The sequence below is a fragment of the Triticum aestivum genome, chromosome 7A, assembly GCF_018294505.1.
Source record: "Triticum aestivum cultivar Chinese Spring chromosome 7A, IWGSC CS RefSeq v2.1, whole genome shotgun sequence".
In the NCBI taxonomy this organism is placed as follows: domain Eukaryota; kingdom Viridiplantae; phylum Streptophyta; class Magnoliopsida; order Poales; family Poaceae; genus Triticum; species Triticum aestivum.
In genome coordinates this window covers 334919075-334991163 of record NC_057812.1, presented here as the reverse complement: position 1 = coordinate 334991163, position 72089 = coordinate 334919075, and the positions used below count along the sequence as shown (strand labels likewise).

Genomic DNA, 72089 nt, shown 5'->3' with positions numbered 1-72089 from the left:
GGGTAGACCGTACCACCTACATGTTGGGGAATGTAGTAATTTCAAAATTTTCCTACGCACACGCAAGATCATGGTGATGCATAGCAACAAGAGGGGAGAGTGTGATCTACGTACCCTTGTAGACCGACAGCGGAAGCGTTAGCACAACGCGGTTGATGTAGTCGTACGTCTTCACGGCCCAACCGATCAAGCACCGAAACTACGGCACCTCCGAGTTTTAGCACACGTTCAGCTCGATGACGATCCCCGGACTCTGATCCAGCAGAGTGTCGGGGTAGAGTTCCGTCAGCACGACGGCGTGGTGCTGATCTTGATGTACTACCGTAGCAGGGCTTCGCCTAAGCACCGCTACAATATTATCGAGGATTATGGTGGAAGGGGGCACCGCACACGGCTAAGAATATGATCACGTGGATCAACTTGTGTGTCTAGGGGTGCCCCCTGCCCCCGTATATAAAGGAGCAAGGGGAGGAGGCCGGCCGCCCCTATTGGCGCGCCAGGAGGAGTCCTCCTCCTAGTAGGAGTAGGACTCCTACTAGGAGGGGGAAGAAAGTGGGGAGGGAGAAGGAAAGGGGGCGCCGCCCCCCCTCTCCTAGTCCAATTCGGACCAGGGGGGAGGAGGTGCGCGGCCCACCCTGGCTGCCCCTCTCTCTCTCTCCACTAAGGCCCATATGGCCCATTACTTCTCCCGGTAGGGTTCCGGTAACCCTCCGGCTCTCCGGTTTTCTCCGAAATCACCCGGAACACTTCCGGTGTCCGAATATAGCCGTCTAATATATCAATCTTTATGTCTCGACCATTTCGAGACTCCTCGTTATGTCCGTGATCACATCCGGGACTCTGAACTAACTTCGGTACATCAAAACTCATAAAATCATAATATAACTGTCATCGAAACCTTAAGCATGCGGACCCTACGGGTTCGAGAACAATGTAGACATGACCGAGACACGTCTCCGGTCAATAACCAATAGCGGAACCTGGATGCTCATATTGGCTCCTACATATTCTACGAAGATCTTTATCGGTCAGACCGCATAACAACATACGTTGTTCCCTTTGTCATCGGTATGTTACTTGCCCGAGATTCGATCGTCGGTATCTCAATACCTAGTTCAATCTCGTTACCGGCAAGTCTCTTTACTCGTTTCGTAATACATCATCTCGCAACTAACTCATTAGTTGAAATGCTTGCAAGGCTATGTGATGTGCATTACCGAGAGGGCCCAGAGATACCTCTCCGACAATCGGAGTGACAAATCCTAATCTCGAAATACGCCAACCCAACATGTACCTTTGGAGACACCTGTAGAGCTCCTTTATAATCACCCAGTTACGTTGTGACGTTTGGTAGCACACAAAGTGTTCCTCCGGCAAACGGGAGTTGCATAATCTCATAGTCATAGGAACATGTATGAGTCATGAAGAAAGCAATAGCAACATACTAAACGATCGGGTGCTAAGCTAATGGAATGGGTCATGTCAATCACATCATTCTCCTAATAATGTGATCCCGTTAATCAAATGACAACACATGTCTATGGTTAGGAAACATAACCATCTTTGATTTAACGAGCTAGTCAAGTAGAGGCATACTAGTGACACTCTGTTTGTCTATGTATTCACACATGTATTATGTTTCCGGTTAATACAATTCTAGCATGAATAATAAACATTTATCATGATATAAGGAAATAAATAATAACTTTATTATTGCCTCTAGGGCATATTTCCTTCAGTCTCCCACTTGCACTAGAGTCAATAATCTAGTTCACATCGCCATGTGATCCAACACTAATAGTTCACATCACCATGTGATTAACACCCATGGTTCACATTGTCATGTGACCTATACCCGAAGGGTTTACTAGAGTCAATAATCTAGTTCACATCATTTATGTGATTAACACCCAAAGAGTACTAAGGTGTGATCATGTTTTGCTTGTGAGATAATTTTAGTCAACAGGTATGTCACATACAGATCCGTAAGTATTTTGCGAATTCTATGTCAACAATGCTCTGCATGGGCTACTCTAGCTAATTGCTCCCACTTTCAATATGCATCCAGATTGAGACCTAGAATCATCTAGATCAGTGTCAAAGTTTGCATCGACGTAACCATTTACGACGAACCTTTTGTCACCTCCATAATCGAGAAACATATCCTTATTCCACTAAGGATAATTTTGACCGCCGTCCAGTGATCTACTTCCTAGATCACTATTGTATTCCCTCGCTTAACACAGTGTAGGGTATACAATAGATCTGGTACACAGCATGGCATACTTTATAGAATCTATGGCTGAGGCATAGAGAATGACTTTCATTCTCTTTCTATCTTCTGCCGTGGTCGGGCTTTGAGTCTTACTCAATTTCACACCTTGCAACACAGGCAAGAACTCTTTCTTTGACTGTTCCATTTTGAACTACTTCAAAATCTTGTCAAGGTATGTACTCATTGAAAAAACTTATCAAGCGTCTTGATCTATCTCTATAGATCTTGATGCTCAATATGTAAGCAGCTTCACCGAGGTCTTTCTTTGAAAAACTCCTTTCAAACACTTCGTTATGCTTTACAGAATAATTCTACATTATTTCTAATCAACAATATGTCACTCACATATACTTATCAGAAATGTTGTAGTGCTCCCACTCACTTTCTTGTAAATACAGGCTTCACCGTAAGTCTGTATAAAACTATATGCTTTGATCAACTTATCAAAGCGTATATTCCAACTCCGAGATGCTTGCACCAGTCCATAGATGGATCATTGGAGCTTGCATATTTTGTTAACACCTTTAGGATTGACAAAACCTTCTGGTTGCATCATATACAACTCTTCTTTAAGAAATCCATTAAGGATTGCAGTTTTGTTATCCATTTGCCAGATTTCATAAAATGCGGCAATTGCTAACATGATTCGGACAGACTTTAAGAATCGATATGAGTGAGAAAATCTCATCATAGTCAACACCTTGAACTTTGTCAAAAACTTTTTTCGACAAGTCTAGCTTTGTAGATAGTAACACTACTATCAGCGTCCGTCTTCCACTTGAAGATCCATTTAATCTCAATTGCTTGCCGATCATTGGGCAAGTCAACCAAAGTCCATACTTTGTTCTCATACATGGATCCCATCTCAGATTTCATGGCTTCAAGCCATTTTGCGGAATCTGGGCTCACCATCGCTTCTCCATAGTTCGTAGGTTCATCATGATCTAGTAGCATGACTTCCAGAACAGGATTACCGTACCACTCTGGTGCGGATCTTACTCTGGTTGATCTATGAGGTTCAGTAGTATCTTGTTCTGAAGCTTCATGATCATCATCATTAACTTCCTCACTAATTGGTGTAGGTGTCAAAGAAACTGGTTTCCGTGATGTACTACTTTCCAATAATGGAGCAGGTACAGTTACCTCATCAAGTTCTACTTTCCTCCCACTCACTTCTTTCGAGAGAAATTCCTTCTCTAGAAAGGATCCATTCAAAGCAACGAATATCTTGCCTTCGGATCTGTGATAGAAGGTGTACCCAACATTTTCTTTTGGGTATCCTATGAAGACGCACTTATCCGATTTGGGTTTGAGCTTATCAGGTTGAAACTTTTTCACATAAGCATTGCAACCTCAAACTTTAAGAAACGACAACTTTGGTTTCTTGCCAAACCATAGTTTAGATTGTGTCGTTTCAATGGATTTAGATGGTGCCCTATTTAACGTGAATGCAGCTGTCTCTAATGCATAACCCCAAAACAATAGTGGTAGATCGGTAAGAGACATTATAGATCGCACCATATCTAATAAAGTACGGTTATGACGTTCGGACAACACCATTACATTGTGGAGTTCCAGGTGGCATGAGTAGTGAAACTATTTCACATTTTTTTTAACTGAAGGCCAAACTCGTAACTCAAATACTCTTCTCTATGATCAGATTGTAGAAACTTTATTTTCTTGTTACGATGATTTTTCACTTCACTCTGAAATTCTTTGAACTTTTCAAATGTTTCAGACTTATGTTTCATCAAGTAGATATACTCATATCTGCTCAAATCATCTGTGAAGATCAGAAAATAATGATACCTGTCGCGAGCCTCAACACTCAACAGACCACATACATCAGTATGTATTATTTCCAACAAATCGGTTGCTCGCTCCATTGTTCCGAAGAACAGAGTCTTAGTCATCTTGCCCATGAGGCATGGTTCGCAAGCATCAACTGATTCATAATCAAGTGATTCCAAAAGCCCATCAGCATGGAGTTTCTTCATGCGCTTTACACCAATATGACCTAAATGGCAGTGCCACAAATAATTTGCACTATCATTATTAACTTTGCATCTTTTGGTTTCAATATTATGATTATGTGTATCACTACGATCGAGATCCAACGAACTATTTTCATTGGGTGTGTAACCATATAAGGTTTTATTCATGTAAACAGAACAACAATTTATTCTCTTACTTAAATGAATAACCGTATTACAATAAACATGATCAAATCATATTCATGCTCAACACAAACACCAAATAACACTTATGTAGGTTCAACACTAATCACGAAATTATAGGGAGTGTGCGATGATGATCATGTCAATCTTGGAACCATTTCCAACACACATCGTTACTTCACCCTTAACTAGTCTTTGTTTATTCTGCAACTCCCGTTTCGAGTTACTAATCTTAGCAACTTAACTAGTATCAAATACTGAGGGGTTGCTATAAACACTAGTAAAGTACACATCAATAGCATGTATATCAAATATACTTATGTTCACTTTGCCATCCTTCTTATCCGCCAATCACTTGGGGTAGTTCCGCTTCTAGTGATCAGTCCCTTTGTAGTAGAAGCACTTAGTCTCGGGCTTAGGACCAGACTTGGGCTTCTTCACTTGAGCAGCAACTTGCTTGCTGTTCTTCTTGAAGTTCCCCTTCTTCCCTCTGCCCTTTTCTTGAAACTAGTGGTCTTGTCTACCATCAACACTTGATGTTTTTCTCGATTTCTACCTTCATCAATTTCAGCATTATGAAGAGCTTGGGAATCGTTTCCGTTATCCCTTGCATATCATAGTTCATCACGAAGTTCTACTAACTTGGTGATGGTGACTAGAGAATTTTGTTAATCACTATTTTATCTAGAAGATTAACTCCCACTTGATTCAAGCAATTGTAGTACCCAGACAATCTGAGCACATGCTCACTAGTTGAGCGATTCTCCTCCATCTTTTAGCTATAGAACTTGTTGGGAACTTCATATCTCTCAACTCGGGTATTTTCTTGAAATATTAACTTCAACTCCTGGAACATCTCATATGGTCCATGACGTTCAAAACGTCTTTGAAGTCCCGATTCTAAGTCGTTAAGCATGGTGCACTAAACTATCAAGTAGTCATCATATTGAGCTAGCCAAACGTTCATAACGTCTGCATCTGCTCCTGCAATAGGTTTGTCACCTAGCGGTGCATCAATGACATAATTCTTCTGTGCAGCAATGAGGATAAACCTCAGATCACGGATCCAATCCGCATCATTGCTACTAACATCTTTCAACACAATTTTCTCTAGGAACATATCAAAATAAACACAAGGATGCAACAACGCGAGTTATTGATCTACAACATGATTTGCAAAATACTACCAGGACTAAGTTCATGATAAATTTAAGTTCAATTTAATCATATTACTTAAGAACTCCCACTTAGATAGACATCCCTCTAATCCTCTAAGTGATCACGTGATCCAAATCAACTAAACCATGTCCGATCATCACGTGAGATGGAGTAGTTTCATTGGTGAACATCACTATGTTGATCATATCTACTATATGATTCACGCTCGACCTTTCGGTCTCCGTGTTCCGAGGCCATATCTGTATATGCTTGGCTCGTCAAGTATAACCTTAGTATTCCGCGCGTGCAATTGTTTTGCACCCGTTGTATTTGAACGTAGAGCCTATCACACCCGATCATCACGTGGTGTCTCAGCACGAAGAACTTTCGCAACGGTGCATACTCAGGGAGAACACTTCTTGATAATTAGTGAGAGATCATCTTAAAATGCTACCGTCAATCAAAGCAAGATAACATGCATAAAAGATAAACATCACATGCAATCAATATAAGTGATATGATATGGCCATCATCATCTTGTGCTTGTGATCTCCATCTTCGAAGCACCGTCGTGATCACCATCGTCACCGGCGCGACACCTTGATCACCATCGTAGCATCATTGTCGTCTCGCCAATCTTATGCTTCCACGACTATCGCTACCGCTTAGTGATAAAGTAAAGCATTACAGCGCAATTGCATTGCATACAATAAAGCGACAACCATATGGCTCCTGCCAGTTGTCGATAACTTGGTTACAAAACATGATCATCTCATACAATAAAATTTAGCATCATGTCTTGACCATATCACATCACAACATGCCCCGCAAAAACAAGTTAGACGTCCTCTACTTTGTTGTTGCAAGTTTTACGTGGCTGCTACGGGTTTAAGCAAGAACCAATCTTACCTACGCATCAAAACCACAACGATAGTTTGTCAAGTTGGTGTTGTTTTAACCTTCGCAAGGACCAGGCATAGCCACACTCGGTTCAACTAAAGTTGGAGAAACTGTCACCCGCTAGCCACCTTTGTGCAAAGCACGTCGGGAGAACCGGTCTCGCGTAAGCGTACGCGTAATGTCGGCCCGGGCCGCTTCGTCCAACAATACCGCCGAACCAAAGTATGACATGCTGGTAAGTAGTATGACTTATATCGACCACAACTCACTTGTGTTCTACTCGTGCATATAACATTAACACATAAAACCTAGGCTCGGATGCCACTGTTGGGGAACGTAGTAATTTCAAAATTTTCCTACGCACACGCAAGATCATGGTGATGCATAGCAACGAGAGGCGAGAGTGTGATCTACGTACCCTTGTAGACCGACAGCGGAAGCGTTAGCACAAGGTGGTTGATGTAGTCGTACGTCTTCACGGCCCGACCGATCAAGCACCGAAACTACAGCACCTCCAAGTTTTAGCACACGTTCAGCTCGATGATGATCCCCGAACTCCGATCCAGCAAAGTGTCGGGGTAGAGTTCCGTCAGCACGACGGCGTGGTGACGATCTTGATGTACTACCATCGCAGGGCTTCGCCTAAGCACCGCTACAATATTATCGAGGATTATGGTGGAAGGGGGCACCGCACACGGATAAGAATATGATCACGTGGATCAACTTGTGTGTCTAGGGGTGCCCCCTGCCCCCATATATAAAGGAGCAAGGGGAGGAGGCCGGCCGACCCCTATTGGCGCGCCAGGAGGAGTCCTCCTCCTAGTAGTAGTAGGACTCCTACTAGGAGGGGGAAGGAAGTGGGGAGGGAGAAGGAAAGGGGGGCACCGCCCCCCCTCTCCTAGTCCAATTCGGACCAGGGGGGAGGAGGCGCGCGGCCCACCCTGGCTGCCCCTCTCTCTCTCCACTAAGGCCCATATGGCCCATTACTTCTCCCGGTAGGGTTCCGGTAACCCTCCGGCTCTCCGGTTTTCTTTGAAATCACCCGGAACACTTCCGGTGTCCGAATATAGCCGTCTAATATATCAATCTTTATGTCTCGACCATTTCGAGACTCCTCGTCATGTCTGTGATCACATCCGGGACTCCGAACTAACTTCGATACATCAAAACTCATAAACTCATAATATAACTGTCATCGAAACCTTAAGCATGCGGACCCTACGGGTTCGAGAACAATGTAGACATGACCGAGACACGTCTCCGGTCAATAACCAATAGCGGAACCTGGATGCTCATATTGGCTCCCACATATTCTACGAAGATCTTTATCGGTCAGACCGCCTAACAACATATGTTGTTCCCTTTGTCATCGGTATGTTACTTGCCCGAGATTTGATCATCGGTATCTCAATACCTAGTTCAATCTCGTTACTGGCAAGTCTCTTTACTCGTTTCGTAATACATCATCTCGCAACTAACTCATTAGCTGAAATGCTTGCAAGGCTTATGTGATGTGCATTACCGAGAGGGCCCAGAGATACCTCTCCAACAATCGGAGTGACAAATCCTAATCTCGAAATACACCAACCCAACATGTACCTTTGGAGACACCTGTAGAGCTCCTTTATAATCACCCAGTTATGTTGTGACGTTTGGTAGCACACAAAGTGTTCCTCCGGCAAACGGGAGTTGCATAATCTCATAGTCATAGGAACATGTATAAGTCATGAAGAAAGCAATAGCAACATACTAAACGATCGGGTGCTAAGCTAATGGAATGGGTCATGTCAATCACATCATTCTCCTAATAATGTGATCCCGTTAATCAAATGACAACACATGTCTATGGTTAGGAAACATAACCATCTTTGATTTAACGAGCTAGTCAAGTAGAGGCATACTAGTGACACTCTGTTTGTCTATGTATTCACACATGTATTATGTTTCCGGTTAATACAATTCTAGCATGAATAATAAACATTTATCATGATATAAGGAAATAAATAATAACTTTATTATTGCCTCTAGGGCATATTTCCTTCACTACATCCCCTACATCTGCTAGTCTACCACTGTAAGAGTTCGCATGACTTAGTCAACTATGCTAGAGCCCATAATAGCTTGTGGCTGCACACAGAAGTTTCTAGCATGAATAATCTCATGATCCCTTTGAGCCTGGTGGCAGTCCATAGAAAAAACAGGCAATCCTGGTCTACCAGGTGCCTAGACAGGTAATCCTGGAATACCCAGGTGCCTCAATCCACCCATATGTGTGTTTAAGTTGCCACCTTAAGGAAACCCTTAATTAACAATCTCACATCTGTCGTGAATACTCTCAAAACCCAATCCACGTCTACAAGCATAGCATGGCACTATAAGCATAACGTAATAGTAACTCCCAAGGTTTGAATGCAGGGCAATAGGTTCCTACCTCATCAACTACTTCCCAATACCCACATGTTATCAATCCTGCTCATGCAACGTTTGAGGGTGAAACTAATGCATAAAAACTGGGTATGAAAGGGGATATGATCAAAGTGTGAACTTGCCTGCAATGTTGATGAAGATGATTCGCACTCATAACTCTTGATAGTTCTACTCGTCATACTCTGGTCAATCTATCGTAAGCAAGCAATAGTAACCACACATAAGCAACCATTCAAAAGATCAGTAAGATCGAAGAAGACGACTCAGAAAACTTCAAAACCAAGCAAATAACTCTTGCAACATACAACAATTTCTAACAGTACCAAAATTATGTGAATTTGGCCTTATTAGAATGTTTAGGTCAAGAGCTTCGATTTGCAAAAAGAATCAACTCAAACGGAGCTCCGAAACTAAATTTATGATCAAACGAAGTTTGAATTCAAATCTGATCTAATTCAAATTTTAAAATTTTCAAAAACATGTTTGAGTTGGATTACTGGATAGAGGGGATCATAACGAAGACGTGGGTGTTGGTTTCATTGAATTTGGACTAACCAGTAAAAAGTTATAGTCCTTTGAAGTATAGGGACTATTCTGTAAATAAACTATTCACAAACGGGTCCCTGGCCGAAAATTAAAAGAAAAAGAAAAACTCTATCGAGCGAACGCTCGCTATAGAACCTAAACCGACGAAAACCGTTCGCTAAAGAAGCTAACTAATGAACGTTCACTACATAAATAAACCTAAACAAAACCGGTTTTATAACAAAACCGATCTAGGGGTTTTTTTAACAAAAACCAAACCGGTGAACGGGGCGGTCTATTACCGGTTCGTGGCGTCGGCGGCGGCGGTTTCCGGCGAGACGAGGCGAGGCGGCGCGGCGGTTCCGGCGAGCGCGGCGAGGCAGGGCGGCACGGGGCGGCGGCGACGATGCGCGGCAAGGGGTGCGGCGGCGCGGGGCGGGCACTGGGTGGCATCGGCGGCGCTAGGCGGCGCAGGGCAGCAGCACTCGGGCGGCGGTGACGAGCAGCTTGGCGGCGCGATTCGGCGAGAGAGAGAGGAGGCGGGGTCCGGGGAGCGGCGCTATATAAAGGGGAGGGCCGGGGAGGCTTGCGGGAAGGGCAAGGCGAGGCGGCGGAGGAGTTCGCGGCGGCTACGGCGATGGCCGGCGGAGCATGCGCGTGCGGGACTCCGGCGAGAGGTCGGGGACGAACCCGATAGGTGGGTCCCACCTCTCGGTGGCTGAGCGAGGCGGCGGCCGATCGCAGGCGCGAGCGGGCGAGCGGAGTGGAGCGGCTACGGGCGCGGCTGGGCTCTGGGCCGTGGCCTGGCCTGGGAGCTGGGTCGGCCCAGTCGGTGGAACAGTTTTCTTTAACATTTTCGAGACAAATAAAATAATAACAGCAAAAATAAAAATTATATATAGGCATATAATATATCAAAATTTTCAGAAAAAGATTTTCTACGACATGAACATTTTTATAACTTCAAATAAAGTCCACACAAATTCAGATAAATCAAAGAGTGCTACTGGTCTATTAAAATCCAGCAAAAATCATTTTAAAATTACCAAAATGATTTCAATTTAATTTTTCTCCAATTTTCTAATGTAGGGAATCATGGTACCCTAATTTCCATATATTTTATTTTTGGAGAAAAATTATTTGAATAAAACTCAATTAACTCCAAATTGATAATAAATTCAAAAGAACTTTGAATTAAATTCTTTGAAACTCCCAACTCATATTTCATATAATTTGAAGAAGTCATTTTATCTTCTCTCATGAAAATCATTAAGCTGCATGAAGTTTATGAATTGAAATATTTCCAAATGAAATTCAATATTTTTCAAATACCCTTTCATTTAATTTAAATGGAAGAAGTCATATCATCTTCGCTCAAGGGTTTTGTATTTGAAAATAATTTGAATTCATGGAGATCAGAAAGCAAATATGAAAGTTTGGGAAAGTCCTTTTATTCCCTCTCATTTAACTTTTAAAAAGTTTTGAATTCACTCACTTTCAGACAATCAATCAAACAATCAATCAAATCTATCTATTTATTATAATATTCCAAAATTTAGAATTTTGGGATGTTACAAACCTACCACCCTTAAAAGGAATCTCGTCCTCGAGATTCGAAGAGGCTAGAAAGAAAAGGTTAGGTTCGGGGTCTCTTCAAAATTTCATCAATCGTCACCGGGGTCCGGGGTGCTACCACCCTTAGAAGCATGGTTACGGTTCCATCAAAACTCCTATACTTCATCCATATTGTTAACAGTGTCGGTCTTCTTAGATCTTCAGGATAATTCCTTATCCGGGCTCTTCCGGTAGTGGCATAACCATTACCACAATTTTTCTGTCCTTTCATCTTGCTAAGGTTCTTCCATGACTGGGTCTTCTTAGCTCATGGGTCTGGCGCCATTACTAAACAACTATCCATATCTCATGGTGGTCAACCATTTATGGTTTCTCCTGCAGTAAATGGGTCTGGGTTGATCATCACCGTATAACCTACGGTTGGCAACAACTGCCGTGTACGAGGGAAAAATACCTATACCATTCTAAGGTTTAACAAGGTTTAATATCATCGTCTCTCTACTATAGGTAAGTCACTCAGATTTACCATCCCATATAGCAAGGCGAATAATAAGAGTAAGTCGGTATGGTGATCAATCCATCCCGCACCCAAATCATTACCTTGTATATGGTTTAGCGCATCTCGCATTCTAACACTCAGTCATCCTCGCAAGCATTGCAGAATTTCTCTTGTCGATGAACTGGGTTCGGATAAATCCATGGATTCTGCAAGCCAAACAATCATCTATCGTTCCTTCACCACTCTCAGGTTTGCGTAAACTCCTATAAGATCGTCTATCGATAAACGTCGTAACTTCTTCCAGTTTTTTTCCTTCGGCAAGAATGTGCTTACTTCTTGGCAGGTCCTGGGGCATGTGGGTTATGGCCCATCTCATCACTTGTAGTCCTTGAACTTATCATAGGGCAACTGATCATTGTTCCAACTTCCAACTTCCTAGTATTCTTAAATCCATCCAATTGTAATGTCTTCCTTCCTTCTATTGGCACCAAACTAGGACATGATTACTCAGACTCATCAGGGAATTTCCCTTGATCCATATTTCCAACATCATACCTCCTTTATATCCAATAGTAATTCATCTCTTCATCCCCGTGGGATATCCCTCATACCGAGATATAAACTTATACTTATGGAGTCCATATTCTACTTCGTGGAACATCATTATCCTTTCCAGGGTCAAGCGTCCTTACACGGGAATATTGGCCATCTCTGCATGGCACTTTTTCAACTGGGAAACATGAAACACATCATGAACTCCTAACAGTCCTTCGGGTAACTCCAACTTGTAGGCCACTTCTCCCATACGATCCAAAACTCGGTATGGTCCTACAAATCTCGGGGCTAACTGTCCCTTAACTCCAATCCATTTAACTCCTCGCATAGGGGACACGCGAAGACATGCTCTATCTCCAATTTCATAGACTACCTCCTTGAGTTTTTGAGTCTACATAACTCTTCTGCCTGGACTGAGCTACCTTCAGTCTATCTCGAATCAACTTAACATTCTCTTCTGACTCCTTGATCACATTTGGTCCAAACAACTAACGGTCTCCAACTTCATCCCACATACTCTTGGGGCATCACACATATCGAGACAAAACTCGTATTCATTTTGTCCAAAATCCACTCAGTGGAGTATCCTTATCTTTTCCAGGGGTCAACGGTTCTTACAGGGTACTACCACCCTTAAAATGCACAAATCTTCCATAGACCATATTTCTCATATCCTCAGAATGGCCAAAATTCTTCTTCATAGAGTAACAACTCATAAAATCCATATCAGTACCAACAATGCTAACTTTATTCATTCTCAAGTGATTACAATCTCTCGCTTTTCCATTACATGTCTCAACTCAACACCTCAATATAAAAGAAAATGTTCTCACTTCTACTACTCCATTTTTTTGTTGCAAACTCAACTATCTAGCACAAGTTTCCTTCTCCTTGGGGCATTCTCTGGCAAGGTGCCCTGCTCCATTACAACTAAAACATATTACTTCTGACAAGTATCTAGGTTTCCTTTTTGGGCAATTGTTGAGGTAGTGCCCTGACTCCTTGCGCCTGTAACAGGTGATATGACTCAGGTTCCTCCTGGGCTCCAATCGGTTTCTCTTCCTGGACTTTTCCATTCCAATCAGGGCTTCTATTTCCTGTGGGTCATATTCTACTTCCTCTGTCGAGAATTCTACTAGATCCCCATTCAAACAATTTTGGGAGATGTGTCCTTCTTCTCCACATGAATAGCAAGACTTAGTGTAGGGTTTACTCGGGTCTTCTTTAGGTGTGTCCTCCACCTCTTCCTTCATCACAGTTTCTTCTAAAATTTCCATGAGGGCTCCTTTCATTACTTCTTTCTCCTGCTGGATGGTTCATTGTACCATGGGGTAAATGTGACACTAAGCAAGATAGCGGGTAGTCCCTTCACACAAGAAACAAGTAATCTGCCTAATTGGGCATTCTTAAACTGGGTGACTTTCTTCACAATTAGGGCATTCGTCCTTGTGTTCTTTATGGGTGTGTCCTATTTCTCCACAAATCTTGCATGCACAAGGTTTCTTCATATCCTTTCCATAAGGCTTCAACTTCTGGGACACAAACCGGGACTTTGGCAAAGTCAACTTAAATTCTTTCCAAGTGGTTACTCCTTGCCATCCATTGATGGTTTGGTACATTCTCCACCAAGTAGCAGCACCTCTTTCAAAGCACTGAAGAGCATGCCGGGTCATATCATTTCCAACTATAGGGTTATTCTCCATGTGATCCTCCATGTTCTGAATCCATCGGTCCGTCTCCAACTGACTCATCGGTCCAGAAAATACAAGCTCATCTCCATTCATCCTCTATTGGGTCCATGGGTTTGGGGTGAGATAAGAGAGATAGAGAGGGGTACACACAATGCAAACAACAGTTTTAAAAAGACAGATTTTTATTGTGGCTGTCGGAAAACATCAAACAAATGACAGCTCACAATCGTCGCATCTAACATAGGGATATAACTGGGGTTTGGTCTTCTAAAAGTCAACATCGCCAAACTCTTAAAGTCTTGTTCATGTCTCTAATGGCTTCTTCTGATCATGCTTGTCAAGTCCAGTTATTTTGCCAGATCATCTCTATTGACGTGAAGTCTCTCGTGACCTCCTTTAATTATTTTTGGAGTTGTGTTCCAAACTTTCGGGTTTCAACATCCTTGGCATGATCCATGGTCATATTGTCCTTTAGTTCTGGACAAATCTCCGGTATCTCGAGGTTTTGTTCCTCCAATTTGGCTACTTCAGCTTCTGGGTCCTAAGTTCTTCACGAAATGCTTCCTTGTCAAAATACGGCTTCCTGCGGGTCCATCTTAAAATTCCTGATGTAATTCTCCAGATCCTGGTGATACACCGGCTAAGGTTAAAACTTCATCTCTGTTGATAGATGCTCCATCAGCCTTCTACCATCCAATCCTTCCATGCATATGCATGCTTAACTCAGCACGGTGACAATAGCATAAGCGGGCGATAACATCATGGATAGCTATGTTTCTGCTCTTGTCATTTCCATGAGCTATCTCTCCATAGTTGATATCTCCTTCCTTAGGGTTTTCTTTGACAAAACTTCGAGTTCTCATGCTCCTTGTTTCATTATTTCTCCAATACACCTTGATCTCGGTATTGACAGCTTGCATAGTCTGCCAAGTTCCATAAGGGTAGCCTTCTTAGGTCACACAAATCTGAAAATTCTTTGGAGCCTCCAATTCTCCTAGTCTTTAGAGTCTTCAACAGTTGTAGTTTCCATTATCATAATGTATGGTAAAATCCTCATCATTCCGAATGATCTCGGTTGTCCGATATCTTGTACTTCTTGGAGTGGTCTCATAAGTCGAATCTTCGTGTGGTCAAAAGGGGAAACGGGTATGGTCTCACTAAAGGGAGTTTTTTGAATAAGCTCAGAAGAGAAGAGAGGTAAAAGATCTTTTTTGAAAGGGAAAGTTGTAGAGAAAAGTCTTTACTATGGGCTTGCCAGTTTCTAGGGTCACGTCCTACAGTCAACATGTGCTCTGATACCATCTTGTAGCGACCCAACCTGAATGGATCAAGTCTCTGTGCTTAAGTGTCATCCCTGGATCGGTATGCTGACACACATAGTACTCAAGGATTTATAACAGAGGTAAATCACATGTATAAGTAACGTAAATACTATTACCTCAATCCAAAATAGCGGAAGTAACAAGGTTGTGGATTCCCATCAACACCAACGGCAAAGTTGAGTGTAGAAACCGTAACCCTAACGTATCACTTACTCGTCGTAAGAAATCCTGCAACATGAGACGTTGCAGCCACAGAGGGTCAGTACATTGAATGTACTGGCAAATTCACACCATAGAGAATGATGAATAAAGGCTATCACTACATGCATATTTGGCTGGTAGAAAAGCTCTATGGTTATAGGTTTTTGCGAAAAGCCAATTTTTCCCTACTGCAAAGGAATAAATTTTATTTAACTATCATGGTGGTTGTTAAACATTGATAATGGTTTACAGCATTCTCAATCCCACTTACGTAACATCATGAAACCCAACAATATTCATTTAAAGTAACATGATGAGATCAACAGGATAATCCAAGAACTAGATACTCAAGATGTCCATAACCAGGGACACGGCTAACCATGATTAGTTTATACACTCTGCAGAGGTTTACGCACTTTTCCCCACAAGACTCGATCGCCTCCGTTTGGTTTCTCGCACTACAAGGTGTTTGAGAAGACGGATGACCGAGACATAGTCTTTTAGAAGCGCTAGCACCTTACGATCGGGTAGACCGTACCACCTACATCCCCTACATCTGCTAGTCTACCACTGTAAGAGTTCGCACAACTTAGTCAACTATGCTAGAGCCCATAATAGCTTGTGGCTGCACACAGAAGTTTCTAGCATGAATAATCTCATGATCCCTTTGAGCCTAGGTGGCGGTCAATAAAAAAACAGGCAATCCTGGTCTACCCAGGTGCCTAGACAGGCAATCCTGGAATACCTAGGTGCCTCAATCCACCCAGATGTGTGTTTAAGTTGCCACCTTAAGTAAACCCTTAATTAACAATCTCACATCTGTCGTGAATACTCTCAAAACCCAATCCACATCTACGAGCATAGCATGACACAATAAGCATAACATAATAGTAACTCCCAAGGTTTTAATGCAGGGCAATAGGTTCCTACCTCATCAACTACTTCCCAATACCCACATGTTATCAATCCTGCTCATGCAACATTTGAGGGTGAAACTAATGCATAAAAACTGGGTATGAAAGGGGATATGATCAAAGTGTGAACTTGCCTGCAATGTTGATGAAGATGATTCGCACTCATAACTCTTGATAGTTCTACTCGTCACACTACGGTCAATCTATCGTAAGCAAGCAATAGTAACCACACATAAGCAACCATTCAAAAGATCAGTAAGATCGAAGAAGACGATTCAGAAAACTTCAAAACCAAGCAAATAACTCTTGCAACATACAACAATTTCTAACCGTACCAAAATTATGTGAATTTGGCCTTATTAGAATGTTTAGGTCAAGAGCTTCGATATGCAAAAAGAATCAACTCAAACGGAGCTATGAAACTAAAGTTATGATCAAACGAAGTTTGAATTCAAATCTGATCTAATTCAAATTTTAAACTTTTCAAAAACATGTTTGAGTTGGATTACTGGATAGAGGGGATCATAACGAAGACGTGCGCGTTGGTTTCGTTGGATTTGAACTAACGAGTAAAAAGTTATAGTCCTTTGAAGTACAGGGACTATTCTGTAAATAAACTATTCACAAACGGGTCCCTGGCCGAAAAGTAAAGAAAAAGAAAAACTCTATCGAGCAAACGCTCGCTATAGAACCTAAACCGACAAAAACCGTTCGCTAAAGAAGCTAACTAATGAACGTTCACTACATAAATAAACCTAAACAAAACCGGTTTTATAACAAAACCGATCTAGGGTTTTTTTTAACAAAAACCAAACCGGTGAACGGGGCGGTCTATTACCGATTCGTGGCGTCGACGGAGGCGGTTTCCGGCGAGGCGAGGCGGCGCGGCGGTTCCGGCGAGCGCGGCGAGGCAGGGCGGCGCGGGGCGGGGGCAGCGATGCGCGGCAAGGGGTGCGGCGGCGCGGGGCGGGCACTGGGTGGCGTCGGCGGCGCTAGGCGGCGCAGGGCAGCAGCGCGCGGGCGGCGGCGGCGAGCAGCTTGGCGGCGCGATTCGGCGAGAGAGAGAGGAGGCGGGGTCCGGGGAGCGGCGCTATATAAAGGGGAGGGCCGGGGAGGCTTGCGGGAGGGGCAAGGCGAGGCGGCGGAGGAGTCCATGGCGGCTACGGCGATGGCCGGCGGAGCGTGCGCGTGCGGGACTCCGGCGAGAGGTCGGGGACGAACCCGACAGGTGGGTCCCACCTGTCGGTGGCTGAGCGAGGCGGCGGCCGATCGCAGGCGCAAGCGGGAGAGCGGAGCGGCTTCGGGCGCGGCTGGGCTCTGGGCCGTGGCCTGGCCTGGGAGCTGGGCCGGCCCAGTCGGTGGAACAGTTTTTTTTAACATTTTCGAGACAAGTAAAATAATAACGGCAAAAATAAAAATAATATATAGGCATATAATATATCAAAATTTTCAGAAAAAGATTTTCTACGACATGAACATTTTTATAACTTCAAATAAAATCCACACAAATTCAGATAAATCAAAGAGGGCTACTGGTCTATTAAAATCCAGTAAAAATCATTTTAAAAATACCAAAATGATTTCAATTTAATTTTTCTCCAATTTTCTAATGCAGGGAATCATGTTACCCTAATTTCCATATATTTTATTTTTGGAGAAAAATTATTTGAATAAAACTCAATTAACTCCAAATTGAAAATAAATTCAAAAGAACTCTGAATTAAATTCTTTGAAACTCTCAACTCATATTTCATATAATTTGAAGAAGTCATTTTATCTTCTCTCATGAAAATCATTGAGCTGCATGAAGTTTATGAATTGAAATATTTCCAAATGAAATTCAATTATTTTCAAATACCCTTTCATTTAATTTAAATGGAAGAAGTCATATCATCTTCGCTCAAGGGTTTTGTATTTGAAAATAATTTGAATTCATGGAGATCAGAAAGCAAATATGAAAGTTTGGGAAAGTCCTTTTATTCCCTCTCATTTAACTTTCAAAAAGTTTTGAATTCACTCACTTTCAGACAATCAATCAAACAATCAATCAAATCCATCTATTTATTATAACATTCCAAAATTTAGAATTTTGGGATGTTACAACCTTTGAGGGTGGAATACCAAAGAAACTTGGAGATCCAGGAGCACCCACTATCCCATGCTCCATTAAAAGAAACTATTTTAAAACTGCTTTATGTGATCTTGGAGCCGGTGTTAGTGTTATGCCTCTCTCTTTATATCATAGACTTGATTTGAATAAGTTGACACCTACTGAAATATCTTTGCAAATGGCTGATAAATCAACTGCTATACATGTCGGTATATGTGAGGATGTGCTTGTTGTAGTTGCAAACGTTACTATTTTAACGGACTTTGTTATTCTTGATATTCCCGAGGACGATAGTATGTCTATTATTCTTGGAAGACCCTTTTTGAACACTGCAAGGGCTATTATTGATTGCACTAAAGGCAATGTCACTTTTCATGTTAATGGTAATGAGCATACGGTACACTTTCCGAGGAAACAACCTCAAGTTCATAATATCAATTCTATTGGAAAAATTCCATCGATTATATTTGGAGGTTTCGAATTTCCTCTTCCTACTGTCAAGAAGAAATATGATATTCTTATTATTGGGGATGTGCACATCCTCGTTGAGGTAACATAGTGTTATTCGAAATTTCTCTGGTTCCATGTTATTCAGAATGAGTTTGTTAACAAGACCTGATCAACCTTGTTAGTGGATTCCTTTTGATGAGCATGAGATGGATGAAACTAGAAGGCACAACCTTCTGTACCCCACTTTTACTTTCTGTTATTTATATTAAATAAAATAAAAATAAATTTTTTTTTGTCTGTTATCTGATTATCCGCGCAATATAAAAATACCCCAAAAATAAAAGTTCTCCAAATGCCCTGAAATTTAAATATTATTTTTTCTAGAATATTTGAGAATATTTGGCACTAAGAACACAGCAGGGGGGTCATCCACCTGGCCACGAGGGTGGAGGGTGCGCCCTACCCCCCTGGGCGCTCCCCTCTGCCTCGTGGGCCCACGGTGGCCCTCCTCCACTTATCCTTTCACCCACACACTCCTTCCTCCCACAAACACGAACAACCAGCTCAAACCCGAGTCCAAGCTCGTTTTGCTGCCATTTTCGATCTCCTTTCTCAAAGCACCTCTCACAAAACTGCTTGGGAGATTGTTCCTTGGTATGTGACTCCTCCATTGGTCCAATTAGTTTTTGTTCTAGCGCTTTGTTCATTGCAAATTTGTGCTGCCTAGGTGACCATGTTCTTGAGCTTGCATGTCAAATTTATATGGTTCTAAGTAGTTTTGATGCATGATATAGGCTCTAGGCACTTGTAGGAGTAGTTTCTATCAATATTATTGAGTTTGGTTTAGTTTTATTTTGAAGTTACTAAAAATTTCAGAATTTTTCAGAAAATGATGAAGAGACTTTTGAGGGGCTCATCGAGCCGAAGCTCGAAGGAAAAGGCACAGAATCCCAAGTATAATTTGCCTCGCATCACGGAGGTTCGGTCATGTGAATGGCCTTCCGATGATTTCTTGAGAGCAGCCGAGATTTATGAAGATTTTTATGAATTGGCTAAGAATGCAGGCCTCACCGCTTTCCTCCACGACCAACGCGGTCAGTATCTCTTACTCACAAATATCTTTGTGTAAAACTTTCATTTCCATTCTAGGAGCTCACCACCTACGGTGGAGTTTTATTTATATGATGAGCATAAGGAGATGTCACTTTATGATTTTTGTCCGGTTTGTTTAGTCCCTTTCTAGGGCAAGATAGAGGAACCACATCGCGAGGATGTGGATGGGTTTATTGATACTATCACTATAGGGGAAACAAGGAAGGTTTTCGATGCACGAATCACTAGCATGCATTTTCCTGTTTTACGCTATTTTGCATTATTTGCTAGTCGTTGTTTAATTGGTCGTGGAAACTGTGGAAACCTTAGTGTTCTTGATATTATTATTTTGCTCCACAGTTTATTTAGTGATAACTCTGTTAGTATGGGTGGCATTATTGCTAAATGGTTAAGTCTGAACCGTACAAAGGGCCCCATCTTTGGAGGCATCTATGCTTCACGCCTAGCTGCACATTTTAACATACCTATTAGGCATTATGAGAAGGAAGAAAAAGTGTCGACTCATGTTTATTTATATTATAAGAGTATGGTGGCACATGATTTTGTTGTTAAGAATAGGGAAGGAGAGCTTAAATACAAACTATTCTTTGATAAACATCATCCTGAGACTATTACCCTACCCGCTCCTTCCTTGTTTGATTTATCTGCAGACCAGTATCTTGTTCTGTTAGAGGCTATTCATGCCTATCGGAACCCTACATCAGCCACAGAGCCAGAGCCGGAACCACAAGTTGATCCTCCACGACAGTCTAATTACCAGTGGGGTCCGGAGATGATTGCCAACCAGTGGCAATCAGAGTCTTCTTCTTCATCGCAGTACGACCCCAACTATTATTATGGATATCCGCCAGGCCAGCCGTGGCCATAGACCAACTTAGGCCAAAAGCCTAATCTTGGGGGAGTACATATTTCCCACCAACATTACATTTATGTTCACACACTCATTGCTAGATGTCGGTGCTCATACTTTTTCATTGTATCATCCATGCTAGTTTATTTCCTTTTTTATGCTTTCTTCTTGTGTGTTTAATAAACCTTAAGAAAAACCAAAAAAAATTAGTTGTAGCTTTTAATTAGTTTACTTTCCATGCTTGTAGTAGTAACTAAAAAGAAAACCCAAAAAAATTCATGTTCTTCTTTTGCTTGTTGGGAGCTTTCCCGTGTAAATAGTTGTATTTATTTTCTTTTCTTTGGGGTTTGATAGGAGAAGACCATGATTAAATTGTTGAAGTGGCTCTTATATGCATTATTATTGATCTGACAAAAGAGCCCATATTACCTTGTCTTCTCCTGTTTATTGAATGCTTGCAGATTCCAACTTAGTCCAATGCACGTGCACTATCATTATTATTCACATCATTCGGTCGTGCAAGTGAAAGGCAATAATGACAATATATGATGAACTTGTTGAGATGAGAAAAGCTGGTATGAACTCGACCTCTTTTGTTTTTGTAAATATGATTAGTTCATCGTTCCTGATTCAGCCTATTATGAATAAACATGTTTGCAATGACAACTAGAGATCATAGTTTCTTGTGCCATGCTTGATTAGCTATGAGTTATAATGGTTTACCTTGCATGCCAACATGCTATTAAAATGGTTATGATGTGGTATGATAGGGTGGTATCCTCCTCTAAATGATTTAAGTGACTTGACTTGGCGCATGTTCACGCATGTAGTTGAAACAAAATCAACATAGCCTTCACGATATTTATGTTCATGGTGGATTATATCCTACTCATGCTTGCATTCGGTGTTGATTAATTTTAATGCATGTCCATGACTATTGTCGCTCTCTACCTAGTCGCTTCCCAGTCTTTTCTATCCTTCACTTGTACTAAGCGGGAATACTGCTTGTGCATCCAACTCCATAAAAACCAAAGTTATTCCATATGAGTCCACCATACCTACCTATATATGGTATCTACCTTCCGTTCCAAGTAAATTTGTATGTGCCAAACTCTAAACCTTCAAATAAATATCATGTTTTGTATGTTTGAATAGCTCATGTATCAACTAGGGTTGTCCGTATCTTCCATGTTAGGTGGGTTATTCTCAAGAGGAGTGGACTCCGCTCCTCACTCACGAGAAAATGGCTGGTCACCGGGATGCCCAGTCCCATGCTTTATGCAAACTAAATCAAAATAATTGCAAAAAAAACTTCCCCTGGGACTCTTGTTAGTTGAAGGCACTCGTTGTTTCGAGCAAGCCATGGATTGATGCTTGTTGGTGGAAGGGGAGTATAAACTTTACCATTTTGTTTGGGAACAACCTATAATGTGTGTAGCATGGAAGATATCGCCATCTCTTGGTTGTTATGTTGACAATGAAAGTATATCGCTCAAAATATTATTCACCTCTATTTCAAAACCGAGCTCTGGCACCTCTACAAATCCCTGCTTCCCTCTACGAAGGGCCTATCTATTTACTTTTATGCTGAGTCATCAACCTCTTATTAAAAAGCACCAGTTGGAGAGCACCGTTGTCATTTGCATTCATTATTGTTAGTTTACATTGGGTATGACTTGACTGGATCTCTTTTACCATGAATTACAATGTCTAGTCAGTCCTTGATCTTTAAAGGTGCTCTATATTTATGTTTTGCGGTCTCAGAAAGGGCTAGCGAGATACCATCTTCTTATATCATATTATGATTGTTTTGAGAAAGTGTTGTCATCCGAGATTTATTATTATTGCTCGCTAGTTGATTATGCCATTGATATGAGTAAACTTGAGACCTAAGCGTTATTGCAAATGTGGTTAGTTATAATCTTTGCTGAAAACTTGAATGCTGGCTTTACATATTTACAACAACAAGAGCAAACAGAGTTTGTAAAAGTTTTTCTTTATCACTTTCAGTTTGTCAACTGAATTGCTTGAGGACAAGCAAAGGCTTAAGGTTGGGGGAGTTGATACGTCTCCGTCGTATCTACTTTTCCAAACACGTTTGCCCTTGTTTTGGACTCTAATTTGCATGATTTGAATGGAACTAACCAGGACTGACGATGTTTTCAGCAGAATTACCATGGTGTTATTTATGTGTAGAAACAAAAGTTCTCGGAATGACCTGAAACTTCACGGAGCAACTTTTTGGAAATATAAAAAATACCTGCAAAAGATAAAGGCCAGGGGGCCCACCACCTGTCCACGAGGGTGGGGGCGCGCCCCCGACCTCGTGGGCCCCTGGAGCTCCTCCGACTCCAACTCCAACTCTATATATTTGGTTTCGGGGAGGAAAAAATCAAACAGAAGGATTCATCATGTTTTACGATACGGAGCCGCCACCAAGCCCTAAAACCTCTCGGGAGGGCTGATCTGGAGTCCGTTCAGGGCTCCGGAGAGGGGAATCCGTCGCCATCATCATCATCAACCATCCTCCATCACCAATTTCATGATGCTCACCGCCGTGCGTGAGTAATTCCATCATAGGCTTGCTGGACGGTGATGGGTTGGATGAGATCTATCATGTAACCGAGTTAGTTTTGTTAGGGTTTGATCCCTAGTATCCACTATGTTCTGAGATTGATGTTGTTGTGACTTTGCTATGCTTAATGCTTGTCACTGGGGCCCGAGTGACATGATTTCAGATCTGAACCTATTATGTTTTCATCAATATATGAGAGTTTTTGATCCTATCTTGCAAGTCTATAGTCACCTATTATGTGTTATGATCCGTTAAACCCGAAGTGATAATAATCGGGATACTTACCGGTGATGACCATAGTTTGAGGAGTTCATGTATTCGCTATGTGTTAATGCTTTGTTCCGGTACTCTATTAAAAGGAGGCCTTAATATCCATTAGTTTTCGTAAGTACCCCGCTGCCACGGGAGGGTAGGACAAAAGATGTCATGCAAGTTCTTTTCCATAAGCATGTATGACTATATTCAGAATACATGCCTACATTACATTGATGAACTAGAGCTAGTTCTGTGTCACCCTAGGTTATGACTGTTACATGATGAACCGCATCCGGCATAATTCTCCATCACTGATCCATTGCCTACGAGCTTTCCATATACTGTTCTCCGCTTATTTATTTTTCGGTTGCTATTGCTGTCATCACTACAAAATACCAAAAACATTACTTTTGCTACCTTTACCTTTTGCTACTACTACTATCATATTACTTTGCGACTAAACACTTTCCTGCAGATACTAAGTTTCCAGGTGTGGTTGAATTGACAACTCAGCTGCTAATACTTGAGAATATTCTTTGGCTCCCCTTGTGTCGAATCAATAAATTTGGGTTGAATACTCTACCCTCGAAAACTGTTGCGATCCCCTATACTTGTGGGTTATCAAAGTTCCCTTTCTTTCCATTGCCCTTTTACTTGAAACTAGTTGTCTTGTCAACCATCAACACTTGATGTTTTTCTTGATTTCTACCTTCGTCGATTTTAGCATCACGAAGAGCTTGGGAATCGTTTCTGTTATCCCTTGCATATTATAGTTCATCACGAAGTTCTAGTAACTTGGTGATAGTGACTAGAGAACTCTGTCAATCACTATCTTATGTGGAAGATTAACTTCCACTTGATTCAAGTGATTGTAGTACTCAGACATTCTAAGCACATGCTCACTAGTTGAGCTATTCTCCTCCATCTTGTAGGCAAAGTACTTGTCAGAGGTCTCAAACCTCTCGACTCGGGCATGAGTCTGAAATACCAATTTCAGCTCTTGGAACATCTTATATGCTCCGTGGCATTCAAAACATTTTTGAAGTCCCGGTTCTAAGCCGTAAAGCATGGTGCACTAAACTATCAAGTAGTCATCATACCGAGCTTTGTCAAACGTTCATAACGTGTGCATATGCTCCTGCAATAGGTCTGTCACCTAGTGGTGCATCAAGGACATAATTTTTCTGTGCAGCCATGAGGATAATCCTCAGATCACGGATCCAATCCGCATCATTGCTACTAACATCTTTCAACTTAGTTTTTCTCTAGGAACATATCAAAAATAAACGGGGAGCTATATCGCGAGCTATTGATCTACAACATAGATATGCAAATACTATCAGGACTAAGTTCATGATAAATTTAAGTTCAATTAATCATATTACTTAAGAACTCCCACTTAGATAGACATCCCTCTAATCATCTAAGTGATCACGTGATCCATATCAACTAAACCATGTCCGATCATCACGTGAGATGGAGTAGTTTTCAATGGTGAACATCACTATGTTGATCATATCTACTATATGATTCACGCTCGACCTTTCGGTCTCAGTGTTCCCAGGCCATATCTGCATATGCTAGGCTCGTCAAGTTTAACCCGAGTATTTCTGCGTGTGCAAAATTGTTTTGCACCCGTTGTATATGAATGTAGAGCTTATCTGTAACGCCCTCGATGCGGCTATAGCTCCCACGTGTCGAGGCACGACTTAGAGACATAACCGCATTGAAAGCAATGTCGCAAGTCAGCCAATCATTACAACATCCCATGTAATATATATAATAAAAGGGGGAGATACATAGTTGGCTTACACTCGCCACGTCACATCAAAGTACATAAATAACATCCATCATACCAACACTCATGGCCCGACTACGGCGCCAAAATAGAAGAAAACACAACATGCGACAAGGCCCTGAATCGAACCCCAACTAGACACCACTACTGATCATCGGGAAAGGAAACATAATAACGCTGAGAGTCCTCATCGAACTCCCACTTGAGCTCGTAATCGTCACCTGGAGCGGAATCACCTGGACCTACATCTGGAGTTATAGTTTCTGTGAGCCACAGGGACTCAGCAATCTCGTACCCTCGCGATCAAGACTATTTAAGCTTATAGGAAGGGTAAGGTAAAATATGAGTGGAGCTGCAGCAAGCGGCTAGCATATATGGTGGCTAACTTATTCGCAAAAGAGAGCGAGAAGAGGAGGCAAAGCACGAGCGAGAAGCTAGGGGAACAACCTGCGCAAACATAACTCCAACACCGTGCCCACTTCCCGAACTCCGCTGAGAAGAGGCCATCACGGTAACACACTCAGTTGATTCATTTTAATTAATTAAGGTTCAAGTTATCTACAACCGGACATTAACAAATTCCCATCTGGCCATAACCGCGGGCACGGCTTTCGAAAGTTCAATCCCTGCAGGGGAGTCCCAACTTAGCCCATGACAAGCTCTCACGGTCAACGAAGGAATAGACCTCCACCCGAGACACACCGATCAGACTCGGTAACCCGGTACAACAAGACAATTCGACAGGTTAAAACAAGACCAGCAACACCGCCCGAATGTGCCGACAAATCCCGATAGGAGCTGCACATATCTCTTTCTCAGGGTACACTCAGATGAGCGCTCCATACAACTAAAACCAAACCTCAAGTTTCCCCGAGGGGGCGCTGCACAGGACTCTAGTTTGGACCAACACTCAGAGGAGCACTGGCCCGGGGGGGTTTAAATAAGATGACCCGCGGGCTCCGGAAACCCGAGGGAAAAGAGGCTAGGTGGCAAATGGTAAAAACCAATGTTGGGCATTGCTGGAAAAGCTTTAATCAAGGCGAACTATCAAGGGGTTCCCATTATAACCCAACCGCGTAAGGAACGCAAAATCCGGGAACATAACACCGATATGACGGAAACTAGGGCGGCAAGAGTGGAACAAAACACTAGGCGAGAGGCCGAGCCTTCCACCCTTTACCAAGTATATAGATGCATTAAGATAACATAGCAATATAATGATATCCCAACAAGTAAGTAAAAGATGTTCCAACAAGGAACGGCCTCCAATCTTCACCTGCAGCTAGCAACGCTATAAGAGGGGCTGAGCAAAGCGGTAACATAGCCAATCAACGGTTTGCTAGGACAAGGTGGGTTAGAGTTTCAACATGGCAATTTGGGAGGCTGACAAGCAAAAGGTAGGCATCGTAGCATTGGCATAGCAAGAGCGAGCAAACTAGCATAGCAAAGATAGTAGTGATTTCGAGGGTATGATCATCTTGCCTGCACAGTTGTCAGAGTTGACTGGATCCTCACAAGCAAACTCAACGGGCTCCTCGGTAGCAAACTCGTCTCCCGGCTCTACCCAACAAGACAAACAAGCAACAAGGATACAATCAACCACGTGCAAGACCAAGCAATATGATGAAATGATGATATGCTATGCGGGATGCGATGCGGGATGCAAAATGCAAGATATGGCAGGAAATGCATGAACCTGGCCTCAACTTGGAATTCCAAGGGTGCCACTGGAAAGATGGGATGAAATCGCTTGAAAACGATATAAAGATCATCGGAATCGGAGTTACGGTTTGGAAATGGCAAGCGTTTTAAGAATGACACCGGTCTGCGATTTACAGCAAGTAGGCATCTAAACGCAATGAAAAGGACATGCTACAGCCACCAAACATGACAACAAAATACATGGCAGGGATGCACACAAGATGCTTAACAAAAGACTAGCACTGAGCCACGGCCAATTCATCCATTATGAGGTTCAAACAAGCATGGCAAAAACGCAAATGCAAAACAGATTCCAGACTTAGTGAAATTAACACTTGTCTGAAATTTCAGATCACGAAGCCCTCTTCGGAGCAGCAAAACAACATGATACATGACCTGATTAAGACAAGTAAGAACATGGCATGGAGCTACTCAACAAGCTTAACAAAAGTCCCAAAGTGACCTGGGGCCAAAAGGGATCACAAAATATACTAACAAGCCCACGAACATAGCTAAAACACAATCGGTTTTCAGACTTAGTGAAAACTGAGACATGCTGAAATATAACTCACGAAGGCATGTAAACGAGCTCGATGCACTCACCACGGTGCAAGTCATGGCAAGGCAGGCATACATCCATTAAGAAGGCACAAAATACAAGCTAGACATGGCAAGAACATTGACATAGCATGCACGGATCAACTACAACAACGCCGGCAAAATCGCAAACGAGTTGACGATCTGCCCAGATTCACCACGAAGCAAAAGTAGAGCTCGATTGACTCAAGCTAGGGTGCTCCATAATTGCAAACAAAGACATGGATGGATAGATCATAACATGATTAACAAAACTCCTTTACTGATCATCCTCAAAAGAGGCACGGATCACTAGGAAACAAGCTGAACATATGGCGTCATGAACTAAATAATCCCAGACTTAGTGAAAACAACTAAGTCTCTGAAAACAGATTTCCCGGGTGCCTCACTTTGCAAGCTTGCACAAGTCACCACACACATCCTAAAAATGCATGGGTTGCACCTCTGGAAAGAAGACAAAATGCTTAACAAAACATATGAAGGACTCACAGGCATAGCATGCACACAATAATCATGGCAAAAATGACAAAAGTCTAAGATGAACTAGCAGATCTGACAATTAACTCACGAAGCCTCCTTCTAACAGCATTTTGGGTATCAAGATGAACTCAAATGAAAATGATGCAATGGAATGAAATTATGTACTCGTCGAGGCGAACATTTTGATATACTATATGACAAAAACGGAGCTAAGGACGCGGAGATACGGCCGGTCAAAATATGCTCGAAAATTAGGGTTTGGGGAAGAAAAAGTCAACCGTGAGATATTTTTGGATCTAGATCCAGATCCGGGAGACTGTAGCAGGCACGCAGCCCGAGGATGGCCGGCCGGTCTTGGGGCTCGCCGGGGAAGACGCCGGTGGCCGGAGTGGGAGAGTGGCCGGAGCTCCTGCGGGGGGAGGCGGCGCCGCGGCGGGGAAGCGGGGCCGGCTCGGCTCGGGGCAGAGTGGAGCGGGCGGCGGCCCGGTGCGGCGGCGGCCGGCGACGCAGGCAGCGGCGGATGGCGATGGCAGCGCCCGGCGCGAAGGAAGACAAAGAAGGCGGCGGCTCGGTGCCTCGGCGGGGTCAACGGGCCTCGGGGGCCCCTCCTGGGCCTCCCGGGCCGGCGGGAGAGAGGCGGCGAAGTGGGGCGCCCGCGCCATGTGGCGCGCCCCGGTAGGCGGCGGCGAATTGTCCGGGGGGGGTCGGACGTTGTCCGGCTCGCCCGAGATCTATTTTTTTTAGCTAGGGTTTCGGGGGAAGGAGAGATCCGAAAAACGGGGGTTCTATTTATAGGCATAAGTGGAGCTAGGAGAGTCCAAATGAGGTGCGGTTTTCGGCCACGCGATCGTGATCGAACGCTCTAGGACATGGAGCAGAGTTTGGTGGGTTTTGGGCCAAATTGGAGGGGTGTTGGGCTGCAACACACACGAGGCCCTTTTGGTCCCTCGGTTAACCGTTGGAGTATCAAACGAAGTCCAAATGATACGAAACTTGACAGGCGGTCTACCGGTAGTAAACCAAGGCCGCTTGGCAAGTCTCGGTCCAATCCGGAAATGTTTAATCCCCACACACGAAAGAAAGCTAGAAATGACCACCGGAGGAGAACGAAGCGCCGGAATGCAAAATGGACAACGGGGAAAATGCTCGAATGCATGAGATGAACACGTATGCAAATGCAATGCACATGATGACATGATATGAGATGCATGAAAAAGACAACAACACACGGAGACAAAGACCGGAACCCGAGAAATAAATATAACTTAACGCCGGAAACGGCAAGAGTTGGAGTACAAAAAGGGAAAGTTACATCCGGGGTGTTACATTATCACACCCGATCATCACGTGGTGTCTCGGCACGACGAACTTTGGCAACAATGCATACTCAGAGAGAACACTTGTACTTTGAAATTTAGTGAGAGATCATTTTATAATGCTACCACTGAACTAAGCAAAAATAAGATGTATAAAAGATAAGGGTTTTTATCATTTTTGCCACTAGTTGTGTCCCACTACTCAGTTTTGCCATTAGAAGTTACAACTACTCAAAAATGCCATCGATCCGTGAGATGTTTGCTCAAAAATGCCATTGTTCCATTAGATGTTTCCTCAAAAATGCCATTAGACATCGTTATTTTCACATCAAACTCATTGACCATGTTATATGACAAAAATAAGCCTAGACCCACATGTCAGTTCTCTCTATCTCACAATGATAAGTGTGGCCCCACTTGTCAGGAGTAACCAAGCGAATAATTTTATAGGAAAATAAGAACATCGTTGGGATCAAGTGGGCCCCACACTTTATTGTAGTAAGATAGAAGGAGAGCTGGCATGCTGGTTCATAGGTATTTATATCATTATAACATGGCAAAAGAGATTTGAGATCACAATAATGGTGCCCAGTGGCATTTTTGAACATGTGCCTAACAAAGCGATGACATTTTTGAGCAGTTGAAATTCCTAGTGGCAAAACTGAGTAGTGGGACACGATCGATGGCATAAATGATAAAAACCCAAAAGATAAACATCACATGCAATCCAAATATGTGACATGATATGGCCATCATCATCTTGTGCTTTTCATCTCCATCTCCAAAGTACTGTCATGATCTCCATTGTTACCGGCATGACACCATGATCTACATCATCTTGATCTTTTATCAACATGTCGTCACATGGTCGTCTCACCAGCTATTGCTTTTGCAACTATTGCTATCTCATAGCGATAAAGTAAAGCAATTACATGGCACTTGCATCTTATGCAATAAAGAGACAACCATAAGGCTTCTGCCAGTTGCCGATAACTTCAACAAAACATGATTATCTCATACAACAACTTATATCTCATCATGTCTTGACCATATCACATCACAACATGCCCTGCAAAAACAAGTTAGACATCCTCTACTTTGTTGTTGCAAGTTTTACGTGGCTGCTACGGGCTGAGCAAGAACCGTTCTTACCTACGCATCAAAAAAACCACAACGTGGTATAGTGATTGCTTTTTGATCTTCAGAAAGAACCCTGTTCATTGAATCCGATTCAACTAAAGCTGGAGAAACAGACACCCACTAGCCACCTGTGTGCGAAGCACGTCGGTAGAACCAGTCTCGTGTAAGCATACGCGTAATGTCGGTCTGGGCCACTTCATCCAACAATGCCGCTGAATCAAGAATCAACTAGTGACGGCAAGCAATATGTATATACCCACGCCCACAACTTCTTTGTGTTCCACTCGTGCATATAACATCTACGCATAAATCTGGCTCTGATGCCACTGTTGGGGAACGTAGTAATTTCAAAAAAAAATCTACGCACACGCAAGATCACGGTGATGCATAGCAACGAGAGAGGAGAGTATCGTCCATGTACCCTCGTAGACCGTAAGCGGAAGCGTTATGAGAATGCGGTTGATGTAGTCATACGTCTTCACGATCCGACCGATCCAAGTACCGGATGTACGGCACCTCCGAGTTCAGCACACATTCAGCTCGATGACGTCCCACGAACTCCGATCCAACAGAGCTTCACGGGAGAGTTCCGTCAGCACGACAGCGTGATGACAGTGATGATGTTGCTACTGACGCAGGGCTTCGCCTAAGCACCGCTACGATATGATCGAGGTGGATTATGGTGGAGGGGGGCACCGCACACGACTAAAGGGATCAATGATCAACTTGTGTGTCTATGGGGTGTCCCTGGCCATGTATGTAAATGAGTGGAGGAGGGGGAAGGGCCGACCCTCCTATGGCGCGCCCTGGGGAGTCATACTCCCACCGGGAGTAGGATTCCCCCCTTCCATGTAGTAGGAGTAGGAGATAAGGAAAGGGAAAAGAGAAGAGAAGGAAGGAGGGGGCGCCGCCCCTCCCCCTAGTCAAATTCGGACTAGGCCTTGGGGGGCACGCAACCTCCTCTTTCTCTTTCCCCTAAAGCCCAATAAGGCCCATATACTCCCCGGCGAATTTCCGTAACTCTCATGTACTCCGAAATATACCTGAATCACTCGAAACCTTTTCGGTGTCCGAATATAGTCGTCCAATATATCGATCTTTACGTATCGACCATTTTAAGACTCCTCATCATGTCCCCGATCTCATCTGGGACTCCGAACTACCTTCGGTAGATCAAAACACATAAACTCATAATACCGATCGTCACCGAACGTTAAGCGTGCGGACCCTACGGGTTCGAGAACTATGTAGACATGACCGAGACTCATCTCTAGTCAATAACCAATAGCGGAACCTAGATGCTCATATTGGTTCCTACATATTCTACGGAGATCTTTATCGGTCAAACGCATAACAACATACGTTGTTCCCTTTGTCATCGGTATGTTACTTGCCCGAGATTCGATCATCGGTATCTCAATACCTAGTTCAATCTCGTTACCAGCAAGTCTCTTTACTCGTTCTGTAATGCATCATCCCGCAACTAACTCATCGGTTACATTGCTCGCAAGGCTTAAAGTGATGTGCATTACCGAGAGGGCCCAGAGATACCTCTCCGACAATCGGAGTGACAAATCCTAATCTTGATCTATGCCAACTCAACAAGTAACATCGGAGACACCTATAGAGCACCTTTATAATCACCCAGTTACGTTGTGACGTTTGGTAGCACATAAAGTATTCCTCCGGTATTCGGGAGTTGCATAATCTCATAGTCATAGGAACATGTATAAGTCATGAAGAAAGCAATAGCAACAAACTAAACGGTCATCATGCTAAGCTAACGGATGGGTCAAGTCAATCACATCATTCCCTAATGATGTGATCCCGTTAATCAAATGAAAACTCATGTCTATGGCTAGGAAACTTAACCATCTTTGATTCAACGAGCTAGTCAAGTAGAGGCATACTAGTGACACTTTATTTGTCTATGTATTCACACATGTACTAAGTTTTCGGTTAATACAATTCTAGCATGAATAATAAATATTTATCATGATATAAGGAAATATAAATAACAAATTTATTATTGCATATAGAGCATATTTCATTCAAATAGTGATCCAGGAGTGGATCACTAGACAGCGGTCAAAATTATCCTCAATAGAATAAGTAAATATTTCTTGGCTATGGAGGTGATAAAGAGTTCATCGTAAAGAGTTACATCGATGCAAGCTTTAACATCGATCTGGATGACTCTGAGTCTCAATCTGGATACATATTTGAAGTGGGAGCAATTAGCTAGAATAGATCCATGTAGAGCATTGTAGACATATAAATTTGCAAAATACATATGGCTCTGAATGTGACAGACCTGTTGACTAAACTTCTCTCACAAGCAAAACATGATCACACCTTAAGTACTATTTGGGTGTTAATCACATAGCAATGTGAACTACATTATTGACTCTAGTAAACCCTTTGGGTGTTAGCCACATTGCAATGTGAACTAATCACATAAAGATGTGAACTATTGGTGTTAAATCACATGATGATGTGAACTAGATTTTTTGACTCTAGTGCAAGTGGGAGACTGAAGGAAATATGGCCTAGAGGCAATAATAAAGGTGTTATTTATATTTCCTTATATCATGATAAATGTTTATTATTCATGCTAGAATTGTATTAACCGGAAACTTGGTACATGTTTGAATACATATACAAACAGAGTGTCCCTAGTATGCCTCTACTTGACTAGCTCGTTAATCAAAGATGGTTAAGTTTCCTAACCATAGACATATGTTATCATTTGATGAACGGGATCACACCATTAGAGAATGATGTGATGGACAAGACTCATCCGTTAGCTTAGCATAATGATCGTTAAGTTTTATTGATATTGCTTTCTTCATGACTTATACATGTTCCTCTGACTATGAGATTATGCAACTCCCGAATACCGGAGGAACACCTTGTGTGCCATCAAATGTCACAACGTAACTGGGTGATTATAAAGATGCTCTATAGGTGTCTCCGAAGATGTTTGTTGAGTTGGCATAGATCGAGATTAGGATTTGTCACTCCGTGTATCGGAGATGTATCTCCGGGTCGTCTCGATAATGCACATCACTATAAGCCTTACAAGTAATGTGACTAATGAGTTAGTTACGGGATGATGCATTACGAAACGAGTAAAGAGACTTGCCGGTAACGATATTGAACTAGGTATGATGATACCGACGATCGAATAACATACCGATGACAAAGGGAATGACGTATGTTGTTATGCGGTTTGACCGATAAAGATCTTCGTAGAATATGTAGGAGCCAATATGAGCATCCAGGTTTCGCTATTGGTTATTGACCGGAGATGTGTCTCGGTCATGTCTACATAGTTCTCGAACCCGTAGGGTCCGCACGCTTAACATTCGATGAGGATTTATATTATGAGTTATGTGATTTGATGACTGAAGTTTGTTCGGAGTCCCGGATGAGATCATGGACATGACGAGGAGTCTCGAAATGGTCGAGAGGTAAAGATCGATATATTGGAAGGCTATATTGGGACACCAGAATGGTTCCAAGTGATTCGGGTATTTTTCGGAGTACCAGAGAGTTACGGGAATTCGCCGGGGAAGTTAATGGGCCTTATTGGGCTTTAGTGGAGAGATGGAAGAAGGGCCACGAAGTGGCGCGCGCCTCCTCCCTTTCCCAAACCGAATTGGACAAGGGGTGGGGGCGCGGCTCCCCCTTTCCTTCTCCTTCTCCCTCCTTTCCTTCTTTCCTACTCCGAAAAGGAAAGGGAATCCTACTAGAACTTGGGAGTCCTACTAGGACTCTCTACACTTGGCGCATCCCTAGGAGGGCCGGTCTCTCTCCCTCCCTCCTTTATATACGTGGGAGGGGGGCACCCCAAAGGCACACCAAGTTTTCTCTTAGCCGTGTGCGATGCCCTCCTCCATAGTTACACACCTCGATCATATCGTTGTAGAGCTTAGGCGAAGCCCTGCGCCGATAACTTCATCATCAACGTCAACACGCCGTCGTGCTGACGAAACTCTCCCTCGTACTTAACTGGATCAAGAGTTCGAGGGACGTCATCGTGCTGAACATGTACTGGACACAGAGGTGCCGTACGTTCGGTACTTGAATCGGTTGGATCGTGAAGATGTTCGACTACATCAACCGCGTTAGTAAACGCTTCCGCTTTCGGTCTACAAGGGTACGTGGACACACTCTCCCCTCTCGTTGCTATGCATCTCCTAGTTAGATCTTGCGTGATCATAGGAAAAATTTGAATTACTACGTTCCCTAACAAGCATACCATGTCCCCAATGCCGAGTCCACTCACGGGTCGTGCTTCAACGCTCTCAAGTGCGCACAATACTTGTTGCATTCTTGTTGGATGAACAACCACCTGTTTTGGATGGAGGTGATGCCACCGTCGCTCGTAAATTTGTAGGGCACAAACAACTTTCTTTCATGGAATGTTTTGTGAACTCTTGTCCAAAAACAAGTCCCTTTTGTTGCGCACCGGTCCTCGGATCTTGACTAATCTCCATCCAACATTGGCAAATCAACTTGTCCTCTTCTTATGAGTATGAACCCATACGAATGCTCTTCTTCCTCTTTTGTGCTTCCGCTCTTTGAGTGAGGTCGTCGATGAACAATGGCTCGCCCCCAATATCAATGCATTCTTCTTCATCACCATCACCTTCACAATAGATGTAATGATCTTCATGCCATGAGTCACCATGGTCGTAGTCAGCATGGTCGTGGGCCTCATTGTCTTCATTGGCAACGTACTGGGCGCGACCATCCTGACTTTGGGTCTCCTCGGGATTGTAGGCACCGCCGTGCCCACCCTCGTAGATCACATTCTCCATGAACTGGCTGTAGAAGGGGTCGTCGCCCGTTGACGTTGGTGTTGGCATTTCGTCGAACAGGACGCAGGGTGACGACATGGTGCCCGTAGATGGCGACCGTGCTTGCTTTCTTTGCATCTCGACGAACGGCCGACCGCCGCTGCTGGACCCTGACGTGACGTTGAGGTCAATGATGGTTGAGGGGCGCGGGGTGGACGGCGCGATCACGCCAAAGTTCGGCGACCCCGAAAAACGGGTCTCGCCATCGTGCCTTGGCGGGGGAAAACCGGGCGACAAAGGCATGGCCCGCGACGTTGGCGAGGGGCAGTGCTGAGGCCTGGCGACCGACGAGCCTGTGCTCGCCGGGCCGACGGCCGCTCTAGAGAAACCCGCGCGGACGGCAAAGCCCAAGCATGAGGAGGGCGTGCGCTTTGTTGATGATGTCCTCCTTCTCGTTGACCTCGGCCTTGCGCCACGTGGCCTCCACCGCATCGCGCTCGGCGGCGAACTTGGCCGCGGCGTTCTTGCCCTTGACGACCGCCCTCCGGTTCCTCCTCTTCACCGATTCCGCGTCCATCTTTGCGAGCTCCTTCAGCGTGCATTCCGACCGCGGCTTCCTCGGACCCTTGGCCGCCTTCTTCTTCACCTTTCCTGGCGGGTCGACGGCCTGTCCATCGGAATTCGACGGGGCGTCGGTCATGGACGGGAGAGGATGGTGGGCGGGACGTGGGAGGGTTTAAGGGAAAATGACACGAAATGGGGCGCTGGGGTGGTGCTTTGTGCCACCGACGGGCGGGCCAGGGGAGGATAAGCGCGCGCGTCCCGCCCGTCTGCGCGCTATCCGTTTCACCCCAAAAGCGGCCCAAACTTGGGCCGGGATGAGTCGAAAACGGACAGAAAATAGACAAAAGTCCGTTTGCGCCCACGTGCTGAGCCGTCTGGTTGTCTGTTTTGCCTCAAACGAACGCATCCAGACAGGATGGGGTCACGCGCTGGAGTTGGCCTTATTCCGGAAATATTTTTCATTCTTCTCGGCATTGGCTCAGATAGCACAAACATTTTTTTTTGAGGGGAGCACGTTCTAGTAGTACATCTTCTATTGGAGAGAAAGAAAGAAAATATGCTTATAATGCCTAAGAAGAAAGTAAAAACAAACTTCATTCTTCTCACTTGTCCCGTTTCGTCTTCCTCCACTTCCGTGCGAGCCCACGCCTTAGATGTCCATGGCGACGAAGCAAGCGACCCTGCCCAGGTCGGGAGCTTTCTCAAAGGGCTACAACTTCGCGTACGCGTGGGAGAAGGTTGGTACCCGCCTATGCCCCCCTCCCCCCTCCGCGATTAACAGTTCGGGTGGATCTGATCTGAGGCCTCGTTTCTGGCAGAACGCGCCGGTCACAGAGGAGCAGAATGCCGCGATCTCCGCGCTCTCGCACGCTGTGGCAGAGCGGCCGTTCCCGGTCAATCTGGTAAGACGCCGATCTCGCATTTGTTGTTTAAGCTACGCCTCACTAACTGAGATGGCAAATAATGTGATCTCGTCTGGGTCTCTGTAATTCGGTTTCAGTTTTTACCTTGCTGTGTTTGTATTGTGTCGGAGTGCTGTCAAATTCATTTTGTTTTGAAGGATCTGAGATATTTTATTAGCAGTAATAGTGTTACAGACTTTGCAGTACAAGGGTTTAGTGAATTAACAAAAAATGGCGATCACTGTAACATCATTAGCTCATGCTTCCCGTTCTATATTACATTGCCATCAGGGTTAGGCTAAAATTGATCGGGCTGTTATATCAGGAAGATGGAGGTACGGCCGTGCCAGAAAAAGAGTCTGCTTTGGAGGAGGCGGGTGCAATGGATGCTGTCTTGGTGAATACACATCAGGTAAGTTTTCCCTCGTTGCTATTTATATTGGTTGACTATAGGGAACTTTGCGATCTCATTTCTTTGTCCTCCTTATGTTTCATGTTTAACCTTAGGTTGTTTAAGGATAAAAGGTACACATTTTCTGCAGATTGAGCTAATACTTTGATTACCACCTGTAGTTTTACAAATGGTTTGCTGAACTGGAATCAGCTATGAAATCTGAGGTTTGTGCATATGCTGTTCTTCAGTAAGTAGTGCACAGCTTGGAACGGCGTGCAGAGTTTTAACCCCTCCTTTTTTGTTTTTTGACAGACTGAGGAAAAGTATCGCCTCTACGAGAGTACATTAGAGGAACGTGTTAACACATGTGATGACATCCTTCAACAAGTAGGACTGTGAACTTTTCTGTTAGTTTATGTGGAAGAAATTTTGTAGTGAACATACACATCCTTCATTTTAACATTAAGTACCTCCATTCAGGTGGATGGCACACAGAACTTATTTGAAGAACTACAATCCTTGCACTCAAGTGTTGCCATAAAGACACAAACTTTGCATGATGCTTGCGACCAACTTGTATGCCCCTTCTACTCATTCTTGTCTGAATTAACTATCCATTGTGAGATTTCCACAAGAAATGATATTTAGTTTATAATTTATTGTGCATTCATGCCTACTTTAAGACTAAAATTTGTCAGGTTACATTGACGTGCGTGTCTTTTGCCATCTGTTCAGTTCGAATCCCATGTTAATGTTCTGATTATAGATATTTTTTGTCTCCCTACTTATTGAATCATGCATGTCGTTTGCCATCTGTTCAGTTTGAATCCCATGTTAATGTTCTGATTATAGATATTTTTTGTATCCCTACTTATTGCATCAACTAGATATTTTGTTGGAAAATTTACAATTTGTTTTGACATTTCGATCAGTTGATTGTATGTGGTCTCCTCTCCTGCTATACCAGTTCCTGTATGGATCCTTATAAAATATTTTCCATAAGTTGATACTGTGATTCAGTGTTCAGGATATCGGTAACTTGTAGCTGCTCGGTTGGGTGAGGAGTAGGGATTAATCGGCAATCGACCTATTAACTGAATTTGTTGGTAACCCATTTATCAGTAGGTTAATTAGGGCCATATCTATATGTCTTAGCTACATATAGCAATAATGCAGCAGCAACAGCAATAAAGGAGAGGCAACAAGCGGTAGCAGCAGCATATAGCACAGAGCAGGAGCAGCGTATAACATAGCACAAAGCAGATCAGCATATACCACAGACTGCTTGGGTAGGGGGCGGCGACCTGGAGCAGGAAGAAGAAGGGATGCGAGCTCGGGGAGGGGGAGGCGAGCTCGTCTGCTGTGCTGCTGGTGCTGGTCTCGGGGAGGGGGAGGGCGGAGGGGGTGGCCAGCTCGAGCAGGAGGAAGAGGCTCGGTGCCTGTATCCTTGAGGAGTGCAGGCGCCTCTGGCGGATGGCCCTGGCAGCTGCTCGGGGCGGCGGCGGCTGCTCCTAGCCTCCTCCAACGAGGGTTACCACGGGAGGGAGGGGAGAGTGAGAAGGGAGGGAACGGGCTGACCTCAAACAAAATTTTGGAGCCCAAATTTCTCTCTCCCTCTATTTAGTTGATCGGCCCAATGGGATAAATTGGCCTTACAGCCGATTAATCCGCTGGATCAGTTAACGCGATGCATAAGGTGTTATCGCATCCGTGGCCTAGGGATTCAGGATTAACTGGCCGATTACCTTAAATATCGGCCGATATTTTTAATAGTGCTGTGAATTGTGGGATTAAGATAAATTATCATGTTATGTAATTACTCTGGTAAGGATATCATAGGGAATCAATCCAAGTTAGGCTATTGGGAAGTTCTACAAGGAAGACTTGGGTTTGTCAACTAGCTGGACAGCTTACAGAATAAATGCTGTAATGATGATCTCCCATTTTCTTTTTTGTGCATGGCTGTATTATCAACTTGTCATCTGAAAACATATTTTATTTCACCTACTGGAGACAGGTGTAACTTTCATTTTAACTTTTTTATTTTAATTTTGTGTTCTTCTATTTCTAGTAGTATACTACGGTCCTAAAAGCTTATTTATCTTGTAATTTGGCCATCTTGGTCTGTTTTTTGCTTTCAAATGCTTATGCAGTTGGTGGAGAAACAAAGGCTCATTGGGTTCGCTGAAGCACTCCGAAGTAGGTTAAACTACTTTGATGAATTGGAAAATGTAAGATTTGGCATTCTAGTCTGTCTCTTGAAAATAAGTTTCTGTTTGACATCATGAATGTATTTGGTTGAATAAATACCTTTTCAACAATTTCTTCAGTTCAGATGAGAGCATCCTTAACCAAACATACTGGATTCTGCAATGCTCTAATCCTTATCCTATAATTGAATTAACAAACTTAAGAGAAAGCCTACATAATGAACATACTTGTGAAGTTTCTGCTGGTATTTGCATCCTTGCTCTTTCTCAACTGGGTGACTGGTGCTCATTTGTGCAAAGAAGTGAGCTGTCATTTGGTTGTTGAAAGAATATATGGATATGGTTTAGGCTCCATGGATTCCATATCTTTGAGATCTAGATCTTTTCTGGTTGCTGACCACATTTTGCCACTTACCAAGCACTGCAGTTTATCAAAATACTGACATTCAGGCTACTATATATATGTGACGTGATGACACGTGAATCTGTAGTCAAGTTCCATTTGTCTCCATAGGCTGATTCATTTTGTCTAATTACCTATTTCCACTTTTCAGGCCTCTACTAGCTTTTATTCTCAGACTATGAACATTGGAAATGAACAGTTTCTCCCACTGTTGAAAAGACTTGATGATTGTATCTTGTAAGTAGTTGTTGCATAACAGTGACATTTTCTCCTTTTCTGTGTTGAGATTTATGGAGCTCATGTTCTATCCTCTGGTGGATATAGATATGTTGAAAATAATCCACTGTATGCTGAATCTGCTGTTTACTTGGTCAAGTTTCGCCAACTTCAGGTGAAGGACTACGTGTGAGGCAAACTACATTTCTAGTCATAACGAATAAGAGCGTGTTAACCTATAGTTATCTACTTCTTGTATTGCAGTCTCGGGCATTAGGTATGATCCGGTCACATGTCTTGTCGACACTGAAAGCCGCTTCATCCCAGGTGCTCCTCTGTTGCATTTAATATGTAGAGTGCTGTAGCTAATATTTACTGGATAGTAGGTTTACTTATTAGCAGGTTCAAGCCGCAATTCGAGGCAGTGGTTCTGGCAAAAATGCCGTTACAGAGGGTGTGGAAGCATCTCTTATCTATGTTCGTTTCAAGGCAGCAGCTGGGGAGGTATACTTTTTCTACATGATCTATGGTTTTTTCCGAACACATCTGTAGTCCATTGAAAAGTTTAAACCATCTGTAGATACTCTATCCATGAAGCTCTGGTAGTATTCAGTTGTAGTTCTGTACTTCTGTTGTTCCTGATTCTTTCTTCTTTCCAGCTAAAACCGGTTTTCAATGAGATTGAAAGTAGATCCTCTAAGAAAGAGTACGCGCAGGTTCTTTCAGAATGTCACAGTTTGTTTTGTGAGCAGAGGCTGTACTTGGTAAGTTACAACCTTTGTACTCTGTTTTGACCCTAAGTCCTTAACTTGATTATATCCTATCGCTTGCAATATTGCTTTTAGATACGAGGTATGGTGCAGCAACGCATTTCTGAGTTTGCTAAAAAAGAGGCCTTACCTTCTTTTACAAGGTCTGGTTGTGCCTATTTGATGGAGGTAACCACATATTTAGCTAATTATTCTATTTAGATTTCATTTGCTTCCTAAGTTACAACTTACTGTTATATGTGGTAGCATACAGAGAAGTGTAAGGTAGAGGACATTGAGCATCACACTTTGTATATTCAGTGGCCTAGTATTGTGTGTTTACACATGAAATCTCTACTACCTATCTATATGCTTATTACTTACATTACTAAAAAGAACATAAGGTTCCCATTTTGTTCTTTCCTTCGTGCAACCTGTCCACGAACGTCATCCCCCTTCCTCCTCTCCGTTTTGACTCCCCCCTCCCATCTCTGTTTTTTCTCCCATGCCCCCCCCCACCCCCTTAAAAACGCCTAAGCTGTTCCACATCTTATTGACAACCAAATGAAATCATGTTCTCTTCGGTAATCCAATGTTAACAAATAAAATCCAGTTTTTTGGGTACACAATCGCATTAACAATAAAATGGCAGCTAAATCACGGTGATTGTGTAGAAAAACAAACTATTTTTTTTGCGCACAATGTACAAAGGATAGACGAGCGGTCACGGGCTAACCTACTAGAATATTTATGCCGCCGCTGAAACACACATGAAATTATCCAGCGTGTTAAAACGTAAGTAGTTCTATGTTTTCTGCAATATCCATTTTCAGTATCACACTTATATTTTATCGAAGCTTGTAGCATTCTTGTGGTATGATTTGTTTTTGTTATATCTTCTTTACTGTTAGAAAAAAATGTTATACTTGTTTCCCATTTCTTCTCAGGCATGCCAGTTTGAGCACCAGCTTTTTGCTCACTTCTTCCCAGCATCCGCATCAGATGTTTCAAGTATGGCTCCTTTAATGGACCCATTGTAAGATTATTTAACCCCCCTTAGTTCTGTTAAAGCCATTTACGTTCATGCTGGCAATCCTACAAGTTACAAGTGATTTATTTGTGCAGTTCAGCAACTTGATTTGGTAATCCTCGCAAAAAAAAAACTTGACTTGGTATCACGTAAAGTTAGTTTGACAAACCAAGAGGTCAATAACCAATAATGTGTCCGAACACCTTGTTACAAGTTTTACCGCATGTTGTATGTTGCCAGGAAGTACTCCCTCCGTCCCAAAATTCTTGTCTTAGATTTGTCTAGATAGAGATGTATCTAATACTAAAACGTGACTTGATACATCCGTATTTAGACAAATCTAAGACAAGAATTTTGGGACGGAGGAAGTATTGTTTTGTTACTTAGCAGTATAGATGTAGCAAGTCTGGTTTATGTTCTGGTTTACATGCAATATATGTTAGCTATAACCCTTGTGTTGTGCTTAATTAACTCAGTATTAGTGTAGGTCTGTATAGACCAATACTTGGCCAGTAGGAGTATGTAGTTGTCAGCTAGTAGTCAATTTGGTTTTTGCTTGTTCTGCCACCTGTTAGAGATATAGGAATCTGATAACGCCCGGCCGTCAGGTACGGGCACATGGCAAATCGAATATTTCCGATGGCAAGTTTAGTGACGTGAGGATGGCAACTTTAGTTGGTAAGCATGGCTTCATTCTTTATTTTGACAGAAAATTGCCATCGAAAAATTTGATTTGCCATGTGCTCGAACCTGACGTCAGGTACTTATCATTTTCGGAGATATAAATGGCAGGGTTGTGATAGGTTTGGCGAGCCAACGTCAAAACTCGGCCACTCTCATGGAGATGAAACCCAAAAGATTTTCGTTGGGGCGTATGTCTTCTAGGCATAGCCGGTCCCAAGCCCGGGTAAAGGAGGAGGGTTGTGATAGGCTTGGCGAGCCAACGTAAAAACTAGCCAGTCCCATAGGTATGAAACCCATTTGAGCGAGAATAGTACTAGGATGGGTGACCTCCTAGGAAGTCCTCGTGAAAGGGTTTCATATCTAAGGGTTGTGATAGGCTTGGCGAGCCAACGTAAAAACTAGCCAGTCTTTTGGGTATGAAACCCATTTGGGCGAGAGTAGTACTAGGATGGGTGACCTCCTGGGAAGTCCTCGTGAAAGGGTTTCATATCTAGCCTACCCCAACTTGTTTGGGATAAAAGGCTTCGTAAGTAAGTAAGTAATTCGTAACCCTCTCAACGACGTGCCACATCGGAACCCGGGTGTGGTGTCAAATAGGCAAGGGTCGGGCCGTCACCCCCCTTGGTGGCGCGCCGTATTTTGATCTGGATACTGTGGCAAGTGAGCAAGTATCGGGTCGTCGCATCCTTAGTGTCATGCTACATCAACACCCATGTGTAGTGGAAAATGAGCAAGGGTCTTCGCATTTGACTCGACGAGTGCGAAGTGTAAGGAAGTTAGCCGAGCCTAGGAGGATTCACTTAGGTAGCTAGAACGTAGGGTCCCTGACAGGTAAGCTCCAGGAGCTAGTTGATACAATGATGAGGAGAGGTGTTGATATCCTTCGCGTCCAAGAAACCAAATGGAGGGGGCGGAAGGCGAAGGAGGTGGAGGATACCGACTTCAAGCTGTGGTACACTGGGCCGGTTGCAAACAACAATGGAATAGGCATTTTGATCAACAAGAGCCTCAAGTATGGAGTGGTAGATGTGAGACGTGGGGAACGGATTATCCTGGTCAAGTTGGTAGTTAGGGACTTAGTTCTCAATGTTATCAACGCGTATGCCCCGCAAGTAGGCCACAACGAGAACACCAAGAGAGTTCTGGGAAGGCCCGGAGGACTTGGTTAGGAGTGTACCGATTGGCAAGAAGCTCTTCATAGGAGGAGACCTCAATGGTCACGTGGGTACGTCTAACACAGGTTTCGAAGGGGTGCACGAGGGCTTTGGCTGTGGCATCAAGAATCAATAAGATGTCCTAAGCTTTGCTCTAGCCTATGACATGATCGTAGCTAACACCCTCTTTAAAAAGAGAGAATCACAACTAGTGATTTTTAGTAGTGGTCAACACTCTAGTTAGATTGATTTCATCCTCTTGAGAAGAGAAGACAGGCGTGCGTGCCTAGATTGTAAGATGATATCTGGAGAGACTGGCTTCCACTTTCGGATTCATGTCTAGCGAGACAAGCGTGCCGAAGTTGCTAGAACGAAGTGGTGGAAGCTCAAGGGGAAGGGAGCTAAGACATTCAAGGCCTTGGGAGGAAGGAGGGATGCAGACAATATGTGGATGAAGATGACGACTTGCATTTGTAAGGTGTGTAGGATCCGGGGTTCCGCAGACCCTTAAGAGGTTCGAACACTGGGTGCGTGTGAAGAACTCGTCCTCACCAATCTGCCTACGCCCCGATCCCACGACCTAGCTCGACGAACCCAAAGAACGAGAGACGACAGTTTATCCTGGTTCGGGCCACCTTGCGGTGTAATACCTTACTCCAGCTTTGTGGTGGATTGCCTCGAGGGGCTGAGGATGAACTAGTACAATGGTAGAACGGCCTCAGGAGGTGAGGTGTTCTTGAGCTCGATGAGCTGGTGGGTGAGAGGATGATCTGAATGATCCCCCTTCTATGGTGGTGGCTAAGTCCTATTTATAGTGGCCTTGGTCCTCTTCCCAAATGTAAGGCGGGAAGGGATCCCACAACGGCCAAAGTCGAAAGGAGACAACTAGTACAAGTTATCCTGATAAAAGTGGTCTTCGCCTGCAAAAGCCTCTGGTGATGACGCCGCGGTGGTGACGCCGCGGTGGGCTTCGCGATGACCTCCATCTTGCCGTCCTGGTGGTCTTGGTCTTGTTGACCGATATGAAAACCTTTGCTTGATTCCTCGGGACTCCGCGCCTGCGCTTGCCTCCTTGGCATCAAAGAGGAAACTGGTACACTGCGCCCGCTGGCGCCCGCCTGGCCTTGGTCGTCACGGCTCACGTCATGTGAGCCTCGCGAGGTGCATCTTGCATAGATATCTCTGCTCCTCGGGAGCCAGCCTGGTGAGGCCGCCCCCAGGGAGGTCTTGGTGTCGTCCGCCTCGCGAGGCTTGGCCCCTCGCGAGGGTCTTGGGTTGTTGTTGATGAAGCTGGGCCGTACTGGGCCGTCGATGGAGCCACAGCGTGGGCCGCAGGCAGACAAGTCTGGGTACCCCCATTCCCAGGACGCCGACAGTAGCCCCCGGGCCCAAGGCGCGCTCGAGCTTGGTTTCAAGGCGAAGCCAAAGGGCAAGTGCGAAGTGCCGTGGGCCCCAACCGCCTGCGGCCTCGGTTGACGCGTGGCAATTAATGGGATGTGGGCGTCTCCGCTCCCACGCTGCCTCGACAACTGCTCCCGGCTGACAAAAAGGCCGGCCTTTGCCGCGAAGCCTTCATTGCCCTTCCTTCGTCTTGCTCCAGATTCCCTTTCCCTTCTATTCAGAAAACCTCCAGATCCGCCAATCTCATCCCGAATCAGTGACCAATTGCCACCGATAAGGCTGGATCCTCTGTCGCGTTCGGGCGCCAAGCCTCCTGGTTCGAGCCAGCCTTGAGCGCGTCCACCATCACCGAGAAACACCTCGCCACCATGCTCCAGGTGACGGCCGACCTCAGCAATGAAAGAGGAGAGACGACGCTCGAGTTCGGCTCCGCTAAGTCAGAAACCCTGGGCGGCACCTTCTACCCCTTCTTCCAACACAACGTCTTCGCAGGGCTGGTTCCTCCTTTCTCCGACTTCTTCGCCGCCCTTCGCACTACAAGCTCCACGCCCTCCATCATCACCCCAACTCCATCCTCCTCCCGTCGATCTTTGCCTTTTCCTGCGAGGCGTTCCTGGGGGTGATGCCTTCCGTGGCGCTGCTCCGCCACCTCTTCTACCTTCGGGTCAACGGCACCCAGTGCTCGGGGTGCGCCAACTTCGTTGCGGCTCATGGCAGCAATGCGATCTCGTGAGCCGGGAAGGTGGATGTCTTCAGGAATAGGTGGATCTTCATGGATGCCAAGCGCATTCACCCCAGGAAGGGTGGCCTCACGAGAAGCTCACCGATCCCAGGGCGGAGCCGTTGCTGGAGAGGATGGCGGCAAACTTGAAGATCGATGACCCGAAGGCGGAGAAGCTGATGGGGGCCATGATCGTCAAGAAATTCCTGACGCAGCGCCTGGCTCCGCTCCAGGCGCACTCGGGTCCCCTGTGGAAGTTCCAAGGGTGCAGGAGATGACCTCCGGCTGCGTCCGGATGACTTGTCCCAGGAGGAGTTGGACCAGATTTTGCGTACCCTGCTCGGGAAGGACCAGGGCTGCCCCCCCCCCCCCGACTCCTATCTTCTGCTGTACCGCCGTCCGGGCAGAGAGAAGATCGCCGCCTCCATGCCTGTCTTCGACGAGCGCGGGCTTGTTCCTCCGGAGCCTTCCCGGCTCCCGGGCTCGGTGGTGTCGGTATCTTTCGGCGAGTCTGACCAGGAGGAGAGGGCGGACTTGGAGGCGACCCGGGAGGGGGCGGGGGAGACCTCCCCCCCCGCGCCAGACCGACCTTCGCACCCTCTTCGATGATGACGATGCCGGTGAGCACCCTGTCAGGGAGTCACCACGCTCTGTCAGGGTCTCCACGAGGTCCAAGGGCACCCCTCGAAGGAGCTGAAGCAGGGGGTGCCGAAGAAGAGCAGGTTGGCGCTGATCCCGTGAGGCGGTGCCCTCGCCTTGCCGCCGGCTGAGGCTGCCGCGGACCTGGGCTCCGTGCCCTTGTCCGGAGCTGGGGCTCGCACGCCAACGGCCCGGTCCACGAAGCCTGCGGGCATGGTGCTTCAGAAGAGGGTGAGGGACTACGCTGCTGTGGACCAGTAAGTGCGCCGTTTTGGTCTTTGTTCCTTGTTCTTGCCGTTGTGTTTGATGTCTCCCTCTTGTACGGCTAGGCCAATGCCGGTGGCGAAGGAGATGGCGGGGACCATCGTGGCCCAGCAGCTTGTCGTGGTTGCGCCACCTCCGCCACAGAAGGACGGGGCCGGCCTGCGTGCCCCTGTGACTGGGTCGTCCTCCCTAGGCCCGGAGGCCCGTCCTCGCGAGGAGGTGATCTCCGCGGCCGAGCCAACTCCGGAGGTGCTCGCCCTCAGCTCGCCTGCCGAAGTCCCGAAGGCTTTGGAGCCCCCGGCCGCTTCTGCTGCGCCTGATGCTCTGGAGGAGGCTCTTTCTGCGCTGAACCAGCTTCGCGGCGATCTTCAAGGTGCCGATCAGCGCCTGGTGTCGGGGCGCCTGGAGCTGATCTCGGAATGGCTTCGAGCTGATGTGTCCGTCAGGGTGGCATGGGGCCAGGCCGTGGCGGCCTCAGAGGAGGGCAAACAGGCTGCTGGCCTGGCCCTTCGCGATCAACAGGCCGCCGAGGCCCGTCAGCGCGAGGCGCAGGAGAAGCCGAAGGCTCGGGAAGATGCGGTCGCCGATCGTGACACTGAGCTGGAGCGATTGGCACGGGAGCAGGCCGCGGTACGCAGCCGCCTGGAGAAGCTGAAGGAGGAGGCGGAGGCGGAGAAGGCCCAGCTGAATGCCAAGGCAAAAGTTTTTGCCAAAGATCGTGCCGCCTTCGATTCTCTCGAGGAGAGGTCCCACAAGGCGCTGCGGGATCTCTACGGGAGGGGGTTGAAGGAGCCGTTGATGACTGCTGAGGAAGGCCCCGCCGAGCTGCTCCCCCAGCTTGTTATGGCGCTTGAGGGCGTTGTCCTTGGGTCGGTCCCATGGTGGAAGGAGAAGCCCGTGCGCTCTCCACCTCGGCCGTGACGCGCGTCTTCAGGCACCTCCACCTTCGCGACCCCAACTTCGACTTTGGAGCCTTGCTTGGTCCTGTGGACCTGGAGCACTGCGCTGCCGCTGCTGAAGTCGTGAAGGACCAGGTGGAGGCCCTGCTGCGGAAGTTTCTCGCCATCGATCCTGCGCTCCCGGTTGACGGCGCCGCCGAGCCCACAACCACGGCTGACGGCACAGGCGACGGTGACGTTGTCGACGACGGGGCACCCATCATGGGTGATGGCGATGTCCAAGGCTGAAGAAGAAGCTCGCTGGTGGTGCTCCCCTTCATCTTATCTCCTGCGACATGCATCGTGCCTCGTGGAGGCGTAAGAACTTATGTGCTTGGCATTTTTTAAGAGACGGTATGTATTGTAATAATTTGCTAGGATTTACGACTTCCTTCTGGTTTGCTTAAACGTTCTCCGCCGGCAGGGCCCTGCCTCGCGCACACCTCAACCGTTGTTGGGTCGTTCGGATCACCAGGACGAGATCAAGGGTTGAGGGGCTACGTGACCAGTTAGGCTCCTGAGTCGTGATGCGCAGGAGCTATGTTTTTAAGGCGACGCCTTACCTCCTTAGGGAGGGGGGCGCTTTGGCGCCTAGGCGACGCCTAGGTGGGCGCTTTTGATGCCTAGGCGCCCAAAGCGGTCGATTTTCCAAAGCGGAGGGGGAGCGCTTCGACGCCTAGGCGTCGCCTTAGGGACGCTTTAAAAACATAGCTCAGGAGTCTCCCTTGACGTACAAACAACCCTCGGGAAGGAGATGCGAGAGTAGGTCTTAGCGTTCTGCGTCGGCAGGGCCCGGCCCCGCGCATACCCCAGTCGCCGTTGGGTCACCCAGATCACCAGGACGAGACCAAGGGGTGAGGGGCTACGTGACCAGTTAGGTTCCTGAGTCGTGATGCTCAGGAGTCCCCCTTGACGTACGAACAGACCTCCATACCTTTCCTCGTCGAGGTCCCGCTCGGGAGGTGCGCACGACGACCAGGTCCGAGGGACCTGGCAGGGTGGCGTACACTAGGCGTGACCTGAGCGTAGCCCCCGTGCTCAGCCCCCTCGCGCGACTCTCCCGAAGGGGAAGTGTTGCGATGAAGCTGAACACCGAGCCTGGCGGCTCCCTGAGGTTAATGCGGCCGTGAGTTTGCCCCCAGTTGTTTATCACTAGCGCGGAGCATGGCGCTTCCGCACTTGCACGGGCATAGCCGCTCCTCGACCATGTCGACTGCCAGCGCGGAGCATGGTGCTTTCACTGGTGTGTGGATGGGGACTCCCTCTGAGTGGAGCCTCCGGGGCGTGTACATCCCCGCCCTGACACGTGGCTTGCACGACAGGGCTGGAGGAGGTGTGTCTGGGCACTCATGAGTCAGCGCGGGACTCACAAGGCCCTACCTCAAGGCGGGTTGCGCCTGAACTTGATTTGGAGCACTTGTGATGGCCCTGCGAGGTGGTTAGACAACCTGCGCTGAATGAATCTCCTGAGGTTATCACATGAGAAGGACAAACACCAACGACCCCGGGAGATGACGTGAACGGAGCCGGCCCGCCAGGCAGAGCTCAACCGTTGGGTTTATCGATGCTGCAGGGACGGACCCGAGCACAGACGCCGTGCCCAGTCTTCTCATGTGAAAATCCTGAAGAAAGACAACCGGCGTGCGGCTCCCGTGGTGACAAGGCATCGTGTCGCGCGCCCTAACTTACCCGCCCCCGATTAGCTCATGCGAGAATAAGGCACCAAGGACCATGGGAGGTGACGTGCACAGGAGCTGGCCCGCGAGCCAGAGCTTAGCCACTTGGGTTTAGCGACGCTGCAGGGACGGACCCGAGCACAGACGCCGTGTCCGCCCTTAATCATGAGGCGGTCGTGGGTGGGCTTGTAAGGGCCTACGACGATCATGACAACGAAGTACCGGGCAGACAGATGATAATCATAAAGTGCGATGAAGCATGCTTCCATGTGGTGCCTGAGCGCCTCCCTCGTTACATTGGCTAAGTCAGAGGCCCTCCAGAAGAGAGCCCCCGAGCCCAGCTTGAGGAGGACGCCGGGCGCGCCTTCCTACGCGCGAGAGGGAGGCGCCTCGTTCATGGGCGCAGGTCCTGAGGTGGTGTTGCTGGAGACACCGCTATCCTGAGGCTCTTGGCGGAGCAACTGCTTCTTCTTGGGGGCAGCCTCAGGAGGGTAGATGGTGCCCTCGTTGTCTGGGTCCTTGACTGCTGTAGCTTGGTAGGCGCGCTCGAGAGAGCACACCGCATCCTTCGCCTCGTAGGCGATCGTGATGATGTCGCGGTTCCCTGACATCTTGAGAACATTGTAACCATGATGGATCACCGCCATGAACTTGGCCAAGGCTAGATACCCAAGGATGTCGTTGTACGGAAGGCGGATTTGGGCGACGTCGAAGTCGATGAGCTCGGTGTGGTAGTTGTCGCGCTGGCCGAAGGTGACAGGGAGGCGGATCAACCCTATTGGGGTGGTAGAGCCGTCGGTCACTCCTGAGAAAGGCTTGGTGGGCTGCAGCTGATCATAGGGCACTTGGAGGCGGTCGAACGTCTCGATGGAAAGAACATCGAGCCCCGCACCGTCATCGATGAGGGTCTTGGTGACGAGGACGTTGCAGATGACGGGCGAACAAAGCAACGGGAGGGCGCCGATAGTCGCCGCGCACTTGAGCTGGTCGGACGAGCTGAAGGTGATGGTGCACTTGGACCACCTGAGCGGGCGCGTGGCCTCGAGCCTGGGAAGGGCCGTGTTCATCTCACGGGCGAACTGCTTGAAGATGCGATGAGAGGTTGGGGCCTGAGCGTCACCCAGGATGCATGCGATGGCTCAAGGCTCCTAGAAGCCTCCAGCCCCCTCGTCTTGGTGGTGGTCGTCGTTTCTTCTTGGTGGTGGTGGCAGCGGAGGGAGACCAACGTTGCCCTGAGGACGGTCCTCTCGAGGCTGATCTCTTCAGGCGCCCTTGCGAGGTTAGCCCTGCTAGCGGTCCTCACGAGGCTGGTCGCGTCACTCCTGGCGGGGCTGCGGTCGTCCCAGCGTCCTTCACTTCGGCCTCCTTCGCGGTCGTAGCCTCAATCGTTGTGCTCGGGGCGTCGACCGAGGCGCCCGTCGCGGATGGCCCTGGGCTCCTTCATTGTTGTTGTGGCTGTGTACGTTGTGAAAGACGCAGAACGGATGATTGCTCTTGGATGACTCTGGGTGGTCGCAGCCGCGCTTCATCTCTGGTTCAGCTGTGAGCACGGCCGCCCCCTTGCGCTTCACGTCCTTGGCCTTGGCCTTCTTGTCTTCTGGGTCGGTCGCTGGGACCTCGAGGAGGGAGGCGTCCTTTCTCAGATCTCGCGCACTTGGTTGCCATGTTGAACATCTCCAGGGCCGTGCACAGATCCTCGTGTATGGCGAGCTCCTCCTTCATCCTGATATCGCGGACGCCATCAGAGAATGCTGATATGATGGCCTCGTTCGAAACCTTGGTGATCTTGAGACGAACGCTGTTGAAGCGTTGAATTTACTTCTGCAGGGTTTTCCCTGGCTGCTGCTTGATGCGCCGCAGGTCACCCGCGGCAGGTGGGCGGTCACGGGTGCCCTGGAAGTTGGCGACGAAACGCTCGCGCATCTCGTCCCAGGAGGAGATCGATCCCGCGGGCAGGTTCAGGAGCCACGAGCGCGCGCCATCCTTGAGGACCATGGGAAACCAGTTCGCCATGACCTCGTCGTCGTTGGCCGCCTCGATGCTCAGCTCGTAGAGCTGCAGGAACTCGGCAGAGTCGGGGGTGCCGTCGTAGCGTGGAGGCAGGTCAGGCTTGAACTTCCCCGGCCAGACGACGCTGCGAAGCTCGGGAGTGAAGGCTCGGCAGCCCGTAGTGGTCACGGGAGCCCGACGTGGAGGTGGAGCCTGATCTTGGCGCTCACGCGCCACCATTGCAGGCGGCGCGTGATCTTGACGTGGTGGTGCAGGGAGCGCCGGAGCACCTTGCGACCGCTGGACCTCCTGGCAGCTTTCTTCTTCATGCGCGGGCGCCCTGCGCGGCGGGTCACGCTGTGGGGCCGCGCGCCTTGGCCCGAGGGCGACGTCTTGACGGGGAGGTGGCAGAGGCGCTTCATGGGCTACGTCGCCTGCGGCAGGCGGCAGGCGAGGCAGCGAGAAGGACGACGCAGGAGAGCCCCAGCGGCGCTGACAAGCTCGGCGATGCGGTCCAGCCAGTCTTCGTGATGGATGAGGTCAAGGGATATACGAAAAAGGCTCTCGCCCCGCTTTATATATAAAGCAACAACCATGCATACAACCAACCACCCAACACACGGCACCGGCACACCCGACACACAACACACACCCAAGGCAAGATAAAGGGTGCCGCACGACACTACATCACCCTAACGCTACCAAGCACAGTAAAGATAAACAATAAGACCGCTTGGAGACGCCGGCGACCTTCACTATGAGCTAGCCACCGTGAAGAAGTGAGGCTGACCCTCAACGTAGCAAAGACTCCAAGACAGTGCCTCCAAGAAGGACACGGCACTGGAGTGCTGCCACCATCTGATCCAGAAGATCGAGTTTTCACCCGGAGTAAACTGGGGGAGACGGGAGCAGCCGCGACGGAGCCTTTAAGAAGGGAACGACGCCCGCGGACGCTGCCACCGTTGGCCGGCCAAAGAAGCGTGCAGGTAATGCACCCTGACGCTCATCCACCTCCACCAAACCACCACGCCGAACATCGACCATCAACATCAGTGCCACCTGTGTAGCCATGGCTGCCCGCACGCACCCGAGACGCGCGCTCCGCCCATGAACACCGTGCCTCCTGCTGCCAGAGCCGTTACCCTGCAACCAGACAACCCCGAGACCACACAAAGGCCCCAGCTTTGGCCCAACCGGCAGCCCCCGACCGACGGAGCCACCGCAAACACTCCGCCCCGAACATCGGCAGACCTGCGCCAACCCGCCTGTAGTCGAGGAAAGGGGGAGGAGGAGTGGATGCATCCGGACTAGCGCACTCCTGTGCCGGTGATAGGTGACGTGACCGCATCGAGGCCACCCGTCCCTCCTACCAAGCTCCCCACCGAACACACCCTCGTGTCGCCCCACCATGGCAGTCGGCACACATCCCCGTGAGACCACCATCAATCGTGAGCCCATCGACGAGGGACACCAAATCGACCCTCAGCAGTAGCCAAGGGAGCTCACCGGAGATGCCTCCTCGCGCCGCCCGTCGACATCCATGCGCCGGACCAGGAAGATCCCAACGCGGACATGACTAGCACGCCCAGCCAGCCACCCCCACCAGCCCGTCGCTGAGGCAGGGGCGGCCGCTCGCAGATCATGTTGCCCACGACCTGCACCACCAGATCAGGTGGATCTGGGCTAGCCACCGTTGCAGCCTACACCATCTGCCAAGCGTGCACCGCCTCCGTCGATCCCGCCACCCGGCAGGAGCACCTACGCAGCCGCTGTTGCACCGCCGCGCCGTCGGCCTGGCCATGCGCTCTGCAGCCACGGCGCCCCGCGCGAGCGCCACATCCCCCGCCCACGGTTGCATCCCGCGCTGCCTCGACGTGGTTGGGGAGGAAGAAGGGCCCCCGCCGCCGGCCACCACGAGGGGCTTTGCCCTGGCGGCTCGGGCCGGCGGTGGGAGGGGAGAGAGAGGAGCGAATGGGGAGAAGGGGCGGGCTGGCAGCGCCGCTACTTGAGTCGCTCGCGGGGACGACGTGGGGGCCTCTCTTTCTTCGCGCTGCTCCACTCGAGCCAGGTTAAGGGATATACAAGGAGAATCCCATGGTGTATGCTCTTTGCGGATGGTGTGGTGCTAGTCAATAATAGTCAGACGGGGGTCAATAGGAAGTTAGAGCTATGGAGACAAATCTTGGAACCGAAAGGTTTTAGACTTGGTAGAACCAAAACCAAGTACATGAGATGCGGTTTCAGTACGACTAGGCACGGGGAAGAGGAGGGGGTTAGCCTTGATGGGCAGGTGATGCCTCAGAAGGACACCTTTTGATATTTGGGGTCAATGCTGTGGAAGGATGTGGTATCGATGAAGATGTGAACCATCGAATCAAAGCCGGATGGATGAAGTGGCGCCAAGCTCCTGGCATTCTCTGTGACAAGAGAGTGCCACAAAAGCTAAAAGGGAAGTTCTATAGGACTGCGATTCGACCCGCAATGTTGTATGGCGCTGAGTGTTGTTGACTAAAAGGCGACATGTTCTACAGTTAGGTGTGGCGGAGATGCGCATGTTTAGATGGATGTGTGGCCACACAAGGAAGGACCGATCCGGAATGATGATATATGAGATGGAGTTGGGGTAGCACTGATTGAAGTGAAGCTTGTCCAACATCTTCTGAGATGGTTTGGGCATATTCAGCGCAGGCCTCCAGAAGCTCCAGTACATAGCGGACGGCTAAAGCGTGCTGATAATGTCAAGAGAGGTCGGGGTAGACCGAACCTTTTTTTTTTTTTGAAAGGAAAGTCTTTTGGCACTTTATTGAAAGATTGATAGAGTTACATTTTGGAGTACATGCTGGAGCAGGAAGTTCGAAGTTCAGGGTAGACCGAACTTGACATGGGAGGAGTCCGTAAAGAGAGATCCGAAGGACTGGAGTATCACCAATGAACTAGCCATGGACAGGGGTGCGTGGAAGCTTGCTATCCATGTGCCAGAACCGTGAGTTGGCCGCGAGATCTTATGGGTTTCACCTCTAGCCTACCCCAACTTGTTTGGGACTAAAGGCTTTGTTGTTGTTGTTGTTGTTGTTGCTGCTGTACTGGTAGTAGAGTCGTAACTTTCAGTTTCTATATTGAACATTTCAATGAACTTGTATACGAATCTCTTCTAGATATACATAAAGTATGAACTGGAGCAAACTTCCATAATATCACAACTCATCCGAATATCTTGAAACTTGGAAAATGAATTTCTTTGTTGAGCCATGAGTAATACTAACAATTTGGCAAAGTTCTATGATACCACTGTGGTATGTAGGCTCATGTTAGTTGTATCAGAATTAATAATATGATAGTACAAGGATCCAGAGGATCAGGAAATCGAGCAGAGTCCTAAACTCCTAATGTGTATAACCTGAGAGAACAAAGTAAAGTAGCCAATGAAGAACGGAAGATATAGTATACATTACCTGCTACAAGCATTTAACCTGAAGATGAAGATCAGCTAATAATCTCTTCTGTCTTCTTGGATGAGGTTTCAGTGCATAAAGAACTGTCACTTGTGTCCTGAGAGTAGATATTCAACTTTTATAAACTCAAACTCTGTGATAGTTGATGCATATCTGTTATGAAGACAACTGTTTCATTTAAGTTGATTAACTGAATTGCCTTTTCGTTCAGGTGCACACACTTATATGATACTCTGAGGCCTAGACTGATATATGAAGGCAACATTGATTCTCTCTGTGAACTCGTTGACATTCTGAAGGTCGAAGTGTTGGGCGAACAACTGAGTAGACGTGGTAAATCAGCAGCTGGACTCCGTCCAATATTGCAGAGGATACTTGCAGATGTTCTTGAGCGTCTGGCATTTTGTGCTCGGACTCATATTCGTGAGGGGGTACTATTTCAAATCTCTTGTGTGTGGCTGACGTTGTGTTTCTTCAGCCTCTTTTGTTTTCGTATGTACTGTGAGTATGGTTCCTTCAGTCAATCAGCTGTGATGCCCAACTGAAAAAATTATAATGAAAATGTCCTCTTTGCGCACAATAATCCTTTGAACTGCTTGGTATCAATTTTGGTCATCTGTATGAACATGGCTTCGCACATGGAAGCCTCTGCATGCATTGCACAGGTAATCGTGAGAGAAATCGGAGGTCGGTTACTTGTTATGAATTGTAAAAGAAGTGTATTTGATTGTGTTATTGTCCTGAAAATGAGCAATTGTTAGCACATTGACGGCTGTTTTAAAACTTGAAAGTTGGACTCAACTCGAAGCCTCTTGAAGTAACATATTGAGAAGCTTAAGCCCATAATTAGATCCCCATAACTCCTCTGTAGCTTACCCATCTTGCTTCTGCACAAGCATGACAGCCCTTAAAAGCTGAACTGGATATGATGATGCTGACTGCCAAGGCTGAGCCATAGGATTGAAAGGTGATCTTCCATGATTAAAGTGGAAGAAACTTGATCAGCAGATCTGAGTTCATAGGATAATACTCTTGCATTACTTTGTTTTGAACCTTATGTCATGTTTGCACCTAATGTTTTTTGTTTTCTGTCAAATACCTCATTCAATTGTTTAAACAAGTGCAAGTTCTTTTGAGGATGAAACAGCTGTTGTTTTATCTATTGAAACCTTTTACTTAATATTTATCATCTAACTATTTTTTCCAGATTGCAAATTTTCGCCCTTCTGACGAAGATCTGGATTATCCTGGAAAACTTGAGAGATCTACAATTTCAAGTGCTAATGTTAGTTTTCTTCTTATCGCAATACAAATTGGTTATTTCCTGTGCAACTCCTTTTGGTCCTATACATTCACTAAAATACTGTACTATTTTGCTGTATAGTCATGCTTGCACATTCTTGTATCTATATTTTGTCTCACAGATGTGCATGCAAGTTTATGGGTAGATTTTGGACTTAAATGCCCCCCTCCTTGTCTGTATGTGCCAAGATTGCTTTTTCGCATGATGGCTATTTCTGATTTTAAGAAAGCAAATGGCGCTTTCTAACTGAATCAGCATGGGAAGATCTAGTTGAGAAAGGATAACAAATTCTATTGCTTATGTTTCTATTTGTAGGTTAGTGACAACTCAGACATGTATGCGACATGGTACAGACCACTGGAGAAAACAGTTTCTTGCCTGTCAAAGCTATATCACTGCTTGGAATCTTCGGTTTTTACTGGATTAGCCCTTGTATTGTACCTCTCAAAGCTTATGTTGATTTCTCTGGTTAATTCTTCTTTTACTACTTGATGCCCTGTTCATTTGACTTGACATATCACTTAATTCACAGGAAGCCATAGAAGTTTGCTCAGCATCCCTTCAGGTCCCTTCTCCTTTTATCATTGTCCATGATCTTAAAAACATGCTATTTGCAGTTTCTGTATATGCAACATCTTATGTTAGTCTTAGAAACGAACTGTTGGTCCTGTGAACAGAGTGCAAGCAAGGTCATTGCAAAAAGAGCAACCCCAATGGATGGACAGCTTTTCCTAATTAAGCACCTTCTCATTTTAAGGGAACAGGTGGGCATACAACTATCTAATAGTCGTAATTAAATTCATTAATTCATCTGGCAACTCATTGATTATATGTTTACAGATTGCACCATTTGAGATTGAGTTCTCAGTCACACACAAGGAGCTGGATTTCTCCCATTTGCTGGTATGTGCAACTTTATCTTTTGCATGGGAATGGGAAGTATGGCTTATTTGTGCTGTATTCCATTGCATATTCATGTGAATTTGTTGCTGAAGCCTTGTATTCTGGATTACATTTGCTTTCATTATATATATTTTGCATACTATGTTACTATATTTTGTGCACTTTTTACTAGGGGTGTAGAATAACTTATTCTATACTCACGCTTACTTTAGCATTCCTATATATATATGTATCACATGTACCTGGGTATCACCTATCGAACAGTTGCGTTTATTCGGTTCCCTGGCACCCAGCTCGCTATTTTCTCTCTTCTAGTGATTTATCTCGTACCCATTGGCCGAACCATACGTTGCCTATGCGACAGGTTTTATGCGAGCGCAGGCCTGCACACTCTGTTGCAATAAATGGTCCCGCCCCAGATGGGTCACAACTGCCCTCATGAGGTTCCACCCCGTTATATGTATGACGCGCGTTAGGTTCGCTTGTCAACGACACACGCTACGCCATCCGTTCTGCTGACGCTCCTTGCCGGATGCGTCGCGGACAGCTCATACTCATACGGCTCCCTGTGTCCTGCTTCACAGTTCTAGCGCAGATTGCTTGTGTTGACTACTATGCACCACGTTATTTTATCATCGCAACTGGGGCATACCCCAACAGGCATGTCCTTGGCTCGGCATCGTCGATGCTGGCTGCAGAGTGTGCCATCCGTCACCATGTTCTCCAGGTACCGGCCACGCTTGATCTGGACGGTCAACATGTGCGGCGATGATGATGTCTGATCTGGGAGCCGGGGTAGTTGTATCTGCAGCAGGGGGCTCGGCAGGCATACAGCAGCCAGATCCTAGGATGTCACATCTTCGACTTTTATACTGAGAGAAAGGGAGATAAAGAGGACACAACCACCATTGTCACACGACCGTGCTCCATCTCCTAGAGTGCCGCCTAGCTCGGTCATTGGATCGGGGAGCACTGCCGCGTGATGTGGTTGCAGATTGGGCAGGGGCTAAGCGAAGCCGGCGCCGCTTGCGGTGGGGATGCAGGAGAAGTGGAGGTGGAGGGAGTCGGCACCACGAGGGTGGAAGGGGGGCAACACGGTGCGGGCTGTGGGAATGAGCAGCCAGCAGCCGCTGTGGGGGTGTATCACGGTCATATAGTGGAATTCAGAGAAACAACAAGATACACACATGATCATCTCACAATATAGCGACTCCAGAGGCCTCTCCTAATTATGATACGAGATTACATGGGAATGCTGGAGACTGACCATGAACAGTGGCGGCTAAGGTTCGACCCAGAAGGCAAAAGATGCCAACTAGGGTTTTCAGTCGCTGGTTATATAGTCCAGAGAGCAGGTAATGGAGTAAAAGTAAAAGACATCAAAAGCAGAAAGGTAAAAGCACTTTGTCGGGGAGGATTGCATGATGGATATGTGGACACACAAGAAAGGATAGTGTACGAGGATATACGTAATAGAGTTGGGGTAGCACTGATTGAAGAGAAGCTTGTCCAACATCGTCTGAGATGGTTTGGGCATATGCAACGCAAGTCTCTAGAAGCGCCAGTGCATAGTGGACGGTTAAGCGTGCTGATAATGTCGAGAGGTCAGAGTAAACCTAACTTGACATAGGAGGAGTCCGTTAAGAGAGATCTGAAGATTGGAATATTACCAAAGAACTAGACATGGACAGGGTTGCATGGAAGTTAGCTATCCTCGTGCCAGAACCATGAGTTGGTTTCGAGATCTTATGGTTTCAACTCTAGCCTACCCCAACTTGTATGGGACTAAAAGGCGTCTCATTGTGATGAGATCATAAAAGTTTGTACTCCCTCCGGTCCAAAATAAGTGTCGCAGTTTTGAACACCTTGTTGGTAATAAGTACTCCCTCCGGTCCAAAATAAGTGTCGCAGTTTTGAACTAAGGTTCAAAACCGCGACACTTATTTTGGATCGGAGGGAGTACTTATTACCAACAAGGTGTCTCGTTTCCTTTTGCTATATTTCAGTATAATAGAAGTGATCTGTTGGCAATACCAAATAAGATGCACCTATAATCTTGTCTTCTTTAGAGAAAACTTAAACCCTATGTTTTTCAAATGCACTCCCTACTTTTCCTTTGCATCTACTCCCTCCGTCCGGTGAAGAGTGTACATCTAGCTTCAAAATTTGTCCACGAAAGAGTGTATGTCTATCTTCCCAATGCACTTTAAAGTAGAAAATCATTACTTCTCTCTCATCACACGGTAATCAAGACCAATAGCAATCCACACATGGTCTTCTTAATTTGTACATGCACTTAGCTCATTGGGGGTTGGGTAATTAAAGAGGAGAGAGATGGTGGCTTCCACCTTTCCAATGCAATTTTTGCTTAACTCCATAATTTGTCCTAAAATTTCTAGATGTACACTCTTCACCGGACGGAGGGAGTATCTGTAGTGAGCTTGGATTTTTGGAAGCTTGATTAAGGTTTTCAATAGTGTAATATCACTTTGACTTAATCATGTGATCTCCACAGGACCAAAGCTTTTTTTTATTATCATTTAGCTATCATCATGCTGATGTTATTTATCATGTTAGTTGATCATATTTCCTAGATAACCAAAACAAATCACGTGCTCCTTTTACAGGATCACTTAAGAAGGATTCTCAGGGGCCAGGTCTCATTATTTGACTGGTCAAGGTCAACATCACTTGCTAGGACCTTTTCTCCCCGCATTTTGGAGAATCAAATTGACGCCAGAAAAGTAAGCAACTTGAACCGACAGAATTTTGCCTTTTGGCTTACAAGTGATCATTTGCTATCAAGTGTAAGATGTTTTTGTTATTCTCCCATCGTTTGTACTATTAAGTTTCATGCACCAACCGGTAGAGTCAAAGTCTGAACCGCTGGAGAAGACTTACTTCAACAGCTACTAGAAAGCAGCATTCCATATCGTGACAATTGGAAATAAAGTGTGCAGATGTGCATGCATTTGTGAGCATAAGTCGGACTTTGCCTGTGCTGATGTACAAATGCATCTTCACATGTAATGAAGCTGTTGGCAGTTGCTAATGTCTAAAATATGGCAACACTGAATACTCAAACATGTTTGTTTAACCATTTGCGCTCAATTTTGTTGATTCCAGCTAATTTCCCTGCGAATACTCTTTTATTTCAGGAACTGGAGAAAGGCCTTAAATCTACTTGTGAAGAGTTTATAATGTCCATCACTAAACTAGTAGTGGACCCAATGCTTTCTTTTGTTACTAAGGTACGGTTAATCGAAACTTAGCCCTTTGTATTTTGTTTTGCTGTAATAAAATGTTCACTTTTCTCCCCACCGTTTCCTAAATAACACACAAAAGTTCCATTTAGTCTATTTGACCTCTAAAGTTGGGTCACATCCTTGGCCTCACCTTCCCGAAGCGTGGGTTTGTTTCCTTTACTAGTTTTGTTCTCTCTATGCCAAACCCTTCTCTTTCTCGTAAGAATGAGGTATAGGTAGGGCTAACACCGAGGCTGGTTTTAGGGTCTTTTTTATGTCATCCTGCTTTGCCCATGTGGCCTTCCCTTCAACTGGTTTTGGAGGCAGGTGCATTCTTGGTCTTGACACAGATAGGGCTAAGGACTTGCCGGTGTGTTCAGACCTCCTGCGCAGCGCTCCTCCGCGAGACTGGACATGGTGCCAGTCTGCTGGGGGTCTCCCAGCTGCATCCTGCGCAGGATCCAGAATGAACTTGGGATCTGGTTATTGAACTTGCTGCTCTGCTACTGCTTCAGGTTTGTCTCATGCTGCCGGCAGAATAGAGTTGCCCTGCCCAGCTGGAACCTGTTTGATATTCTGCCTCAAGCAAGTGGGGCACTCCAATCGCATGGGGTTATACAGCTGGATGACCAGATGTCCAACTTGGCATGTCAAAATTTACAAGGAAAAGCAGTCATACAACCAAAGAGTTACCAACAGTACACATCAAGAAGTTCTGAATTGGCAACCATTAGCAGGAATAGAAGACACCGGTGCGTGCATAGTAGCTCAAGACCAGCCCGTACCCAATTCCCCACTTGTCACCTCCCCATTCCGTCCCTAATCCTAAATTATAATCGTCTGTTCTGCCTGTTCTCATTGTTTATAAGGCGGTAAAGCGACCTAAGGCGAGTACCACCCGCTCTGACGCCTAAGCGGCGCCTATGCCCCTAAAGCAGGCATATTTCTAAGCCGCTGTCAGGGCGCCTTATCACTTAAGCGTCTAAAGCAGGACGCCTTAGAAACAAGGCATGTTCTTTTGCCGTTAGTTTGACGAGCGTTTCTTTCAACGGGACTGATCGTATGTCATGAGCACTGAGAGCAAGCTCAGGTGGCCGTTGAGCGTGTGGGCGCATGGCTGTGTATAGGTCTTCTACGTGCAGAGTATCATGGGAGTGGAAGGGAAAGATGGAGGGGAGAAAGGTCTTCTACATGCAGAGCCATGAGAGTTGGAGGGAAAGATGGAGGGATGGCAGAGACAAGTAGAGAGGACGGGAGATAGAAGAAGGGTGACATGGACGCCATGATGTGCAAAACAAAACCAGGTTACATGACTTTCATATGTGGCCAATATACTCGAACTTGTAGCGGGCAAAACTAGCTCTAGGGGTGGGGGGTGGGGTGGTGGTAAACAGCATGATACATTGGATGTTATGTGGACATTGGAGATGCTGCAGAAGAGTAAAGTGGACTTCTTTCTTGCTGTAATAACTGTAGCAGTCCTGAAATGTTGCCATTTTGTATTGCAAGTTGTGACTATCCGAATCTCTAGTATTAATCAGGCCATCATTTTATAGTTCAGGCCAAACAGCGAAACCAGAATGTGAGATGTGTGACCACAATCTTAGAAATCAGTGTTATATCCAGTGTTGTAGGCTATACTCTAAAATTTTGATTGTAACACGATTCACTTGTATGGCAGGTAACTGCTGTCAAAGTTGCACTGTCCTCAGGTAGCCAGGGCCAGAATTTGGATTCTGTTCTAGCAAAACCCCTTAAGACACAAGCATTTGCTTCATCCGATAAAGTTGCAGAGCTGGTTCAAAAGGTACATGTCATTTTATGAAAAGCTATTTACTACTGTGCTGCTTTTCATATGTTATGGAACTATTCATTCTGCCAAAACAGGTTGGGACTGCTATTCAACAAGATCTGCCCAAAGCAATGACCAAGTTGATGTTGTATTTGCAAAATCCGTCGACAAGATTAATTATATTCAAACCCATCAAGTAAGGTTCTACGTCCTACAACACCCATCAAGAATACCATGGCGTTATTTATCCACTGAGTAGTAATGCTTACCTGGCCAAAGTTAGCTACCAACTTAAGTTTTTGCCATAAGAAATCATTCATATATTGATAGAAATCAAATCCTTGTTAGGGAAATAGCAACTTGTATTCCCAGGATGCCATACGCCGATATATATAAATGTACTGGAGCCCAAAGCGAGAGCTTGATGAAAGAACCTTTGTAGATCCTCATCATCCTTAGGGGCGGTATTACACAATTATGAATAGACAACTCTTCTCATTAAGTGGAGAAGTAAATAGGCACAAGAGTTCAGCAGCATGTGCGGGGATCAAAGCCTGCAAACTAGAGGTTCTTTGATCAAGCTCCGCTTCTACCCGTTTCTATTCTGTGTTGTCATTTATGCAAACTAGAGCACTTGAAGCATATCTCCACCTAGTACTGCTACAGACGCAATTTTTATATTTTTCAAAGGTCCCTAGTAGTTGAGCAAATTTTTACCTTACCATTCCACTGTTTTCGTAAAATCAGTACACTTCCATACATCATTGTCAATCGTGGTACTTTTTACTTGTGTGCATCATCTAGATTTTCACACAAGTACCTCGTTTAGTAAGTTGAAATGTGCTAAGCTGTACGCAGCTAACTTTTGGTTATGACTGAATACAAGATTGTCCTTTATTCATGTTTTCTTATACTATGAAATTCTAACATGTATGCTGACACTAGTGATTGTACACTGAAGAGGGTCAAACACGTTATGTACTACTAAAGTTGTTTTCTGCGAGTTTCTTCTTATGCTTTTTTCTTTGTTGTAGGTCGAATATAGTTGAGGCTCATATACAGCTACAGTCCCTTCTGAACTCAGAATACTCGGCTGAAGAAATTCAGTCTATTGGTATGCTGTCTATATCTGATCTGCAATCTCAGCTCGACAGTCTTCTGTAGCCCATACATTTTCATCTGTTTTGTTATGGTTTGTCCTCTGAGTCTTAGTGAAGAAGTGCACTCGATTGTTCAACTAGAGTGATGTTATTTTTAATCCTGTGATCAAATTTACACACACTTTGATATGACATCAATCATGGTGGATGGCTAATACAAGATTGTTGCTAATGGGTTAGCATATCGGATTGATTATTTCGTTGCTCCTGTACTCACATACTAGAAGCATATGTGTGTTGCTCTTCGATTGTTTTTTTCCTTTCTTTGCTTTACCCCCTTTTATATGGAATTCGTTGCTTTGGCAATTGCCATTAGTGTGTCACAATCATAGGTTTTGTGTTTTTTCCATGGGCTAGCTTATGAATTTTTCCATGTTTGCATTTCTTGCATTCAAAATCATAACAGGGCAACTAATAAAAACTATTTAAGATGCACCAATCCATTTGAATGTAACATGCACCAAAAACTACGTTCTAGGTCGTGTAAAAAAAACTATGTACGTTGCAGCAGAAAACTAATCTCCAGGACATTGGACAGAGAATCTTATTCCCGTTTTGACATGCGCAAGGAAAAATGACTAAGGCAAATGTCATCTAAGACATGGAGCTGTCGATTGTGTCTGCAATTATGTTTTCTACCTATATCCTGGTTTACTAGTCTTCTTGTATTTTAGATCATATTTTAACCATGATTTTAACTTATACTCCCGCCGTTCCGAATTACTTGTCGTAGGTATGGATGTATCTAGATGTATTTTAGTTCTAGATACATCCATTTCTGGGACAAGTAACTTCTAGATACATTCATTTTTGCGACGAGTAATTTGGAACGGAAGGAGTATAAGTTATACATAGAAATAACAATATCATTAGTAACTACATTCACATACAAATCCAGCAATATAATTTTCAGTGATGTGCATTAACATTTTGTAAGTTTAATACATGGTCAAACTTTGACAAAAATATGGTGAGGACAAATAAACCTAGACGGAGATAGTACTCCATACACATCAGCTCCTTGCTAGTCAAACACTTCAACCAGTTAAAAATACTGCATTTCTTTTTAGCGAGGAGTGCTCCATGCAGTATTTTGTGTCTCATTGTCCTTGAAATATTTTGTCTCATTGTCTCACCCACTCTAGTTACATTGGCAATGACGTATTTATCCATGTATTAGATGGGATTGATCCACCGCCAAAGACGAAGAAGACCACCAAGAAAAGTTGCCTTACAACTGTTAAGAAACTCACCTAGAGAAAAAAAAAAGAACAGAAGTTCAGAAAAGAACAACATGAAAATAGCCACCAACATCCACCCACACGATGTCAATCACCATTTGAAGACCTACATTAGACTTTTTTTTAGGCTGCATCAAAGCACATACAATTTTGCCTAGATGTCCATATCAACGTGTTTTTTTAACACAGAACAAATGCAAGGGCTCATATACATGTGCATACACTCATTCCTATGAACGCACATGTATACCCTATTCCTATGAGCACCTTCGAAAGACCGAGCCGTCATATTATCTTGAAATTTACGAAGTCGCCGTAGGCACCTTGTCATCAACGGGAACGTCTCCTCCGACCGAATGCGCATCGCCGGAAATTCTGAAATAAATCCAAAAATAAATACAAGCACCAGGATTTGAACCCTACTGGACTGGGGATATCACATTTCCTCTAACCATCCAATCACATGTTAAACAGGCAGATTGTTAGCATTAGCTGCACCATGACTTGTGTGTTACATCTTGTTAGGACAGAAATATATTCTCTTTTGTTTACATATGTTGTTTAGTTTTGCTAGAGCACATCTAGATGTGCCATAATTATTGCACATCTAAGTCCTATGTCATTGATCTTACGTCGGGATGCTTGTGGATTTTTTTTCTTTTTTTTCCTTTTTATGCTTGACTCATTCACTTAGATGTGTAGTAACTAAAGCATATTTAGATGTGCCTTAGACACACCCTATGTTGTTTATCTCTATCTCTCCCTTGTGTAGATATTTTTCGGTTACCACAACCGAACCGACCTGTACTCCACGCATACAATCAATACTAGACCTACAGCGCGCCCTGGCACGCGGTGTCGGGGTCCAAACGTTGTGCCTAAGCGCGTGTGCCAACGAGGCAGGTTAGCATGTTTACTTGCGCATGATAAAGCAATAGTATTTATCCTGATTAATAACAACAGGAGTTGAGCACAAAGCAGAACCATTTAGTTTGATTAAGAGAAGCAGGGCATACAACTCAGTGATATAGAGCAGCAGAAGCAGCGGCAGCGAGATCAATATTGAGCAAGCAAACCACATTCAGGGCTAACAATGTCTTTTCCTTTGTAACATGTTTCTGTCTTTCTTTTAAGATCAATGCTTGACCGTATCAGGAAAAAAGGTTCACCTTACAGAAATACAACAAGGGAAACAAAGAAACAACCTTAGTGACAAGCAGAAGCAGAATAGATAAACACATAATACCAAATCTAACGTTTGACAGGTGCATAAATTACAATAGCCTAGGGGTAGCAGTCTTATGCAGATATACATTGTCTGCTATCATCCATCTAGAACACTGGTTCATAGTACTCATTACAAAAAATTTACACTAAGGTTGCATAGGTGCATACTACACTAATTCATAACACTTTAATAGAGGCACTAAAGCTAAGCACGGCACTTAAGCAAAGCTTGCTGATAAACCAAAAGGGCCTCAATTTCTTCTTGTGCCTGAAGCTTCAGTCATTCTCGTGGAAGAGGAAGTCTTCATCATCAAAGTGATTTGCACCACAGTTGTCCACGGCCCTCAGATGGCCAGAAACCGGGGAACTCATTAAACTCAGAGCAGTTAGACTCCTCATCATATGGATAAATGCCTATGGTCCAGATCGCATCAATTGCCATGAAAGAAATTTGGGTGAGGTTCTCAGCTTGTTGACTGACGTAATAGAAATCCCACGCTACATCACTCACAATAGGAGAAGAACCTGAAGTCTCTCCTGAAGGCAGATAGTTGACTGCCGTTTTCTCAATATGAGCTACAAGCCTAGAACGAATACAACCGCTTTGGGTGCTCGCTTCCGCTGCCGAGATTACGTCGAGCCGTCCAATGGCGACTACATGCACTGGCGACGACTCCAAAATTCCGACCTCCACCATGATTAACAAATTTTACCTAATTGAAGGAATGTAAATAGAGGCAACAAATATCTCATTTACACATGATCCAGTTGACTCAGAAAGCTTATCTAGAGGCCACACTAGCATACTAAAATTATGTTTGATAGGGGATAACATGCAGATTTGCTAAATTACATGTTGAATGTATGATTACAGATGTAGCAGACCGGTGACAATGTGTGTGACGCCCTCGATTCAACCGTACACTAATCATACACGCAAATGTGTACGATCAAGATCAAGGACTCACGGAAGATATCACAACACAACTCTAGACACAAAATAAAATAATACAAGCTTTATATTATAAGCCAGGGGCCTCGAGGGCTCGAATACATAAGCTCGAATACACCAGAGTCAGCGGAAGCAACAATATCTGAGTACAGACATGAGTTAAACAAGTTTGCCTTAAGAAGGCTAACACAAAAACAACATCGATCGAAAAGGCAAGGCCCCTGCCTGGGAGCCTCCTAACTACTCCAAGTCGTCAGCGGCCGTCACGTAGTAGTAGGCACCCTCGGGGTAGCAGTAGTCATCAATGGTGTCATCTGGCTCCTGAGATCCGTCATCTGGTCGCAACAATCGGGTATGGGGGAAAAGAGGTAGCAAAGCAGCTATGAGTACTCATCCAAAGTACTCACAAGACTTACATCAGATCTAAACTAAGTATGCATCTATATCAAAGAAAATGGACTGTATCTGTGGACTAAACTGCAGAATGCCAGAATAGAGGAAAGGCTTAGTCCTATCGATGACTAGCATCTTCTGGAAACCACCATCTTGTAGCAACATGAGGGAGTAGAGTAGCATAAAGTAAAGTAGCAGTAGTGTTATCAACCTCGGCCAGAGATCCTTTCTCGACTCCCTGCGAGAAAGCAATCCCAGAGCCATACTATCCATTCATCATAACCATGTCTCATATCCATTTCTCATCTCAAGTATCCAGTTCTAGTTGTATCGATCGGGATACAACTCCAAGTGTCCGTTACCGTAGGACAGGCTATCTATAGATGTTTTCTTCCCTGCAGGGGTGCACCAACTTACCTACCACGCTCGATTAACTCCGGCCGGACACACTTTCCTGAGTCATTCCCGACCTCGGCCAAACAATACGCCGCAACCCGATCTAGGCTTAATAGAGAGGCCAGCACGCCAGACTAAACCTATGCCCCCAGGGGTCATGGGCCATCGCCCCGAGAACTCATGCACGTTGCGTGGGCGGCCGGTGAGCAGATCTAGCTACCTCCTTCAACAAGGCAGGAGCTTACGCAGTCCAACCCGACGCGCGCCGCTCAGTCGCTGGCGTCTACTAAGCTTCAGCTGATGTATACGATGTAGAACGCCCATACTATGCCCACGTGATGGTTAGTGCTATCAGGCCAGAGGCCCCTCGGATCAAATATCCAAACCGTAGTGGATTAGGAGCACGCAGTAACGAGCAGAGACTCACGATTGATGTGACCCCGTCGCCCCGTCTCGAGTACTTGCGGCAAGGGCTAAGATTGCCCGGCCACGCCTCGTAAGTATCTCGTGGGCACCTTCCAGGTCAACCCGACTCCACATCACTCGCTAATAAGCTCGCGCGGGTACCCCTCAGGGCCGACCCGTCTTTAGTAACATGGTTTAGTATAAAGTCATAGTAACCATAGTAACTGTGTGTCTAACACCAAGGGGAAACCCGAGGAATCACCCCCGGTGAAATCCACTCGATGTTATCATCAAGGTGAACGTAAGAGGATCCACCCTCGAGGTTCACACTTGAGGGGTCGCACGACAGAGCTGTAACGGAAGTGGTTAAGGAGGAAATCACCTTCGATGACCTTGACCGTATAGCTACACTACAGGGATCTCATCAGGAGTGATGTAAGAGGTTCCACCCTCGGCACTCGATGGTAACTCTGTAGAGTCATACAACTAGGGGGGTGATGTGTGGTGTCGGTGCCTGGACATCAATCACGTTGATAGAGTCATCGAACATAAAGCGGGGCAACTGGGGCAAGGTGGGGGTCACCGATGGATCTCTAACCAACCTATACTAAGCAGTTTAGGATAAGCAGGTAAGGTATGAAAGCAGGTAACAAAAACAGGCTATGCATCAGAGTAGGATCATACATAAAGCAGTAGCAGTTCTAATGCAAGCAAGAGAGGGAAAGAGATGGGCGATATCGGAATGCTCAAGGGGGGTTTGCTTGCCTGGTTGCTCTAGCAAGGAGGGGTCGTCGTCGACGTAGTCGATCACAGGGGCAACATCGGTCTGGGGGTCTACCGAAGAGAAGAGGGGGAAGAAACAGTAAATATAAAGCAACATAGCACCACAAAGCATAACATGGCAATAAGATGTGCCGGGTGTGACCTAATGTATGGCTACGCGATAAAGGTGAAGGGGGGAAAACAATCGGGAATGTTTTCCCGGTTTCGGACCTGTGTTAGATAGATGACTGGAGGGGGAAAGTTCCATGTTCAGATAGTTAGGGGCATCTGACAGGTATGTGGGTAGTGTATGTTGGGGACCATAGTAATTTTAAAAAATTTCCTACGCACACGCAAGATCATGGTGATGCATAGCAACGAGAGGGGATAGTGTTGTCCACGTACCCTCGTAGATTGAAAGTGGAAGCGTCAATGCGGTTGATGTAGTCGTACGTCTTCACGATCCGACCGATCCAAGTACCGAACGCACGGCACCTCCGAGTTCAGCACACATTCAGCTCGATGACGTCCCGCGAACTCCAACCCAGTAGAGCTTCACGGGAGAGTTCCGTCAGCACGACGGCGTGGTGACGACGATGATGTTCTACCGTCGCAGGGCTTCGCCTAAGCACTGCTACAATATGATCGAGGTGGATTATGGTGGAAGGGGGCACCGCACACGGCTAAGAGATATAGAGATCAATTGTTGTGTCTATGGGGTGCCCCCTGGCCACGTATATAAAGGAGTGGAGGAGGAGGGGGCCGGCCAAGAGGAGGAGGCGCGCCAAGGGGGGCAATCCTACTCCAAGTAGGTTTTGCCCCCCCCCCCTTTCCTATTCCAACTAGGAGAAGGGGGGAGGAGGAGGTGGAGAGAAGGAAGGAGAAGGGGGCCGCGCCCCCTTCCCTTTCCCAATTCGGATTGGGGCAAGGGGGGCTGCGCGCCACCTCCTCCTGCCTCTCCTCTTCCACTACTTTGGGCCCATGAGGCCCAATAACCCCCGGAACCATTCCGGTGTCCGAATATAGTCGTCCAATATATCAATCTTCATGTTTCGACCATTTCGAGACTCCTCGTCATGTCCGTGATCACATCCGGGACTCCGAACAACCTTCGGTATGTCAAAACTCATAAACTCATAATATAACCAGCATCGAAACGTTAAGCGTGCGGACCCTACGGGTTCGAGAACTATGTAGACATGACCGAGACATGTCTCCGGTCAATAACCAATAGCGGAACCTGGATGCTCATATTGGCTCCCACATATTCTACGAAGATCTTTATCGGAGGCCGCATAAGAACATACGTTGCTCCCTTTGTCATCGGTATGTTACTTGCCCGAGATTCGATCGTCGGTATCTCAATACCTAGTTCAATCTCGTTACCGGCAAGTCTCTTTACTCGTTCCGTAATACATCATTCCGCAACTAACTCATTTAGTTGCAATGCTTGCAAGGCTTAAGTGATGTGCATTACCGAGAGGGCCCAGAGATACCTCTCCGATAATCGGAGTGACAAATCCTAATCTCGAAATACGCCAACCCAACAAGTACCTTCGGAGACACCTGTAGAGCACCTTTATAATCACCCAGTTACGTTGTGACGTTTGGTGGCACACAAAGTGTTCCTCCGGTAAACGGGAGTTGCATAATCTCATAGTCATAGGAACATGTATAAGTCATGAAGAAAGCAATAGCAACAAACTAAACAATCAAGTGTTAAGCTAATGGAATGGTTCAAGTCAATCACATCATTCTCCTAATGATGTGATCCCGTTAATCAAATGACAACTCATGTCTATGGTTAGGAAACACAACCATCTTTGATCAACGAGGTAGTCAAGTAGAGGCATACTAGTGACACTCTGTTTGTCTATGTATCCACACATGTATTATGTCTCCGGTTAATACAATTCTAGCATGAATAATAAACATTTATCATGATATAAGGAATTAAATAATAACTTTATTATTGCCTCTAGGGCATATTTCCTTCAGTCTCCCACTTGCACTAGAGTCAATAATCTAGTTGACATCGCCATGTGATTTAATACCAATAGTTCACATCACCATGTGATTAACACCCATAGTTCACATCGACATGTGACCAACACCCAAAGGGTTTACTAGAGTCAATAATCTAGTTCACATCGCTATGTGATTAACACCCAAAGAGTACTAAGGTGTGATCATGTTTTGCTTGTGAGAGAAGTTTAGTCAACGGGTCTGCCACATTCAGATCCGTAAGTATTTTGCAAATTTCTGTGTCAACAATGCTCTGCACAGAGCTACTCTAGCTAAGTGCTCCCACTTTCAATATGTATCCAAATTGATATTTAGAGTCATCTAGATCAGTGTCAAAATTTTCATCGACGTAACCCTTTACGACGAACCCTTTTTTGTCACCTCCATAATCGAGAAACATATCCTTATTCCACTAAGGATAATTTTGACCGCTGTCCAGTGATCTACTCCTAGATCACTATTGTACTCCCTTGCAAAAAACAGTGTAGGGTATACAATCGATCTGGTACACAACATGGCATATTTTATAGAACCTATGGCCAAGGCATAGGGAATGACTTTCATTCTCTTTCTATCTTCTGCCGTGGTCGGGCTTTGAGTCTTACTCAGTTTCACACCTTGTATCACATGCAAGAACTCTTTCTTTGACTGTTCCATTTTGAACTACTTCAAAATCTTGTCAAGGTATGTACTCATTGAAAAAACTTATCAAGCGTCTTGATCTATCTCTATAGATCTTGATGCTCAATATGTAAGCAGCTTCACCGAGGTCTTTCTTTGAAAAACTCCTTTCAAACACTCCTTTATGCTTTGCAGAATAATTCTACATTATCTCCGATCAACAATATGTCATTCATATATACTTATCAGAAATGCTGTAGTGCTCCCACTCACTTTCTTGTAAATACAGGATTCACCGCAAGTCTGTATAAAACTATATGCTTTGATCAACTTACCAAAGCGTATATTCCAACTCCGAGATGCTTGCACCAGTCCATAGATGGATCGTTGGAGCTTGCATATTTTGTTAGCACCTTTAGGATTGACAAAACCTTCTAGTTGCATCATATACAACTCTTCTTTAATAAATCCATTAAGGAATGCAGTTTTGTTTATCCATTTGCCAGATTTCATAAAACGTGGCAATTGCTATCATGATTCGGACAGACTTAAGCATAGATACGAGTGAGAAACTCTCATCGTAGTGAACACCTTGAACTTGTCGAAAACCTTTTGCGACAATTCTAGCTTTGTAGATAGTAACACTACTATCAGAGTCCGTCTTCCTCTTGAAGATCCATTTAATCTCAATGGCTCACCAATCATCGGGCAAGTCAATCAAAGTCCATACTTTGTTCTTATACATGGATCCCATCTCAGATTTCATGGCCTTAAACCATTTTGCGGAATCTGGGCTCATCATCGCTTCCTCATAGTTCGTAGGTTCGTCATGGTCAAGTAACATGACCTCCAGAACAGGATTACCGTAC

At 45.7% G+C, this 72089-nt stretch overlaps 1 protein-coding gene across 4 annotated transcripts; it reads left to right on the top strand.

Annotated features, from left to right (window-relative positions):
• Positions 1 to 36502: 36502 nt before the first annotated feature.
• Positions 36503 to 63394, top strand: LOC123154367 (conserved oligomeric Golgi complex subunit 3). 4 transcript variants are annotated; one of them, XM_044573123.1, is made up of 25 exons: positions 36503 to 36710; positions 36792 to 36875; positions 37167 to 37287; positions 37449 to 37493; positions 37582 to 37656; positions 37750 to 37845; positions 39423 to 39500; positions 40034 to 40119; positions 40207 to 40273; positions 40363 to 40425; positions 40498 to 40602; positions 40758 to 40862; positions 40944 to 41036; positions 41795 to 41883; positions 55007 to 55226; positions 56003 to 56080; positions 56414 to 56530; positions 56631 to 56663; positions 56776 to 56862; positions 56939 to 57001; positions 59629 to 59745; positions 60160 to 60252; positions 61928 to 62053; positions 62134 to 62234; positions 63073 to 63394. In XM_044573123.1, exons 2-25 carry the CDS (start codon positions 36817 to 36819, stop codon positions 63200 to 63202), a joined length of 2247 nt encoding a protein of 748 aa, XP_044429058.1. In that variant the 5' UTR covers positions 36503 to 36710; positions 36792 to 36816; the 3' UTR covers positions 63203 to 63394. The 4 variants fall into 4 exon arrangements, with proteins under 4 accessions (XP_044429058.1, XP_044429059.1, XP_044429057.1 ...); XM_044573124.1 differs by having other exon boundaries at positions 36531 to 36710; positions 37201 to 37287; positions 62134 to 62239; XM_044573122.1 differs by having other exon boundaries at positions 36532 to 36710; positions 37201 to 37287; positions 40501 to 40602.
• Positions 63395 to 72089: the final 8695 nt, after the last annotated feature.

Coding starts and splice junctions, on each gene's coding strand:
- LOC123154367 (XM_044573121.1), top strand. CDS start 36,627: ATGTCCATGGCGACGAAGCAAGCGACCCTGCCCAGGTCGGGAGCTTTC. Junction 40,863..40,943: donor GTGAGCAGAGGCTGTACTTG/GTAAGTTACAAC, acceptor TATTGCTTTTAG/ATACGAGGTATGGTGCAGCA. Junction 55,227..56,002: donor GGACTCATATTCGTGAGGGG/GTACTATTTCAA, acceptor TATTTTTTCCAG/ATTGCAAATTTTCGCCCTTC.